Source organism: Triticum dicoccoides, chromosome 2B, assembly GCF_002162155.2.
Source record: "Triticum dicoccoides isolate Atlit2015 ecotype Zavitan chromosome 2B, WEW_v2.0, whole genome shotgun sequence".
Classification (NCBI taxonomy): domain Eukaryota; kingdom Viridiplantae; phylum Streptophyta; class Magnoliopsida; order Poales; family Poaceae; genus Triticum; species Triticum dicoccoides.
The window spans coordinates 646,390,304-646,460,170 of NC_041383.1; the positions used below are offsets into that span (position 1 = coordinate 646,390,304).

Consider the following 69,867-nt stretch of genomic DNA (forward strand, 5'->3'; position numbering starts at 1 on the left):
CCACGCGTCAGCAACTGGGAGCTCTGTATGAAGGAGTATGCCGACGGCCGGCTTAGCTTCAAACTAGGCCGACGGCCTAGCCGTCGGCGTAGCCCTTGTCCATGCCCAACGATAGGACGCCACGTGGCACACCTATGCCGATGGCCTCGCCGTCGGCGTAGGTTTTGACTAAGCCGACGGCTAGGCCGTCGGCATAGGGGTGCCACGTGGCGTCCTGTCGTTGGCCTAACTTAACGGTGGCCGCCATTAGGCGTGATTGTTGCCGACGGCCGGGGCCGTCGGCATAGATGTACGACCCCCATCGGCGTAGCATATATGCCGACGACTTCTCTATGCCGATGGCCTCCCTGGCTGTGCCGACGCATATGTTGCCGACGGCCCTATGCCGATTGGGGCCGTCGACATAGGTATATCCCGACGGGACTCAGGGCTATGCCGACGGCCCTGGCCGTCGGCATAGGGGGCGATTCCGGTAGTGAATTAGCTTGAAGGCTCCTGAAAATGCTAGTATGACCGAGCTAACTTTCATGCATTTTCCTGCGTGTCAGCCCTAACTTCCTTTAGCGCCCAAGCACAAAGATCAGCTTTATTAGTCTTGGAGATTTTACTCAAATCCACCGACGGTATATACATATATGGAAATTTTGCATTAACTAGTTTGTCGTGTACTTCAGATTGAAATTTTCAGCCGGGCCTATATAAGGTCAAAAAAAGGACATGAGATCAAGAAACCTCACCTCTTTCTTTCGGAGAAATCACCCGAGCTTTATTAATAAGTTATAACAGAGTTTACATAGCTCGGGGCCTGGCTCGAAAAGCCTTACATGGCGACCTGGTACTAGTTCTAGATCTAGCAATATTGTGAGCATCGAAGTTTGCTTCTCGGCCCTCATGGCGAAAGGATACATATCAAGCTTTATTCTTCATGCGCCTAATCTTCTCAATAAACATGGCATTTTCTCCACGGGCCATCCTCGCCTCTTGAGCCGTGCGCTATGCATCAGGGGAGCAAGTATCCAAGAAGCTTCCATACCCTTCCCAAGGCCGATGGAGAAAAAAAGCACCGGGCTGGACCAACATTTTTTTTAAACTTGGCCCAACATTTTCTAGGGTTGCTTATTTGGTCACTCTTTCATACATTTTTCTTTAATTTGGTCCACACTCGACACACTACGCCCACGCAATAGGGAAACGCGCTACCGCCACGCACCACCAAGTATGTAGTTGTGTCGAGGAGAGACCTGAGGCAGAGTATCGTCGGAACACATGAGACATTACCATTCTATTATAAGTACTTTCTTTCTTGCGAAAATGTCTTATATTAAATAAAAGTTCATCGAAGGTACAAAGCATCTCAAATATAATGAAAACATATTGAGGTCCCTGAACCACTATGCAACCACTACCGTCGTCAGAAAAAGCCGCAGATGCGCCTCTGTCGCTGCTCCCGTACCGGAGTCGACATGACCTTATCGATGACAATCGAGAACTCTTCCACTACATGCCCCTAAGGGCCGGCGCCCTGGATCTGCAGTCATCGGCGTTGAGCTCTTGAATCAATCTATAGCACTTGACAACAGATCTTGTCGGCACACATGTACGGCAAGAATCCTAACCTAGCCGCCCTAAAAAGACGGAAGTAATATCAACGCCGAACCTCCGTCGACTCTGTCCTGACAGATGAATTCGAGGAGGATAGAAACCCGAAAGTCCAACTCGAAGATGAAGCGCCGTCCCTGCAAGGACTAAAACAACTAAACTAAACTGTAGTCGAGGTGCTATGCTTCCACTCCAGACCAACGGCGTGGCAGTGGCGAATGCACGGCTTCTCAAGCATCTCACAACGACGATAGTTATTGGAGCAAATACTCTCACTCAAACTGTAGGTCCATAGCCGAAATTATCCATCCCTCCTCACTATGCACCACTGATATGCTTCTCTAGAAAATATATCTTCACATTAATGTCGTGTGTATCAAAAATCCATAAAAATATTACCCTTTTATGGAGGAAACCATGTACTCCTTGTAGGTTTATTTTTCTTGAAACGGAGGCAAAAGATTTGCCTCATATATTAAATGAGGAGGAGAAAGAGTTTGTTACAACACAGTGCCAAGAAACGGCATGGCAATTACTCTCGCAATAAGAAAGACTCTAGATTTTTCGCCCCGTCTTTAACCCAAAGGTTGGACTCTTCGATCACATTGTTTAGCAAGACATGTGGAGGGGCATTCTTGTGTCTAAACACCCTTGCATTATGCTCATTCCAGATCACCCATGAAACCAACATGGTTATCGAAGCCTTCGCTTTTCGGTTGGCGGTGCCCTCGGTGCTCAAACTCGCCCACCATTCCTTGATGGAGTCGTACAAGTGCCATGTGGACGTGTCCACATCGTGGATGCGGAGCTTCTGAATCACCATGTTCCAGAGCCTGAGGGTGAAGCGGCATCTGAAGAATAGATGGGGACCGCATTCCTGCACCCCTCTGCACAAGGGACAAGGGCCACAGTTTGGCCAGCCTCGCCTCTGCAATCTGTCTGCAGTCCAAATCCTATCTTGAAGCGCGAGCCAAGCAAAGAACTTGACTTTCGGAGGGGCCCAAACCTTCCAAACCATTTGGTCCATGGGGGAGAGGACCAAGCCCAAAAACTGCGCCCTGTACGCGGAGGCGGCGGAGTAGTTCCCGGAAGCCGTGTACTTCCAAAGGATGTCATCGTCGGCAAGCTCATCAAGGTGGACCTCTTGGAGCAGCGTCCATAGGGTGAAGAATTGTGAGACATGCTCAATGGAGGCCGTTGTAGGTGGCCTGATTTTGAGAATCCACACGCTCTCCTTGAGGGCCTCCCGCACCTTCCAGCGCTTTCGTGAGGAAGCCTCATAAATGAGTGGAGCGATGTCTCTGGGCTTGCGACCCAGAAGACAAGGAGAGTCCCAAAAAGGTGTCCGCGCACCATTGCCGACCGTGATGGTGGTACATGCGTAGAAAAAATTCAGGTCATCCTCATCACACGGGTTCCCACCTCCAACCCACAGCGTTGTGGGCTCCTTCCACTCATACCAAGGCCACCTCAGACGCAAGGCCCGCGCGAACTTGAAGGTGTTTAGGACCCCAAGCCCACCATAGTCAAGCGGCCTACAGACAGTGTCCCAATTGACCTTGCACTTTGCCCCAGTTGTCTTATCCGATCCCGACCAAAGGAATGCCCGCTCGAGTTTGTTAATGTTTTGCAGGATGGTGGTTTGTATGACAAGCGGCATGATGAAGTAGATGACTTGGGAAGCGAGAACCGACTTGACGAGCATCGCGCGTCCAATGGTGGTGATGTTTTGGCCCTCATATGTTGTCAATCTACTCGCCACTTTATCCACTAAGAATTGAAGATCAGCAAGCTTCAGCCTCCAAATCGACAGCGGTAGCCCCAAATAACAGAGCGGAAAGGCAGCCCTAACAGCCGGCAGCCCATGGGTTATGCGGTCCAAGTCGAGGTTGCCACATCTAATGGGCACCATTGAGCTCTTATGGAAGTTAGTGCACAGACCGGTGACGTCCCCGAATCCCCTCAGAATGGCTGCCAGGTTGTCCACATCTCTTTTGATGGGCGCAACAAACACAGCCGCATCGTCCGCGTAAAGAGAGGTACGCACGATGACCCCTCTCCCACAGATCTTGTGCAGAAGGCCTTTCCTAGTTGTCGTGTCGAGGATTTGCTTCAAAGGGTCGATGGCAATGACAAAAAGGAGAGGAGAGATGGGGTCTCCCTGCTGAAGCCCTTGGCCATGCTTGATGGGAGAGCCGGCTACCCCATTCAAGAGAACCCTCGAATATGAGGAGCAAAGGAGAGCCGCAATCCACTCCCGAAATTTGCTAGGGAAGCCACGCCTCTGTAGGAGGTCAAGCAAATACTCCCACTTGATGGAGTCAAAGGCCTTGCGAATATCCAGCTTGAACAGGAGAGAAGGGGTCTTGCTCTTGTGCAGGCGACGAGCAAGGTTCCTAACAGACATGAAGTTGTCATGGATACTCCGCGTTTTGATGAAGGCACTTTGGGCGTTGGAGACGAGGGCGGACATGTGCGGTCCAAGCCTACTAGAGAGCACTTTGGCGATGAGCTTGGCGACCGCATGAATGAGACTAATAGGCCTGAAGTCAACGATGCTCTCCGCCCCATCCTTCTTGGGAAGCAACACAATATTCGCAGAGTTGAGCCAGTGGAGGTTTGTTGTGTGTAGGGAGTCGAAGCGCTGGATCACCGCCATGAGGTCAAGCTTGACGATGGCCCAACACTTGTTGAAGAATAGGCCGGTGAAGCCATCCGGCCTCGGGGCCTTGTCGCTAGGCATGCTATTTATTGCCTCGAGGACCTCCTCCTCAGTGAAGGGCGAATCAAGCTCGTGCAGGTCATGCGACTCCAGATTGAGCTCCTCCCAATTGAAGTCTGTCGTACTTCCACTTCCTCTTTTCATGACATGCGATAAGTGGTCATGGATTATCTTCTCCTTGGCCTTGTGCTCGGTTACCCACCCTTGATCGTTCATGATGCGGTGGATGTGGTTTTTTCTCCTCCGCGCGTTGACTCGATGGTGAAAGAACTTGGTGTTGGCATCTCCTTCCTTGATGTTAGCGATTCGGGCAGACTGCTTTTTGCGTGCTTTCTCAAGCACGGCCAAGCTTATCACTCTTCTCTTAAGGCGAGCACGAAGGTCATGCTCCTCAGGGGAGAGAAGCCTGCTCTCCTGGGCAATGTCGAGGCGAAGGATAACCAATAGGGCGGCGTGAAGATGGACCTTAGCCTTGGAGAAGAGGCCTCTAGTCCACTCCGAGAGCCGCATGGTCGTCTTCTTTAGCTTGTGGAAAAGTAGAATGTAAGGGTCGGTGTGTTCAACTGGCTCTGCCCAGGCCTTTTGGACCACTTCGGTGAATCCGGGCATAGACGCCCAAAAATTCTCGAATCTAAAGGTCCTAGGCCTCCGCGGCCCCTTATCCTCGGCAAGCAGAAGGGGGCAATGGTCAGAGAGAGACGAAGATAGCGCATGGAGAACGTGATCATCATGTTGGGGAACGTTGCAGAAAATTAAAAAATTTCCTACGGTTTCACCAAGATCCATCTATGAGTTCATCTAAGCAACGAGTCATGGGAGAGAGATTGCATCTACATACCACTTGTAGATCGCGAGCGGAAGCGTTCAAGGGGATGGTGATGATGGAGTCGTACTCGCCGTGATTCAGATCACCGATGACCAAGTGCTGAACGGACAGCACCTCCGCGTTCAACGCACGTACGGGACGGACGACGTCTCCTCCGTCTTGATCCAGCAAGGAGGAAGGAGAGGTTGAGGAAGATAGCTCCAATGGCAGCACGACGGCGTGGTGGTGTTGGTGCAGCAGTACTCCGACAGGGCTTCGCCAAGCACGTAACGGAGGAGGAGAGGTGTTGGGGAGGGGAGGGGCTGCGCCTTGGGTTGTGTTTAGAAGCCCTCCCCTCACCCCTCTATTTATAGGGGAAGGGGCAAGGGGGGCCGGCCCCTCTAGATGGGATCTAGAGGGGGGGCGGCGGCCAGGGAGGGGGAACTTGCCCCCCAAGCAAGGGGGGCGCCCCCTCTAGGGTTTCCCCCCAACCCTAGGCGCATGGGCCCAAGGTGGGGGGCGCGCCCAGCCCTCCAGAGGCTGGGTCCCTTCCCCTTGCGGCCCATGTGGCCCTCCGAGAGGGGTGGCCCCTCCCGGTGGACCCCCGGAACCCCTCCGGTGGCCCCGGTACAATACCGATATGCCCCCGAAACTTTCTGGTGTCCGCATGACAACTTCCCATATATAAAACTTCACCTCCGGACCATTCCGGAACTCCTCGTGACGTCCGGGATCTCATCCGGGACTTCGAACAACATTCGGTAATCACATACAAGTCTTCCTAATAACCCTAGCATCACCGAACCTTAAGTGTGTAGACCCTACGGGTTCGGGAGACACGCAGACATGACCGAGACGGCTCTCCGGTCAATAACCAATAGCGGGATCTGGATACCCATGTTGGCTCCCACATGCTCCTCGATGATGTCATCGGATGAACCACGATGTCGAGGATTCGATCAAACCCCGTATACAATTCCCTTTGTCAATCGGTACGTTACTTGCCCGAGACTCGATCGTCGGTATCCCAATACCTTGTTCAGTCTCATTACCAGCAAGTCACTTTACTCGTACCATAATGCATGATCCCGTCACCAACCACTTGGTCACTTTGAGCTCATTATGATGATGCATTACCGAGTGGGCCCAGAGATACCTCTCCGTCATACGGAGTGACAAATCCCAGTCTCAATCCGTGTCAACCCAACAGACACTTTCGGAGATACCTGTAGTGCACCTTTATAGTCACCCAGTTACGTTGTGACGTTTGGTACACCCAAAGCACTCTTACGGTATCCGGGAGTTACACGATCTCATGGTCTAAGGAAGAGATACTTGACATTGAAAAAGCTCTAGCAAACGAACTACACGATCTTGTGCTATGCTTAGGATTGGGTCTTGTCCATCACATCATTCTCCTAATGATGTGATCCCATTATCAACGACATCCAATGTCCATAGCCAGGAAACCATGACTATCAGTTGATCAACGAGCTAGTCAACTAGAGGCTTACTAGGGACATATTATGGTCTATGTATTCACACGTGTATTACGATTTCCGGATAATACAGTTATAGCATGAATAAAAGACAATCATCATGAACAAAGAAATATAATAATAACACTTTTATTATTGCCTCTAGGGCATATTTCCAACAGTCTCCCACTTGCACTAGAGTCAGTAATCTAGTTACATTGTGTTGAATCGAACACCCATAGAGTTCTGGTGTTGATCATGTTTTGCTCGCGAGAGAGGTTTAGTCAACGGATCTACGACATTTAGATCCGTATGTACTTTGCAAATATCTATGTCTCCATCTTGAAAGTTTTCACGGATGGAGTTGAAACGACGCTTGATGTGCCTGGTCTTCTTGTGAAACCTGGGCTCCTTGGCAAGGGCAATAGCTCCAGTGTTGTCACAGAAGAGTTTGATCGGCCCCGACGCATTGGGTATGACTCCTAGGTCGGTGATGAACTCCTTCACCCAAATAGCTTCATGCGCTGCCTCCGAGGCTGCCATGTACTCCGCTTCACATGTAGATCCCGCCATGACGCTCTGCTTGCAGCTGCACCAGCTTACTGCTCCACCATTCAACATATACACGTATCCGGTTTGTGACTTAGAGTCATCCAGATCTGTGTCGAAGCTAGCGTCGACGTAACCCTTTACGGCGAGCTCTTCGTCACCTCCATAAACGAGAAACATGTCCTTTGTCCTTTTCAGGTACTTTAGGATATTCTTGACCGCTGTCCAGTGTTCCTTGCCGGGATTACTTTGGTACCTTCCTACCAAACTTACGGTAAGGTTTACATCAGGTCTGGTACACAGCATGGCATACATAATAGATCCTATGGCTGAAGCATAGGGGATGACACTCATCTCTTCTTTATCTTTTGCCGCGGTCGGGCATTGAGCCGAGCTCAATCTCACACCTTGCAATACAGGCAAGAACCCTTTCTTGGACTGATCCATTTTGAACTTCTTCAAAATCTTATCAAGGTATGTGCTTTGTGAAAGACCTATGAGGCGTCTCGATCTATCTCTATAGATCTTGATGCCTAATATATAAGCAGCTTCTCCAAGGTCCTTCATTGAAAAACACTTATTCAATTAGGCCTTTATGCTGTCCAAAAGTTCTATATCAATTCCCATCAGGAGTATGTCATCTACATATAATATGAGAAATGCTACAGAGCTCCCACTCACTTTCTTGTAAACGCAGGCTTCTCCATAAGTCTGCATAAACCCAAACGCTTTGATCATCTCATCAAAGCGAATGTTCCAACTCCGAGATGCTTGCACCAGCCCATAAATGGATCGCTGGAGCTTGCATACTTTGTTAGCGTTCTTAGGATCGACAAAACCTTCCGGCTGCATCATATACAGTTCTTCCTTAAGATGCCCGTTAAGGAATGCTGTTTTGACGTCCATCTGCCATATCTCATAATCATAGTATGCGGCAATTGCTAACATGATTCGGACGGACTTCAGCTTCGCTACGGGAGAGAATGTCTCGTCATAGTCAATCCCTTGAACTTGTCGATAACCCTTAGCGACAAGTCGAGCTTTATAGACGGTAATATTACCATCCGTGTCTGTCTTCTTCTTAAAGATCCATTTGTTTTCTATCGCTCGCCGTTCATCGGGCAAGTCTGTCAAAGTCCATACTTTGTTTTCATACATGGATTCTATCTCGGATTTCATGGCTTCAAGCCATTTGTTGGAATCTGGGCCCGCCATCGCTTCTTCATAGTTCGAAGGTTCACCGTTGTCTAACAACATGATTTCCAGGACAGGGTTGCCGTACCACTCTGGTGCGGAACGTGTCCTTGTGGACCTACGAAGTTCAGTAGCAACTTGATCCGAAGTACCTTGATTGTCATCATTATTTTCCTCTTCAGTTGGTGTAGGCATCACAGGAACATTTTCCTGAGCTGCACTACTTTCCCGTTCGAGAGGTAGTACTTCATCGAGTTCTACATTCCTCCCACTTACTTCTTTCGAGAGAAACTCTTTTTCCAGAAAGCATCCATTCTTGGCAACAAAGCTCTTGCCCTCGGATCTTAAGTAGAAGGTATACCCAACGGTTTCCTAAGGGTATCCTATGAAGACGCATTTTTCCGACTTGGGTTCGAGCTTTTCAGGTTGAAGTTTCTTGACATAAGCATCGCATCCCCAAACTTTTAGAAACGACAGCTTAGGTTTCTTCCCAAACCATAATTCATATGGTGTCGTCTCAACGGATTTAGACGGTGCCGTATTTAAAGTGAATGTAGCTGTCTCTAGAGCGTATCCCCAAAATGATAGCGGTAAATCGGAAAGAGACATCATAGACCGCACCATATCCAATAGAGTGTGATTACGACGTTCGGACACACCGTTACGCTGAGGTGTTCCAGGCGGCGTGAGTTGTGAAACGATTCCACATTTCCTTAAGTGTGTACCAAATTCGTGACTTAAGTATTCTCCTCCACGATCTGATCGTAGGAACTTTATCTTTCGGTCACGTTGATTCTCTACCTCATTTTGAAATGCCTTGAACTTTTCAAAGGTCTCAGACTTGTGTTTCATTAAGTAGACATACCCATATCTACTCAAGTCATCAGTGAGAGTGAGAACATAACGATATCCTCCGCGAGCCTCAACGCTCATTGGACCGCACACATCGGTATGTATGATTTCCAACCAGTTGGTTGCTCGCTCCATTGTTCCGGAGAACGAAGTCTTGGTCATCTTTCCCATGAGGCATGGTTCGCATGTGTCAAATGATTCATAATCGAGACACTCCAAAAGTCCATCAGCATGGAGCTTCTTCATGCGCTTGACACCAATGTGACCAAGGCGGCAGTGCCACAAGTATGTGGGACTACCGTTATCAACTTTACATCTTTTGGCATTCACACTATGAATATGTGTAATATTACGCTCGAGATTCATTAAGAATAAACCATTGACCATAGGGGCATGACCATAAAACATATCTCTCATATAAATAGAACAACCATTATTCTCAGATTTAAATGAGTAGCCATCTCGTATCAAACGAGATCCAGATACAATGTTCATGCTCAAACTTGGCACCAAATAACAATTATTAAGGTTTATAACTAATCCCGTAGGTGAATGTAGAGGTAGCGTGCCGACGGCGATCACATCGACCTTGGAACCATTCCCAACGCGCATCGTCACCTCGTCCTTCGCCAGTCTCCGCTTATTCTGCAGCTCCTGCTGTGAGTTACAAATATGAGCAATGGCACCGGTATCAAATACCCAGGAGTTACTACGAGTACTGGTAAGGTACACATCAATTACATGTATATCAAATATACCTTTAGTGTTGCCGGCCTTCTTATTCGCTAAGTATTTGAGGCAGTTCCGCTTCCAGTGACCCTTCCCCTTGCAATAAAAGCACTCAGTCTCAGGCTTGGGTCCATTCTTTGACTTCTTACCGGTAACTGGCTTACCAGGCGCGGCAACCTCCTTGCCGTCCTTCTTGAAGTTCTTCTTACCCTTGCCCTTCTTGAACTTAGTGGTCTTATTGACCATCAACACTTGATGTTCTTTCTTGATCTCAACCTCTGCTGACTTCAGCATTGAAAATACTTCAGGAATGGTCTTCACCATCCCCTGCATATTGTAGTTCATCACAAAGCTCTTGTAGCTTGGTGGGAGCGATTGAAGGATTCTGTCAATGACTGCCTCATCAGGGAGGTTAATATTCAGCTGGGTCATGCGGTTGTGCAACCCAGACATTTTGAGTATGTGCTCACTGACAGAACTATTTTCCTCCATCTTACAACTATAGAACTTGTCGGAGACGTCATATCTCTCGACCCGGGCGTGAGCTTGGAAAACTAGTTTCAGCTCCTCGAACATCTCATATGCTCCGTGTTGCTCAAAACGCTTTTGGAGCCCCGGTTCTAAGCTGTAAAGCATGCCGCACTGAACGAGGGAGTAATCATCAGCACGAGTCTGCCAAGCATTCATAATGTCTTGGTTCTCTGGGACGGGAGCGTCACCTAGCGGTCCTTCTAGGACATATTGTTTCCTAGCAGCTATGAGGATGATCCTCAGGTTCTGGACCCAGTCCGTATAGTTGCTGCCATCATCTTTCAACTTGGTTTTCTCTACGAACGCGTTGAAGTTCATGTTGACATGAGCGTTGGCCATTTGATCTACAAGACATATTTGCAAAGGTTTTAGACTAAGTTCATGATAATTAAGTTCATCTAATCAAATTATTATAATGAACTCCCACTCAGATTAGACATCCCTCTAGTCATCTAAGTGTTACATGATCCGAGTCGACTAGGCCGTGTCCGATCATCACGTGAGACGGACTAGTCATCGTCGGTGAACATTCTCATGTTGATCATATCTTCCATACGACTCGTGTTCGACCTTTCGGTCTCCGTGTTCCGAGGCCATGTCTGTACATGCTAGGCTCGTCAAGTTAACCCTAAGTGTTTTGCATGTGTAAAACTGTCTTACACCCGTTGTATGTGAACGTAAGGATCTATCACACCCGATCATCACGTGGTGCTTCGAAACGACGAACTTTAGCAACGGTGCACAGTTAGGGGAGAACACTTCTTGAAATTTTTGTAAGGGATCATCTTATTTACTACCGTCGTTCTAAGTAAACAAGATGCATAAACATAATAAACATCACATGCAATTATATAGTAGTGACATGATATGGCCAATATCATATAGCTCCATTGATCTCCATCTTCGGGGCTCCATGATCATCTTGTCACCGGCATGACACCATGATCTCCATCATCGTGTCTTCATGAAGTTGTCACGCCAACGACTACTTCTACTTCTATGGCTAATGCGTTTAGCAATAAAGTAAAGTAATTTACATGGCGTTCTTCAATGACACGCAGGTCATACAAAAAATAAAGACAACTCCTATGGCTCCTACCGGTTGTCATACTCATCGACATGCAAGTCGTGATTCCTATTACAAGAACATGATCTCATACATCACAATATGTCATTCATCATTCATCACAACTTCTGGCCATATCACATCACATGACAATTGCTGCAAAAACAAGTTCGACGTCCTCTAATTGTTGTTGCATCTTTTACGTGGCTGCAATTGGGTTCTAGCAAGAACGCTTTATTACCTATGAATAACCACAACGTGATTTTGTCAACTTATATTTACCCTTCATAAGGACCCTTTTCATCGAATCCGCTCCAACTAAAGTGGGAGAGACAGACACCCACCAGCCACCTTATGCAACTAGTGCATGTCTGTCGGTGGAACCGGTCTCACGTAAGCGTACGTGTAAGGTTGGTCCGGGCCCCTTCATCCCACAATACCGCTGAAGCAAGATAAGACTAGTAGCGGCAAGCAAGTTGACAAGATCTACGCCCACAACAAAATTGTGTTCTACTCGTGCAATAGAGAACTACGCATAGACCTAGCTCATGATGCCACTGTTGGGGAACATTGCAGAAAATTAAAAAATTTCCTACGGTTTCACCAAGATCCATCTATGAGTTCATCTAAGCAATGAGTCATGGGAGAGAGATTTCATCTACATACCACTTGTAGATCGCGAGCGGAAGCGTTCAAGGGGATGGTGATGATGGAGTCATACTCGCCGTGATTCAGATCACCGATGACCAAGTGTTGAACGGACAGCACCTCCGCGTTCAACACACGTACGGGATGGACGACGTCTCCTCCGTCTTGATCCAGCAAGGAGGAAGGAGAGGTTGAGGAAGATAGCTCCAACGGCAGCACGACGGCGTGGTGGTGTTGGTGCAGCAGTACTCCGACAGGGCTTCGCCAAGCACGTAACGGAGGAGGAGAGGTGTTGGGGAGGGGAGGGGCTGCGCCTTGGGTTGTGTTCAGCAGCCCTCCCCTCACCCCTTTATTTATAGGAGAAGGGGCAAGGGGGTCCGGCCCCTCTAGATGGGATCTAGAGGGGGGCGGCTGCCAGGGAGGGGGAACTTGCCCCCCAAGCAAGGGGGGGCGCCCCCTCTAGGGTTCCCCCCCCCAACCCTAGGCGCATGGGCCCAAGGTGGGGGGCGCGCCCAGCCCTCCAGGGGCTGGGTCCCTGCCCCTTGCGGCCCATGTGGCCCTCCGAGAGGGGTGGCCCCTCCCGGTGGACCCCCGGAACCCCTCCGGTGGCCCCGGTACAATACCGATATGCCCCCGAAACTTTACGGTGTCCGCATGACAACTTCCCATATATAAAACTTCACCTCCGGACCATTCCGGAACTCCTCGTGACTTCCGGGATCTCATCCGGGACTCCGAACAACATTCGGTAATCACATACAAGTCTTCCTAATAACCCTAGCGTCACCGAACCTTAAGTGTGTAGACCCTACGGGTTCGGGAGACACGCAGACATGACCGAGACGGCTCTCCGGGCAATAACCAACAATGGGATCTGGATACCCATGTTGGCTCCCACATGCTCCTCGATGATGTCATCGGATGAACCACGATGTCGAGGATTCGATCAAACCCCGTATACAATTCCCTTTGTCAATCAGTACGTTACTTGCCCGAGACTCGATCGTCGGTATCCCAATACCTTGTTCAGTCTCGTTACCAGCAAGTCACTTTACTCGTACCGTAATGCATGATCCCGTCACCAACCACTTGGTCACTTTGAGCTCATTATGATGATGCATTACCGAGTGGGCCCAGAGATACCTCTCCGTCATACGGAGTGACAAATCCCAGTCTCGATCCGTGTCAACCCAACAGACACTTTCGGAGATACCTGTAGTGCACCTTTATAGTCACCCAGTTACGTTGTGACGTTTGGTACACCCAAAGCACTCTTACGGTATCCGGGAGTTACACGATCTCATGGTCTAAGGAAGAGATACTTGACATTGAAAAAGCTCTAGCAAATGAACTACACGATCTTGTGCTATGCTTAGGATTGGGTCTTGTCCATCACATCATTCTCCTAATGATGTGATCCCATTATCAACGACATCCAATGTCCATAGCCAGGAAACCATGACTATCAGTTGATCAACGAGCTAGTCAACTAGAGGCTTACTAGGGACATATTATGGTCTATGTATTCACACGTGTATTACGATTTCCGGATAATACAGTTATAGCATGAATAAAAGACAATCATCATGAACAAAGAAATATAATAATAACACTTTTATTATTGCCTCTAGGGCATATTTCCAACACATCAAAGGTTGTGTCCCACTCCGCATTGCAAAAGAAAGAGTCAAGCTTGCACAAGGTAGGATTTGACCTCTCATTGCTCCAGGTGAACCTCCTGTTCTGGAGATGGATTTCTTTGAGCTCACACTCATGGAGAGAAGCCCGAAACCGGTTGATTCGGCTGCAATTTACGTTCCGCTTGTTCTTGTCCCTAGCTCGGTAAATCTGGTTGAAATCCCCGGAGGCTAACCAAGCCACCCCTGTAGGTGGCTTCTGTGCAAAAAGCTCAGCAAAGAACACATCTTTGAGCGAGTGGTCGGTAGAGCCGTAGACGGTGGTTAGCTTGAAGCTCACGTCCGAGTCACGGACCCGAATCATGGCCGAGAGGCAGAAGGTAGTAACGGTAATGTTGGACAGTTCCACCAAGAGATCATCCCAAAGGAGCAGGATACCCCCCCTGGTGCCATTTGCCGGACGCTGCACAAAGCTACGCAGTCTATGGCCCCCCAAAAAAGCCGCTGTGAATGGGTCGATATTGTCGAGCTTCGTCTCTTGGAGGCACACAACATGGCAAGAGGAGGAAGCGATAGTGGCGTTGACTGTCGACCGCCTATCAGGGCAATTGAGGCCCCTGACATTCCAGCTCAAAAAATTGATCGGTTGTGTCGACATGATCTAACCATGATAACCCTTGACCAAAGCCACATAACATGTGCCAGGATAGTGGAGTTCGAATCAGCAGCATACAGACTACAGAACGATACAACATCCAACTCCAACGGGTGAACAGCCACCCCTACAGACTTGAAACAAGGCGTCACCACAATACGCCCAAACAGCACACTTCCAGGATAAATCTGGACCTCTAAGCACGTATGCATATTAACTAACATTGGAAACTGAAGGCCCTAGGCGTATCGGCATATTGAGCAGCAACTCAAGTTGCTTCCTATTGCAGCACAGGCTCCTCGTCAATCCTCTCTAGGTCCAGCGCGGCTCCACCTCCATGCGTCAGGAGCGCCTCTTCCACAGCAGCAGCAGCAGTGTCGTCGAGCTTGAATAGGCCCCTCATGGCTGTGAGCACCTCCGGCGAAAGCCGCTCCTTGAAGCGGTCCGCGAATGCGTCCAGGGCAGCCGCAGTCACGTCCTCGCCGTCTTTGACGATGCCCAGAGAACGGCAAACCAGGATTTCAGCCGCACGAGCCACGGGTGTGGCCTTCGGACGAGCCGTCACCCTGTCTTGTGCAGCGAGAGTGCACCGCCAACCTCAGAGATGGTGACTCCTGCCAAGGTCTTCCGACGCGCCGCTGGAGCTCACGGAGGCGTTGCAGCTGGGGTGGGTACGGGCAGAATGGCGGCCTGCCGCTCTCCGAAAAGCGGCGCTAGGCACTGGAGGCCAACCGCACCGGTAGCGTCAGCCCGGCGGCGCCGCACAGGAGAGGGAGTACGACGCACTGGCCCGCTGGACGGCAGGGGAGGCGTTGAGGAGGCCTCGAAACCAGGGGGCCTGGAGGGGGGCGGCACCGGCAGCAGGAGCATGGGGGGCTCACAAAGTTGGAGCAGCGCCGAGCTCGGCCCGCCAGCGCCATGCAGGAGCATGGCTGACCGGCCTTCGTTCCTCTTTGATCTTGGCGATGGAGGCAGGATGGAGGTAGGCGACAGCGGCGGCGACACCGGTGGCGTGAGGGCCTCCTGGGAGCGACGCCTGGCAACACGCGGCGAGGGGTGCCGAGAGGTGCCGTGGCCGCGCCCAACGTCCAGTGGCTTGGCAAGGAGAGGTAGCATCTCAGCCGCGCGGGCCGCCTCGGCGCTAGAGAAGCTAGAGCCGGCCAGGACGGCCGGCACATCGGCAGAGCGCCGGTGCCCGTGGCGGTCATGACCAGCATCATCATCATGGCGGCCGCCGCGCCCGTTGTCGCGCCCCTGATCGCGCGAGGAATACCATGGCTTCCTGGAGAGGCTGCGCCTGATGCGCGCGCCCCACCCTTCCCTGTTGCGTGAGCCGTCGCAGCCCCTGCGGTCGCGGTCATCATGGCGCCTGTCGCGGTCGTCATCGCGGTCGCGGCGGTGGTTGTTGACGGGCCTGGAGATGCGCTCCCGCGGATCGCGAGCCTGCCGCTCGCCGTCGACGACGCCTTTCGTGAAGTCATAGCCCTTGGATACCACCCTTGGTCCTTGTGTTGGGTCCTCGTGGATCGACAGGTGAATGATGACCCGCCGCTCTAGCCCGCGACACCCGAAGGCCGGCTGGGCGCCCGCACGCGCCGGAAGGGTGACCCAATTGACACGCGGGACGCAAGCCGGCGACGCCGTCCATGCCCAGACAGCGAGCATCTCGCAGTTGGTCTTCAGCTTCGAGGCCGGCTCGATGTAGTCGATAGAGCAGCCCGAGCCGATGGCCTGCGCCACGGGGGCCTCGTCCCACGCCTGCAGCGGCATCCCGTCCAGGCAGAGACGGACGTGGTGGACTAGATCAACGGTTTCGGAGTGGTCGTCCAGGCGCCAAGGGCGCAGCTGCAGCCTCGTCGCTCCGAACGGGATGTCGCGGCGCCCCGCCGCGTCGGCGCAGTGGTGCTGGTGGAAGAACCTGACGAGGAACGCCTCCGGAAAGTGCTTGACGACGTCGATGTCCGCCGTCAGCATGCCGAGCTCGAGGACGATGGCGGCGGCGATGTCGTTCGTGCTTGCACGCACATCGCGGTCCAGCCATGCCACCAAGGCGTTCGAGCCCAGCAGAGCCGCCTCCTGATGCATGGCTGAGGTCCCGTGGATGACCGTAAAAACCTCGGCCGGGCGCTGCGAGTGGTCTCCGGACCAGACCATGGCTGGTGCAGGGCGCGGGGTTGGTGCAGGGCGCGGGGCTGGTGCAGGTGCCGGAGAAGGCGCGTGTCGGCAGGATTGCACGACGACGGGGGCCGGGCGAAGGGTTATCATGCAACGAATGTGATTACCTTGAGACAGGACCTGTCTCAATGCACTTTTCTCTGCTGAATACGCAAAAGCATTGTGTATCATTGCATTGGTAGAAAAATTAAAATGTACCTTATCTGTAAATTAATATAAGACATTTCAGATCGCCAACACATAAAACAGAGAGGGTGATGTGCGTTACACCAAAGAAGAAAAGACTCTGTTTCCAGCATCAGGAGCCCAAGTCCCTTGGGTCCAGCACCGTGGCAGAGCGTGGGCTATGGTGATCAAGGACGCCAGAGGATTAATACAGTGAATTAGGAGAAAAGATGAGCTTATTTGGCAAAATTTCTCTAGGAAGGGGGTGTGGGCGGCATGAGCGTCGTCCTCTGGCTGAATGCACCGAACACTTGGACATGTACATAGGTGAAGCAAACAAGCACTCGAAAATAGAATTTTGCCCCGCTTTATACATATAGAAACCACCGCACGTCCATGGTGTTGACCAAGATGAACTGCCCACCACTCAGTTAGGAAGTTGAGCAAGAGCAGAGTTTGAGAACTAACTGAGGGTTGGACCATGCGCTCTGAGGGCGACCGTGAGGGCGCTCTGCGTCCGAAGGCGGATCCGCCGGCCAGCGCTGGTGATCGCCGGCGGGTGGGGGCCGATTTTGGGCTTTGGCGGATTCTGATGATGACAATGCGGAAGACGATGGGGCGAAGCCGCCGGGGGAGTCGCCGCCGTCCCCTTCCCCGTCTGAAATTATCTGCGAATTTTTTCTTTCAGGGTATTCCGAAGAGGAGGTGGCGACGACGGTAGATCGGGTCGTTCCCCCGGAGGATCCGGCTCGCGCGGGGCTTCACGCCGGAGAGAAGATCGAGATGATTCGCCGGATTGTTCATCGGAAGACGGCGACTACGGTGCTTCGGCCATGGAAAGGTCCTTTACCAAAGGTTAGTTTGCCGAAGCTTACTGTTTTTGATCTGATTCGTCCGGAGGAATGGGTTACGGTTAAACGGAGAAAGAAGGCGAGGAGACCGTCCTGGAGTTTGGGATCGCCAGCGCCGGCCATGGCAGCCGCGGCGGTCTCGATTCAAATGTCGAGGGCGGCCGCGCTGGAACGGCTGCTGTGTGCGGCTGGGCCGGTTCGATCGGCTGCGGGCGGTGTGGGTTTTGGGCCGGAGAAACATGGGTATGAGGCCCATGGTTGTTCTGAAGCCCAGCCCGGTATATCTCTCGAGCCATGCACGTACGATCGCGGTATTACGATCTTCCCTGCGCCGTCGGTGGGATGTGTTAGGGTTCGTAAGTCGGGGCGACGTGGGTATCCAGTCTGCGGTGTTCGCCGGGCGAGGAGGATCTCACCGCTGATTCCTATGACTGGCCGGGGGACTGCACCCCCTCCCGCTGCAAGTGGCGCGGCGGGAAGAGGCGGAGCTGCTCCGCCGCCGGCGCAAGGGTCGGGCCGCGGCACCCCTCCGCTCGGACAGCGGCCACCGGCGCCGGCCACTGCTGCTGCGGGGCGGGGAGGAGCACCTCCAACGCAGCACCGCGGTGCTCCCCCTTTTCCTTTGAGGCAGCAGGCGGGCAACCAAGGCCCCACGTCCCAGGGAGCCCGGGCCTCGGCTTCGTTGCCGGCTGGGCGGGGCGGGCAAAGGCCCCATGCGACGGCCTCGGCTACGGCTGCTGCGGGCCGGGGTGAGCAGCGGCCTCCCCCGCCGGTGGTGCATGCCGCTGTGACGGCGGCAGTGGGTACGGCCGGGCTCAAACCCTTGGCGCCGGGGGTAGCTTCTGCTGGCCGTGCTGGAGTGTCTACCGAGGCCGTGCATGTGTCTTCAGGTGGTCAGCAACGTGCCCTCCCGCCTCATCTTGCCGTTCGGCAGGCGCAGAACCGTCTTGGGCAGACACAGACACAGGCCGGACAGGTTAATAACAATGGGGGTCCAAATGCTCCACCACGAGGCAAGTGGGGGGATGACGGATATGATGCATATGGTGCGGGTCAGCATCGAGGATCCTCTTCCACGGGAGGAGGCCGTGGATTTGCTTGGCAGAGTGACGGGTCTGCAGAGAGACCGTTTCTAGGGCCAGATGGAGGCTTTGTTGAGGGGGCCTCAGGACCGGATAACAGACAGAGAGGTGGTTCTCGTGGATACCGTGGTCGTGGTGGAGGCCGAGGGAGGTTTCGTCGGCCGCCTCCACCCAGGGTTGATGGCCCTACCGATGCGGCAATGGAGACTGAACAGGTTCCCCATGAGCTACCACCCCACGCGATGGAGGTGGTGAATGCGCTTGCCTATGTTTAGGTTCCTGGGACTGCGAAGGATACCGAGGTTGCTGACCGGGCTGATGTAGAGCGGGCATCCAAGTATGCTCGCAAGAAAGAGAGGATGCTTTGTTACCGGTGCGGGGAGAAAGGTCATTTCATTGCAGAATGCGTGGCTCAGCTTTGTGAGTCCTGTGGAAAGCCAGCACATGCATCGGGGGAGTGCCCTGTTTTGAGGGAGCAGATTCCAGCTCTTACAGTGTACGGCGTGTACTGTGCTGAGCTGATGTTTTTTGAGTCCGCAGCTGCGAGGGAGATTCCAGTTGTTACTCAGTGTCTCACTACTGGTTTGGTGAAGATCACCCAGGGAGATGTCTCACAGGCTCAGATTGTGCAGAGGCTTCAGGAGTTGGCTCCGGGTGATTTTTAGTGGGACCTTGTCTCCGTTGAAGAAAGAGTGTTCAGAGTTGAGTTCCCTTCAGTGGAGGACTTGCAGCGCTTGCTGAGCTTTGGGATGTGTAAGGTGCCAGGTACCAATGGTATTTTGGAGTTTCACGAATGGAAGAAAGTTGAGCCTAAGGGGAAGCCTCTTACACAGGTGTGGCTGCGCTTCTCTGGGGCACCATCTGAGGCACTGGCTGATGTTCGTGTGGTGGCTAGTTTGGGTATTATGGTTGGTAAAACGGAACAGGTTGATATGGCATTTACTCGAGCACAGGGGGTGGCCAGATTGCGAGTCAGTATTCTGGACATAGAGTACGTTCCGGACGTTGTCAATTGGACATATAGGGGAGAGGTATTTCCCCTTGAGATCGAGTTTGAGGATGCGGAGTTGTTTGCTGAGGTGGCTGCTGGTACTGATGTGGATATGCACGAAGGGGGAGATGATGCTGGTGCTTCCAGGGGATCGACTGAGGAGGCTGGACAGGAGTCCAATGGATCGGGTCCTATAGCTCAGGAGCCCGCGAGCGGATCCGGAGTGGAGCCGTCTCCAACTTCGTCTCGGCCTCATAACACTTTGCGGTTTGGATCCTTTCAGCCGACGTCGGCCCCTCCTCGCCTGTGGAGTAATCGGGTTGACTCTGACGATGCTTTTGAGCACTCGCTCCCGGTCTTGGACTTTGGACCGGCGCTTCGGCCTACGGATAGCACCCGTGATTCGGTTGTAGGCGCGGTGGAGCCTCAGGGGTCGTCGGTGCTCCCAGGGCCATCGGTGCCCTTGTGCAGCCGGCATGAGCTCGGCTTGGTTCCTTCTCCGAGGGGAGGGGCGTCGGGGAAGGCGGCCCCGACTCCCTCTCATGCTACTTTGTCGCCTGTGTCGACACCCTTGGCGCCAGTATCCGACGGTGGTGGTCCATCTCTGGGGCAGCTGGCCCTGGATGATGGCCACGCGGGAGCTTTGATTGTCGAGGAGTCGCCGAAGGCGCTAGGCAGGCGTCCGGGGCAGGTGGCCCCAGACCCCCTAGTTTCGACGGAGGTCGAGGCAGTGGTGTACTCGGCTGCGAGGGCGAGAGTTGGGGGGGACGGACTAGGGCAGGCGGCCCTGGCGCACACTCCCCCTGCCATCTCTCCCAACCTTCGGAGGTCTCCCTCGTCCAGGCCCCCTCCGAGTGCCGCTACTCGGGAGGAGGTAATTGCTTTCGGAGGGATCCCAGACCCGGTCTCCGAGGGGAGACGGATGAGCTCTCGTCTCCAGGACCTTCCGGAGGTGGATGATATGCAGCAGCGGTGCGCTATGCGGGCGGCCAAGCTTCGTGATGTTGAGGTCACTACCGGTATGTCAGTAAATTTATCCAATTCCATTTTGCATTTCTCTAAGGATGAGATCATTAATAATACAAACCAAGTAGGGGTGTCGCTTGGGAATAATAATTCTGAAATTTCAAACTCGGTTAACGATCTATTAGATTTGGAAGCAGAACGGGCTTTAGAAACCATTAGAAACCTAGCGGCAGTAAGACCTATGAATGATGCGGAGATTGATGCATTGGGGGTAAGAGTGCTTGACAATTTCTGTGCGGATCTTGTTCCTCTGTCTGCAGAGTCGGACGAGGAAGAACCCTGTGTGGACGATGTAGTTTTTGCACAACCGGAGTACGGTTATGAGGACCGGGTTGCGGGAAATAACATTCCTAAACGTAAGTGGAAGCGGAAGGTGTACCCTGCTTCTGCGGTACGTAGGAGTGCTAGGATTCGTACTGCCAAAAAATTCCATGATGACCTATGAAAGGAATATTCTGGAATAGCATAGGTCTTAAGGACTTGGCTAAACGTAGGTTTCTAGCGGAGGCATCTTTAGAGCACCGGTTAGACTTCATTGCACTCTCTGAAACTGGTAGGGATAATTTTGCGCCACAGTTTCTTAATGCGCTGTCGGGAGGTGTGGATTTCGATTGGCATTGTCTTCCTCCAAGAGGGAGGTCCGGTGGCATCTTGCTTGGTGTGAGATGTGATTCCCTTGAAGTCCGGAGCGTTGTTATGGGTGACTTCGCGGTCAAATTTCGAGTCCGATCTAAAGTAGATGGGTTTAACTGGGTTCTGGTGGCGGTCTATGGGGCCGCACAACCTGAGCTTAAACCGGAATTTTTGGCCGACCTGGTTCGTATTTGCGGATCTGAGCAACTCCCCATTTTGGTTGGGGGGGATTTCAACATCATTAGGAGGAGGGATGAGAAGAATAATGCTAACTTTGACGGCCGATGGTCTTTTATGTTTAACACCATCATTGAGAGTTTGGATTTGAGAGAGATCGAGCTTTCTGGTCGACAATTCACCTGGGCTAACTCTTTACCCAATCCGACATATGAGAAGTTGGATCGGGTACTAGCAAGTGCCGAATGGGAACAGAAGTTCCCCCTCATCACGGTTCAGGCTCTCACGCGCGGGATTTCAGACCACACGCCTTTGTTTGTAGACTCAGGTGAGCCAAGGATTGTGGGAAACAAAAATACCTTCTCTTTTGAAATGACTTGGTTTGAACGAGAAGGTTTTCTGGATCTCGTAGCCAGGGAGTGGGCTACGGATACTGGAGGAAGATCGTCTGTCGAGAGATGGCAGAATAAGATTAGGCATTTGAGGAGCTTTCTCCGGGGATGGGCAAAGCACCTAAGTGGAGTTTATAAGATTGAGAAGGACAGACTCCTGGATCTTATACAATCCCTAGATGTTAAAGCTGAATCAACAATTTTGCAGTCTGCTGAATTGACTTGTAAGCTTGATGCGGAGAAGAGGTTAAAGGAACTCCTCCGCGAAGAAGAGCTGAAGTGGGCGCTCAGAGCAAAGGTTCGCAAAGTAATCCAAGGGGATGCGAACACTCAATTCTTTCACCTTATTGCGAATGGCAAACACAGAAAGAAAAAAAAATTCCAGCTCGAGCAAGATGAAGGCACAATTGTTGGTCACGATAATCTAAAGCTTTACATCACCGAATATTATAAGCAGTTATTTGGACCGCCGGAGGATAGCGCTGTGTCTCTCGATGAGTCCAGGTTTGAGGATGTGCCTCAACTAACTGCTTCTGATAATGCTATTTTGGTTGCGCCGTTTACGGAAAAGGAGGTTTTCGATGCCATCTCTCAGATGGAGAACAATAAGGCTCCCGGGCCGGATGGGTTTCCGGCGGAGTTTTATAAAAAATGCTGGCATATTATCAAGGGGGATCTTTTACCCATGTTTCATGACCTTTTTGCTGGACGGCTTCAACTATTTCACTTGAACTTTGGAACCATAACGTTGCTACCAAAAAAGACCGATGCTCTGAGGATTGAGCAGTTTCGGCCTATCTGCCTTTTGAATGTTAGTTTCAAAATTTTTACCAAGGTTGGGACTAATAGGCTCACAGAGATTGCGCATTCTGTGGTGCAGCAATCCCAGACAGCTTTCATGCCGGATAGAAACATCCTAGAAGGGGTGGTGGTTTTGCATGAAACGCTCCATGAAATCCACTCGAAGAAACTCGATGGAGTCATTTTTAAAGTGGATTTCGAGAAAGCGTACGACAAAGTTAAGTGGCCTTTCCTGCAACAAGCTTTGCGTATGAAAGGGTTCGACGACGTCTGGAGGAGCCAGATTGAATCGTTCACGCAAAAGGGTAGTGTTGGCATTAAAGTGAATGACGACATTGGTCATTACTTCCAAACACACAAGGGCTTGCAGAAAGGAGATCCGATGTCCCCTATTCTGTTCAACATAGTTGTGGACATGTTGGCAGTTCTGTTACAGAGAGCCAAGGAGGCTGGCCAAGTAGGAGGCTTGGTGCCTCATTTAGTGGATGGAGGAATTTCCATCCTACAGTACGCTGATGACACTATCATCTTCATGGAGCATGACTTGGTAAAAGCAAGAAATATGAAGCTGTTGCTTTGTTTGTTTGAGCAATTGAGTGGGCTCAAAATTAACTTCCACAAAAGCGAGTTGTTCTGTTTTGGTAGAGCCAAGGAGGAACAAGAAGCTTACAAACAATTGTTTGGATGTGGTTCGGGGGAGCTGCCATTCACATACCTAGGAATTCCTATACATCACCGTAGGCTTACGAACAACGAATGCAAGTGTATCGAGGATCGATTCGAGAAAAAGCTAAGTTGTTGGAAGGGTAAGCTCATGTCATATGGAGGCCGTTTAATTCTTATTAATTCGGTGCTCACGAGCATGCCCATGTTTCTTTTGTCTTTCTTTGAAGTCCCAGTTGGTGTAAGGAAAAGACTGGACTTCTATCGATCGCGTTTCTTTTGGCAGGGAGATGAGCTAAAAATAAAATACCGGTTAGCGAAGTGGGATATCATTTGTAGGCCGAAAGACCAAGGGGGTATGGGGATTGAAAATCTCGAGGTTAAGAACCGATGCCTTCTTAGTAAGTGGTTGTGGAAGTTATCTTCAGGAACTGACGCCACTTGGGCTCAAATCCTTCGTAATAAGTATCTTCAAACCAAAACTTTGTCTCAGGTCACGGTTAGACAAACTGATTCACCCTTTTGGAAAGGGCTCATGAAAGTTAAGCTTTCATTTTTTTCAGAGGGCAAAGCATATAGTTGGTAATGGTGCCAGCACAAGATTCTGGGAGGATACTTGGCTCGGAGGTACACCCCTTGCAATCCAGTATCCGTCGTTGTATCGTGTTGTCCAAAGGCGCGATGCTCTGGTTGCAACGGTCTTTCTTTCGATACCCCTTAATATTCAATTTAGAAGATCGTTAGTGGGCAATCGTTGGGAACAGTGGCTACATCTAGTTAGGAGACTGATGCAAGTCCAACTTTCACAACAACCTGATAAACTGCGCTGGAATCTCACTAGGTCGGGTGAATTCACAGTTAAATCAATGTATGTTGATGTTATTAATTCGAGCTCGATTCCTTCTTCCAAGCATGTGTGGGATGTCAAAGTTCCTTTAAAGATCAAGGTGTTTATGTGGTTTCTACACAAACAAGTTATCTTAACAAAGGACAATTTAACAAAGCGCAATTGGACAGGACCTACTAGGTGTAGTTTCTGTGATCAGGGTGAAACCATTAATCATTTATTCTTTGATTGCCCACTAGCTAGAATTCTTTGGACAACTGTTCATGTTGCTTTCAATATTCATCCACCAAGCTCGGTTAACATGTTGTTTGGAACATGGCTCAACAGGGTAGAGCCCGGGTTAGCAAAACATATTCGCTTGGGGGTGTGCGCCTTAGTATGGGCGCTTTGGAATTGCAGAAATGATCTTGTCTTTAACAGAACAACAAACATTCATGTTTTGCAGGTTGTCTTCAGAGCTACGGCACTTATCCGTTCCTGGTCGCTACTCACTCCGACGGAGGCCAGGGAGCTTTTGGTTACTGGTGCTATCCGATGGGAGACGGTAGCTCGGGATATCTTCAGCCAGTTTGGATGGCGGTCATGTAATAGGATAGGCAATTAGTTTACCTGTCTATTTTTGAGCCAACCGGTTGTGGTTTATCCTTTATTTGGCTAGCTTGTGTATCTAGCCTTTGGGCTTTGTGTGAGCCTTTCTTCTTCATTTTATTTTGCTACTTTTGAGATTTCGAGACCTTGTGGATGATTTATTGTTAATAAGATGGCCGTATGCATCATGCTGATGCAGAGGCCGGGGACCCCCCTTTTCGAAAAAAAAACTCAGTTAGGCAGTCGAGTACTGTTGACGATGATACTGGCATGCTAGCCAGCTTCAACCTTGACGTCGACCAATGATGCCTGCACTCCAGCAAGTAATCCATCCTTTAGTTCGTCTTTGATTCCCAAAACGCATTACCAGACAAAATATTGAACTATAATATATATCATGGAGTGAAATGCTTCAGTTGTACATTAACTTAAACTGGTTGCACGCTTTAGGTCAACAACTCAAAAAATGATTAATTTTGGACATAAAATTGTGATTTGATCAAATAAGGTCAAAACCTATACGGGAGAGAAAAAAACGCCGCATGGCTACCACCGTCAGCTCCCCCTAGACCGCTCGTGAACTTACTATCTTTATAGGAATCTATTTGCCAGCTTGCCCTTTTTTTTCTCACAAACCATGCTAAGTTAGCACTAATGTTACTAGCACGGCCATCCCTTGGTGGTAGCTACTCTCTCGGTTTTAAAATAAATGACCTAACTTTGTACTAACTTAGTATACAAAGTTGGTCATCTATTTTGAAATGGAGGGAGTACGACCGAGAGTCCCTATATGCCGCCAGTGTGCGTCAAAAGGAGCCAGCTTCGCTGAAGCTAGGGCGCTTGGGCCAGCCCACTGTGCACCCAATTATTTTCTTTTATTGTTTTACTTCGAAGTATAGATAGCAACTTTCTGTAGCGCCTCTATTTTCTCGGTTCTAGTTTTGAAATTTCTGAAAATATGAATATATATGATGAAAAAATTTAAATACACATTAAATATTTTTTAATGTACGTTGAACAATTTTTAGTACAGATTGAACATTTTTTAATGTACGTTGAACAATTCATGAATACACATTGAACATTTTGTGTAATATATGCTGGAAAAAAATCAAATACATAATGAACATTTGTAGTATTTCGTTGAAAAAGTATTCTTAATATACTACGAATATTTTTATAATGCATGCGGAACTTTTTTGTAATATGCCATGCACATTTTCTTAATATACAATAAAAAATTAATGCACATTGAGCTTTTATTCACACAGTGAACTTCTGTATAATACCATAAAAATAGAAAAATGTGAATAAAAATAAAAAAAGAAAAGGAAAAGGAAATGAAATACAAATAAAACAAAACATAAAAAAGAAAACAGAAAATACAAAATAAACAGAAACAAAAACATAAAAAATGAAAAAACAGTGAACCTGGACTGTGGGCCGGCCCAAACTGGGCGTCGGGGCTGCGCGCCTTCAGGAAAAAATGCCGTAGATAATCTGCCTTAGCGACCAGCCTACAGTAAAAAATGCTAGACTTATGTAACTAGGTATGTTTTTTCTAACATAGTATAGACACAAGCGCTTATATACACGCGCATACACTCATCCCTATAAACGCGCACACACACACACCCTATCCCTATGAAAGTATCCGGACAAGTCCTCATATTTCCATCCCAGTATCCACATATCTCGAATCCAGACTCTTAAATTCATGCAAATACATGCACGTCGATCATAAAGCCAATATCGCACTTAAATAACAATGTTGGTACGAAGCATAGATAACGTTTACATAAAATCTATTTAAGTGCCAAACTCAAGCATTGACTCCTTGGTTGCCATTGTGGGTCCACATGTGCTCCACAAAATCGTTGAGTAGCTGCGTGTGCACCTACTGATCTCGAAGATTTCGATGCATCCGCAGAAAGTTTATAAGCTGAGCCGCATCTTGATCTTTCGAGATTTCAACTTGTTGTCCAGGTGCTTCGAAATCATGGGTTTGGGGCTACACCATCATCCTAATCCTAGACAATCATATTGTGCAGAATAACGCAACATGTCATCAGCTGCCACAAAGTTTCTGATTCCCACATCATTGCAACGCTCCGCACAATTCTCCAACGAGGCTGAAGCACACCAAATGCCCTCTCCACGTCCTTCCTAGCCGCTTCCTGCATTTTTGCAAAGTGGCTCTATTTATTGCCATGCGGTTTGAATATGGTCTTCACAAACGCCGCCCGCTGAGGATAGATACCATCGGCAAGATAGTATTGAAGGAAATATGCCCTAGAGGCAATAATAAAGTTATTATTTATTTCCTCATATCATGATAAATGTTTATTATTCATGCTAGAATTGTATTAACCGGGAATATAATACATGTGTGAATACATAGACAAACATAATATCACTAGTGTGCCTCTACTTGACTAGCTCATTAATCAAAGATGGTTATGTTTCCTAACCATAGACATGTGTTGTCATTTGATTAACGAGATCACATCATTAGGAGAATGATGTGATTAACTTGACCCATTCCGTTAGCCTAGCACTTGATCGTTTAGTATGTTGCTATTGCTTTCTTCATGACTTATACAAAGTTCCTACAACTATGAGATTATGCAACTCCCGTTTACCAGAGGAACACTTTGTGTGCTACCAAACGTCACAACGTAACTGGGTGATTATAAAGGAGCTCTACAGGTGTCTCCAAAGGTACATGTTGAGTTGGCGTATTTCGAGATTAGGTTTTGTCACTCCGATTGTCGGAGAGGTATCTCTGGGCCCTCTCCGTAATGCACATCACTATAAGCCTTGCAAGCAATGTGGCCAATGAGTTGGTTACGGAATGATGCATTACGTAACGAGTAAAGAGACTTACCGGTAACGAGATTGAACTAGGTATTGGATACCGACGATCGAATCTCGGGCAAGTAACATACCGATGACAAAGGGAACAACGTATGTTGTTATGCGGTTTGACCGATAAAGATCTTCGTAGAATATGTAGGAGCCAATATGAGCATCCAGGTTCCGCTATTGGTTATTGACCGGAAACAGTTCTAGGTCATGTCTACATAGTTCTCGAACCCGTAGGGTCCGCACGCTTAACGTTACAATGACAGTTTTATTATGAGTTTATAAGTTTTGATGTACTGAAGGTTGTTCGGAGTCCCGGATGTGATCACGGACATAACGAGGAGTCTCGAAATGGTCGAGACATAAAGATTGATATATTGGACGACTATATTCGGACACCAAAAGTGTTCCGGATGATTTCGGAGAAAACCAGAGTGCCGGAGGGGTTACCGGAACCCCCCCGGGAAGTATTGAGCCTTAGTGGGCCTGAGGGGAGAGAGAGGGCAGCAGCCCAGGAGGTGGCGCACCCCCTCCCATGGGGAGTCCGAATTGGACAAGGGGAGGGGGCGCGGTCCCTCTTTCCCTCTCCCTCTCCCTCTCTTTCCTTCCCCCTTCCTCCTTCCTAGTTGGACTAGGAAAGGGGAGTCATACTCCCACTAGGAGGAGGACTCCCCCCTCGTTGGCGCGCCCCCTAGGACCGGCCAGCCTCCCCCCTTGCTCCTTTATATACGGGGGCAGGGGGGCACCTCTAGACACACAAGTTGATCTTCGTGATCGTTCCTTAGCCATGTGCGGTGCCCCCCTCCACCATATTCCACCTCGGTCATATCGTAGTGGTGCTTAGGTGAAGCCCTGCGTCGGTAGAACATCATCATCGTCACCACGTCGTCGTGCTGACAGAACTCATCCCCGACACCCTGCTGGATCGGAGTCCGGGGATCGTCATCGAGCTGAATGTGTGCTGAACTCGGAGGTGCCGTACGTTCGGTACTTGGATCGGTCGGATCATGAAGACGTACGACTACATCAACCGCGTTGTCATTACGCTTCCGGTTTCGGTCTACGAGGGTACGCGGACACACTCTCCCCTCTCGTTGCTATGCATCACCATGATCTTGAGTGTGCGTAGGAAATTTTTTGAAATTACTACGTTTCCCAACAGTGGTATCAGAGCCTAGGTTTTATGCGTTGATGTTACATGCACGAGTAGAACACAAGTGAGTTGTGGGTGATACAGGTCATACTGCTTACCAACATGTCATACTTTGGTTCAGCGGTATTGTTGGATGAAGCGGCCCGGACCGACATTACGCGTACGCTTATGCGAGACTGGTTTTACCGCCGTGCTTTGCACACAGGTGACTAGCGGGTGTCTGTTTCTCCAACTTTAGTTGAACCGAGTGTGGCTACGCACGGTCCTTGCGAAGGTTAAAACAGCACTAACTTGACGAACTATCGTTGTGGTTTTGATGCGTAGGTAAGAACGGTTCTTGCTCAGCCCGTAGCAGCCACGTAAAATTTGCAACAACAAAGTAGAGGACGTCTAACTTGTTTTTGCAGGGCATGTTGTGATGTGATATGGTCAAGACGTGATGCTATATTTTATTGTATGAGATGATCATGTTTTGTAACCGAAGTTATCGGCAACTGGCAGGAGCCATATGGTTGTCGCTTTATTGTATGAAATGCAAACGTCCCGTAATTGCTTTACTTTATCACTAAGCGGTAGCGATAGTCGTAGAAGCAATAGATGGCGTAACGACAACGATGCTACGATGGAGATCAAGGTGTCGCGCCGGTGATGATGGTGATCACGACGGTGCTTCGGAGATGGAGATCACAAGCACAAGATGATGATGGCCATATCATATCACTTATATTGATTGCATGTGATGTTTATCCTTTATGCATCTTATCTTGCTTTGATTGACGGTAGCATTTTAAGATGATCTCTCACTAAATTATCAAGAAGTGTTCTCCCTGAGTATGCACTGTTGCGAAAGTTCTTCGTGCTGAGACACCACGTGATGATCGGGTGTGATAGCTCTACGTTCAAATACAACGGGTGCAAAACAATTGCACACGCGGAATACTCAGGTTAAACTTGACGAGCCTAGCATATACAGATATGGCCTCGGAACACGGAGACCGAAAGGTCAAACGTGAATCATATAGTAGATATGATTAACATAGTGATGTTCACCATTGAAACTACTCCATCTCATGTGATGATCGGACATGGTTTAGTTGATTTGGATCACATGATCACTTAGATGACTAGAGAGATGTCTGTCTAAGTGGGAGTTCTTAAGTAATACTCCCTCCGTTCCTCTATATAGTGCGTATAATTTTTTTGGGGATATTCCGATATGTAGTGCGTATTAGCTACTTTAGGCACTTCCGGACGAAACTAGCCCCGCGGCAGCGCTTGTCTTTATCCCCTTCCTCCAGCACCAACGAATGCACGCTGCGGCAGAAACTTGAGGAGATGGGAGGCCGGCATGTCCGGCATCTCCGCGTCCGCCTCCGGCGTCGTCGTGTCCACACCCGGCGTCTCCGACGTCGTCGCTTCCGCATCCGGCGCCTCCGCGTCCACGGCCGGCCTCCGGCGTCGACGCGACCGCATCCAGCGCCTCCGCGTCCACGGCCGGGCTCCGGCGTCGTCGCCACCGCATCCGGCATCTGCGCCTCCACCGCCGGCCTCCGACGTTGTCGCGACCGCATCCGGCGGCTCCGCGTCCAGGGCTGGCCTCCGGCGTCGTCGCGACCGCATCCGGCAGCTCCGCGTCCACGGCCGGCATCTCACAACTGGCGTCACTTGTCGGCGTCTCTGGCGGCACTGTTACCTGGTCTCATCCCGGAGAATGAGCTACATCACGAGCGCGTGGACGCCGGGGAGCAGGCCACCAGCCGCCGGAGTTTGGCGCACACATGGAGCTCGTCCACCAGCCGCCAACGCACCCAGCCGCCGCGCCTCGAGTTTTGCCAGCAGCGCTCGTGGCCGTCCCCGGCACCCTGCCGTCGCGCCGCCATAGCTGTGCCCCGCGTCCATGGCCGGCTTCTCCACGTCCATGGCCGCGTCCAGGTCCGGCGTCTCCGGCACCACCGCGTCCATGGCCAGGGACAACAAATTGCGAGGGCACGCAGCTGGCAAGACCAAGCCGTGACGGCACGCTGCACTTCTCCGACTTGAGCACACGCTCGCGGTGTCCAGCTTGCTAACTGCATAAATGGAGAGTTGAGGAGATGGGGTGTACTAGTAGTACTAGTACTCTTGTCATCCCGGCCAGCAGAGGAGCGGGGGCTTTCTCGTCCAAACTCCAGCGCCAGCGCACGCATTGGTATCTGCGATGCAAGCTATGCGCACTACAATCTGGAACGGAGGGAGTATGATTAATTGAACTTAAATTTATCATGAACTTAGTACCTAATAGTATTTTTCTTGTCTATGTTTGATGTAGATAGATGGCTCGTGTTGTTGTTCCGTTGAATTTTAATGCGTTCCTTGAGAAAGCTAAGTTGAAAGATGATGGTAGCAATTACACGGACTGGGTCCGTAACCTGAGGATTATCCTCATTGCTGCACAAAAGAATTACGTCCTGGAAGCACCGCCGGGTGCCAGGCCTGCTGCAGATGCAACTGACGACGTTAAGAACGTCTGGCAGAGCAAAGCTGGTGACTACTCGATAGTTCAGTGTGCCATGCTTTATGGCTTGGAACCGGGTCTTCAACGACGTTTTGAACGTCATGGAGCATATGAGATGTTCCAGGAGTTGAAGTTAATATTTCAAGCAAATGCCCGGATTGAGAGATATGAAGTCTCCAATAAGTTCTATAGCTGTAAGATGGAGGAGAATAGTTCTGTCAGTGAACACATACTCAAAATGTCTCGGTATAATAATCACTTGATTCAACTAGGAGTTAATCTTCCTGATGATAGTGTCATTGACAGAATTCTTCAATCACTACCACCAAGCTACAAGACCTTCGTGATGAACTATAATATGCAAGGGATGGACAAGACTATTCTCGAGCTCTTCGCAATGCTAAAGGTTGCGGAGGTAGAAATCAAGAAGGAGCATCAAGTGTTGATGGTCAATAAGACCACCAGTTTCAAGAAAAAGGGCAAAGGGAAGAAGAAGGGGAACTTCAAGAAGAACAGCAAACAAGTTGCTGCTCAAGAGAAGAAACCCAAGTCTGGACCTAAGCCTGAGACTGAGTGCTTCTACTGCAAGCAGACTGGACACTGGAAGCGGAACTGCCCCAAGTATTTGGCGGATAAGAAGGATGGCAAAGTGAACAAAGGTATATGTGATATACATGTTATTGATGTGCACCTTATTAATGCTCGCAGTAGCACCTGGGTATTTGATACTGGTTCTGTTGCTAATATTTGCAACTCGAAACATGGACTACAGATTAAGCGAAGATTGGCTAAGGACGAGGTGACGATGCGCGTGGGAAATGGTTCCAAAGTCGATGTGATCGCGGTCGGCACGCTACCTCTACATCTACCATCGGGATTAGTTTTAGACCTAAATAATTGTTATTTGGTGCCAGCATTGAGCATGAACATTATATCTGGATCTTGTTTGATGCAAGACGGTTATTCATTTAAATCAGAGAATAATGGTTGTTCTATTTATATGAGTAATATCTTTTATGGTCATGCACCCTTGAAGAGTGGTCTATTTTTATTAAATCTCGATAGTACTGATACATATATTCATAATGTTGAAGCCAAAAGATGCAGAGTTGATAATGATAGTGCAACTTATTTGTGGCACTGCCGTTTAGGTCATATCGGTGTAAAGCGCATGAAGAAACTCCATACTGATGGACTTTTGGAATCACTTGATTATGAATCACTTGGTACTTGCGAACCATGCCTCATGGGCAAGATGACTAAAACGCCGTTCTCCGGAACTATGGAGCGAGCAACTGATTTGTTGGAAATTATACATACTGATGTATGTGGTCCAATGAATATTGAGGCTCGCGGCGGGTATCGTTATTTTCTCACCTTCACAGATGATTTGAGCAGATATGGGTATATCTACTTGACGAAACACAAGTCTGAAACATTTGAAAAGTTCAAAGAATTTCAAAGTGAAGTGAAAAATCATCGTAAAAAGAAAATAAAATTTCTACGATCTGATCATGGAGGAGAATATTTGAGTTACGAGTTTGGTTTACATTTGAAACAATGCGGAATAGTTTCGCAACTCATGCCACCCGGAACACCACAACGAAATGGTGTGTCCGAACGTCGTAATCGTACTTTACTGGATATGGTGCGATCTATGATGTCTCTTACTGATTTACCGCTATCATTTTGGGGTTATGCTTTAGAGACGACTGCATTCACGTTAAATAGGGCACCATCAAAATCCGTTGAGACGACGCCTTATGAACTGTGGTTTGGCAAGAAACCAAAGTTGTCATTTCTTAAAGTTTGGGGCTGTGATGCTTATGTGAAGAAACTTCAACCAGATAAGCTCGAACCCAAATCGGAGAAATATGTCTTCATAGGATACCCAAAAGAGACAATTGGGTACACCTTCTATCACAGATCTGAGGGCAAGATTTTCGTTGCTAAATTCGGATGCTTTCTAGAGAAGGAGTTTCTCTCGAAAGAAGTGAGTGGGAGAAAAGTAGAACTTGATGAGGTAACTGTACCTGCTCCCTTATTGGAAAGTAGTTCATCACAAGAACCGGTTCCTGTGACAACTATACCAATTAGTGAGGAAGCTAATGATATTGATCATGAAACTTCAGATCAAGTTTCTACTGAACCTCGTAGGTCTACCAGAGTAAGATCCGCATCAAAGTGGTACGGTAATCCTATTCTGGAAGTCATGTTACTTGACCATGGCGAACCTACGAACTATGAGGAAGCGATGATGAGCCCAGATTCTGCAAAATGGCTTGAAGCCATGAAATCTGAGATAGGATCCATGTATGAGAACAAAGTATGGACTTTGGTTGACTTGCCCGATGATCGGCAAGCCATTGAGAATAAATGGATCTTCAAGAAGAAGACTGATGCTGATGGTAATGTAACTATCTACAAAGCTCGACTTGTTGCAAAAGGTTTTCGACAAGTTCAAGGGGTTGACTACGATGAGACTTTCTCACCCGTAGCGATGCTTAAGTCTGTCCGAATCATGTTAGCAATTGCTGCATTTTATGATTATGAAATTTGGCAAATGGATGTCAAAACTGCATTTCTAAATGGATTTCTGGAAGAAGAGTTGTATATGATGCAACCGGAAGGTTTCGTCGATCCAAAAGGTGCTAACAAAGTGTGCAAGCTCCAGCGATCTATTTATGGACTGGTGCAAGCATCTCGGAGTTGGAATAAACGCTTTGATAGTGTGATCAAAGCATATGGTTTTATACAGACTTTTGGAGAAGCCTGTATTTACAAGAAACTGAGTGGGAGCTCTGTAGCATTTCTGATATTATATGTAGATGACATATTGTTAATTGGAAATGATATAGAATTTCTGGATAGCATAAAGGGATACTTGAATAAAAAAAATTCAATGAAAGACCTCGGTGAAGCTGCTTACATATTAGGCATCAAGATCTATAGAGATAGATCAAGACGCTTAATTGGACTTTCATAAAGCACATACCTTGATAAAGTTTTGAAAAAGTTCAAAATTGGTCAGGCAAAGAAAGGGTTCTTGCCTGTATTACAAGGTGTGAAGTTGAGTCAGACTCAATGCCCGACCACCGCAGAAGATAGAGAGAAAATGAAAGATGTTCCCTATGCTTCAACCGTAGGCTCTATCATGTATGCAATGTTGTGTACCAAACCTGATGTATGCTTAGCAATAAGCTTGACAGGTAGGTACCAAAGTAATCCAGGAGTGGATCACTGGACAGCGGTCAAGAACATTCTGAAATACCTGAAAAGGACTAAGGATATGTTTACCGTTTATGGAGGTGACAAAGAGCTAGTCGTAAATGGTTACATCAATGAAAGCTTTGACACTGTTCCGGACGATTCGAAATCGCAAACCGGATATGTGTTTTTATTAAACGGTGGAGCTGTAAGTTGGTGCAGTTCTAAACAAAGCGTCGTGGCGGGATCTACATGCGAAGCGGAGTACATAGCTGCTTCAGAAGCAGCAAATGAAGGAGTCTGGATGAAGGAGTTCATTTCCGATCTAGGTGTCATACCTAGTGCATCGGGACCAATGAAGATCTTCAGTGACAATACTGGTGCAATTGCCTTGGCAAAGGAATCCAGGTTTCACAAGAGGACCAAGCACATCAAGAGACGCTTCAATTCCATCCGGGATCAAGTCCAGGTGGGAGACATAGAGATTTGCAAGATACATACGGATCTGAATGTTGCACACCCGTTGATTAAGCCTCTTCCACGAGCAAAACATGATCAGCACCAAGACTCAATGGGTGTTAGAATCATTACTGTGTAATCTAGATTATTGACTCTAGTGCAAGTGGGAGGCTGAAGGAATATGCCCTAGAGGCAATAATAAAGTTATTATTTATTTCCTCATATCATGATAAATGTTTATTATTCATGCTAGAATTGTATTAACCGGGAACATAATACATGTGTGAATACATAGACAAACATAATGTCACTAGTGTGCCTCTACTTGACTAGCTCATTAATCAAAGATGGTTATGTTTCCTAACCATAGACATGTGTTGTCATTTGATTAACGAGATCACATCATTAGGAGAATGATGTGATTGACTTGACCCATTCCGTTAGCCTAGCACTTGATCGTTTAGTATGTTGCTATTGCTTTCTTCATGACTTAGACAAAGTTCCTACAACTATGAGATTATGCAACTCCCGTTTACCTGAGGAACACTTTGTGTGCTACCAAACGTCACAACGTAACTGTGTGATTATAAAGGAGCTCTACAGGTGTCTCCAAAGGTACATGTTGAGTTGGCGTATTTCGAGATTAGGTTTTGTCACTCCGATTGTCGGAGAGGTATCTCTGGGCCCTCTCGATAATGCACATCACTATAAGCCTTGCAAGCAATATGGCCAATGAGTTGGTTACGGAATGATGCATTACGTAACAAGTAAACAGACTTACCGGTAACGAGATTGAACTAGGTATTGGATACCGATGATCGAATCTCGGGCAAGTAACATACCGATGACAAAGGGAACAATGTATGTTGTTATGCGGTTTAACCGATAAAGATCTTCGTAGAATATGTAGGAGCCAATATGAGCATCCAGGTTCTACTATTGGTTATTGACCGGAAACAATTCTAGGTCATGTCTACATAGTTCTCGAACCCGTAGGGTCCGCACGCTTAACGTTACGATGACAGTTTTATTATGAGTTTATAAGTTTTGATGTACCGAAGGTTGTTCAGAGTCCCGGATGTGATCACGGACATAACGAGGAGTCTCGAAATGGTTGAGACATAAAGATTGATATATTGGACGACTATATTCGGACACCAGAAGTGTTCCGGATGATTTCGGAGAAAACCGGAGTGCCGGAGGGGTTACCGGAACCCCCCGGGGAAGTATTGGGCCTTAGTGGGCCTGAGGGGAGAGAGAGGGCAGCAGCCCAGGAGGTGGCGCGCCCCCTCCCATGGGGAGTCCGAATTGGACAAGGGGAGGGGGGCGCGGCCCCTCTTTCCCTCTCCCTCTTCCTCTCTTTCCTTCCCCCTTCCTCCTTCCTAGTTGGACTAGGAAAGGGGAGTCCTACTCCCACTAGGAGGAGGACTCCCCCCTCCTTGGCGCACCCCCTAGGGCCGGCCGGCCTCCTCCCTTGCTCCTTTATATACGGGGACAGGGAGCACCTCTAGACACACAAGTTGATCTTCATGATCGTTCCTTAGCCGTGTGCGGTGCCCCCCTCCACCATATTCCACCTCGGTCATATCGTAGCGGTGCTTAGGCGAATCCCTGCGTCGGTAGAACATCATCATCGTCACCACGCCATCGTGCTGACAGAACTCATCCCCGACACCCTGCTGGATCGGAGTCCGGGGATCGTCATCGAGCTGAACGAGTGCTGAACTCGGAGGTGCCGTAAGTTCGGTACTTGGATCGGTCGGATCGTGAAGACGTACGACTACATCAACCGCGTTGTCATAACGCTTTCGCTTTCGGTCTACGAGGGTACGTGGACACACTCTCCCCTCTCGTTGCTATGCATCACCATGATCTTGCGTGTGCGTAGGAATTTTTTTGAAATTACTACGTTTCCCAACAAGTATCCCATGTTGTACTATCGGCCGTTGACGGAGTAGTTGCATGGCAATGATTTTCCATTGCAAAGCCTCCTGAACACCGGAGATCCTTGAAGCATGTTGATATCGTTGTGATAACCCGGCGTTTCAAAGAAAGCATGACAAATCCGCAAGTCATGTGATGCCACCGCTTCTAGTATGATGGTGGCCTCTCTAATGTGACCTTGATACATTCCCGCAAATCTTTGAGACAGTTCTTCCATTACCAATGGATGCAATCAATTGATCCGAGCATTCCTGGAAACCCCCTTGCCTCTCCAATAGCCAATAACTTTGCCGTGTCCTGCGCATTTGCTTATCTAAGATACTCAGGTCCAAAAACCTCCACCACGGCGCCGGCAAACTTGACAGTAGTCTTCAAGCACGTGCTCTCCCTCATCCTGACCATCTCATCAATGACATCTGCAGCAGTACCAAGTGCAAGCATCCTCAGAGCAGTCGTGCACTTCTGCTTGGCCGAGAAAGAGAGTTAGCCGCAGTAATCCTTGTGAGCTTCAAGTAGACGTCGTGTGCCTCCACTCCCTCCACAATGCATAAAAACAATGGTTTCCGCATGCGAAAACGGCGACAAAACCATGGATCATCCGGGAAAGTAGGTTTGGGAGCAGATTAGTCCATGTGCAGTAGCTTTTCTCGGGACACTCTATTCCGGTTGATCACTCTTCTCCCATTTGATTGAGCCCTTGAATTTAAGAATATGCTCCATTTGCCGGTCCATTTCTCTTACATGCTCATGAGCATAATCATTTCTACTTCTTCGTCCGAATTCGATGAATCAAAGAATTCATCTTGAATCAATTGGTCAAACTCCGTCCGTCGGTCCATACTCCTCGTCGAACGAAGCATCGGAATCCATCGTTTTCCCTAACAATTTTTTTAAATGGTCGGACAATGTGTCGAACACATCAAGTGCAAGGCGGAGTCAGAGAGTTGCCGGACGTACCACGGTGGCATCCGGGCCGACGACGGCGAGGAGGAGGGGAGAGAGGACTGCTCTTCCGGCGGAGAGTCGGGGAACGGCTGCGGAGCACGAGACGGACAGCGGGGAGGAGGAAGAAGAGAGGAGATAGCAAATGGACCAGGCTGGTCCTGGGGATGGATTTGGTGCAATTTGGAAAGCAGGTTTGAGGCGTCCAGTTGTAGATGCTCTGAAGACAAGAAAGACGACCTGCACAGTGGCCCACCACTAAAATTTTCTGTAGATAATCACCACACAATTATCGTACTCGTGATTGACATGACATGTGCAGCGTGTACTGTGCATGGAAAGCTAAAGCAGGGTTAAAATGAACAGAAGAGCACAGAGCGTGATGAAGTCTTCAGTAGCAAGTCCCGCACAATCAATGGTTCTCCATCAGCCAATGCAGCGTGCGCGAGATGATGAGGAAGTGACTTTTTTTTCTTTGGGGAAAACTTTTAATCTAATCTATACATCAACTGTTAAGATAGGACATACTAGGATACTGGAAGTAAAAATTACGTCCACGTTCGTAGATCACCTAGCGACGACTATAATCACTAGAGCGACTCGAAGACGTGCTACCGTCATCGCCCCTTCCTCATGGGAGCCGGGCAAACTTCGGTGTAGTAGACAGTTGGAAAGTGGCTTTATCCAATTAAAGAAAAACTTGTCCCTTAAACACAAAGCCATGGGTGCGATGATGATCACTGGCCAGCACACTTCCTCTAAGCCGTCTGATCTGCAATTCATTCCAAGCTAGATATGGTGTGTGATATGTGGGTTCGTTCATCTGTCGCTGAGAAGAAACATAACTATATGTATAGTATGATGATGTGCTTGAGGCCGACCACAATCTACATGTACAATATATATCACTAGAGAACAAAAACGCGTGCTTAGCGTGCCACACTTTATAGAGTTAACAAAGGGACTGTTAATTAGTGTTAAGGTCGGTATGCATCCGTATAGGAGTGGCAATCCTAATCCTACTTACCTAGGTAAACATAGGATCCGGTCGACGTTTGTCTTCCGTGGATCCGACTGAATCCGATTTTCGTTCATCTATGCCTGTGTGTCTGAAGGTTGGATCCTTCCGATCTATATTTCTCTTGATCGACGGCGGCTGCTGCTTTGGTGTGCTGGTTGTATAGGGACTTAGCACGATGACTTTCCGACTGTCTACTACAATAATGTTTGTCCAACTCTGACGATGAAGGGGAGATGATGGCGACGCGCCTTGGGCTCGCTCCAGTGCTTGGCCGTCGCTAGGTGGTCTACGGACCTGGATGTAAATTTTACTTCTACTATTCTACTCCCTCCGTTCTGAATTACTTGTCTTGGATTTGTCTAGATACAGAGGTATCTAGCACTAAAATGAGTCTAGATACATCCGTATCTAGACAAATCCAAGACAAGTAATTCAGAACGGAGGGAGTATGTACTACCTTGATAGTTGATGAATACTCGCTTCGTCCCATAATATAGGAGCGTTTTTTACACTAGTATAGTGCCAAAAATGCTCTTATATTATGTGACAGAGGGCGAGAAAAAAACATACATTACCATGAGAAACATGAAGCAAAGTGTTAATCTCTGTCACACTATTGTCCTAAGTCTGGAATTATTGGCATCAGTAGGAAGGCTTGCGCAATCAATCAGGGTTAATCTCCACAGGGCCTTACAAATAGGAGGGTGACACACAGTCACACACACATAGACAGACAGCCGCAGCTCAGGACATCAGCCATGCAAGACCTACTCATTCTCATCTTGAGCTTGATGCTCCTCCTCGTCGCCATGGCCGTCCGGCGGCATGGGCATGCATCGAGCAAGGCGGTCTACACGCGCCTCGCCACCAGCGTCAAGTCGACTTTCGCGGGCTGGCTCCGGCAGCCAGCCATCGTCATCAGGGACCGCACGACAGCGCACCGCCTTCTCGTCCGTGGCTGCGTCGGCGGCTCCTTCTCCAACCGCCCGCCATCCATGGCGCCAAGCGCCGTCCTCTCGCACCGCCGCTACCACAACCTAACATCGGCTCCATACGGCCCGTTCTGGCGCGTCACGCGCCGCAACCTCACCTCGGAGGTTCTCCACCCACTGCGCCTCCACCGCTACGCCGCCGCCCGCCGCGACGCGCTCTGCGATCTCGTCGCGGACCTCAAAAATCAGTGCACGTCCAGCCCCGACGGCCTAGTCCTCGCGGCGGAGAGCATCCGCACCGCCATGTTCGGCCTGCTCACGACCATGTGCTTCGGCGACGGCGTCGACGCGGGCCTCATCCGCGCGATGGCCGACGCCCAGCACGACCTCGTCCAGTTCTTCCCTGAGCTGCGCGTCTTCGCGAAGTTGCCGGCGGCGGCTAGGTTGATCCACCGCCAACGGTGGAGCAAGCTAGTCGCGCTGCGGCGGAAGCAGGAGGAGATGTACCTCCCGCTCATCCACGCCCGCCGCAGCCGGCAACGCAAATCTGGCGAAACGCCGGCGTATGTGGACACGCTCATTGACCTCCGGGTCCCGGACGACCACAACAAACGCAGGAGGCCGCGTAGGCTCACCGACGGCGAGCTCGTGGGCATGTGCTCCGAGTTCCTTGGTGCAGGAACTGAAACTGTGGCCGCGGCGCTGCAGTGGATCATGGCGAACCTGGTGAAGCGCCCACACATGCAAGAGGCTGTCCGTAGGGAGATCAACGCTGCTGTTGACGCGGACGCCGAGGAGGTGGGCGAGGAGGTTCTTGGAAGCTAGAGTACCTCAACGCCGTCGTCATGGAGGTGCTCCGGCTGTACCCCACCGCGACCTTGGTGTTTAGGCAGGTAATTAAGCAACGGACTGCATGCTGACATCCCTGAGACATACTCCCTTCCCTAATTAGCTTTTCTAAAGTCAAACTTCATAAGTTTTGACCAAATTTATGGAAAAAATATTAACATATAAACCACCAAATCAATATCATTAGAATTCATAGTTGAATATGTTTTCAATCATATCAATTTGTTATCTTAACGTTCATATTACTTATTATAAACTGGGTCAAACTTTATAAAGTCTGACTTTAATCAAAGCTAATATGGAGAGTAAGCAAAAAATAGGGAAAGTACTACAAATTAGATGAAAAAACTAATAGAGGACATGAATGTAATTTCTGCTGCACACAAGGTGTCGGAACAAGACGACATCATTCATGATGGCCAGCGTATTCCGACGGGCACCAATGTGCTCTTCCCGCTGAAATCTCTGGCGCAAGACAAGGCGACGTGGGTCAACCCAGATGAGTTCAAGCCAGAACGGTTCCTAGCCGACAAAGGTGGGGAAGGCATCAGCCTTGTTGCAGCCGCTGGAAGCGGTGGGGAGATCAGGATGATACCGTTCGGTGCCGGCCGAAGGGTGTGCCCCGGCATGGCCGTCGCCATGCTCCACATGGGATACTTCACGGCCAACCTCGTGAGGGAGTTTGAATGGAGGGAGGCGAAGGGGGAGCTAGCTGTCGATCTCCGCCCGCATTTCGGGTTCTTCACTGTCATGAAGCACCCGTTGCGTGCTCACCTCGCTGTGCTTACGCGACGGGAGGGGGCTCGAAAGGAGGAGTAAATTAGACATGATATACCAGCTTGTAAGGTTGTAATTTCCTTTGTGTAAGTTTCAACTTCTGTTGTCGTCTCTGTTGCATGCATAATGCATTGCATGTTCAAAATAAGCTCAACCTCTATGTAGGGATTGGGTTATGAAACATTGTCAGTTGTTCTCTAAGTTGCCAACTATGTCAATACAATCAACTTTATTGTTGTTCCAGTCACCCATTACCATTCCATGCATTATGCATTCAAATGGACAAGCAAGGGTATAGTACAACTGAAAAGTTTCATTTGTCACGTGGATTATGAGGATAAAAGAAAAGACATCCCAAAGAAGCCAACTAACCTGAATTATGTTGTTGGCCTGGCATGTCGCTACCAGTTAAACCTTTTGATAGCACCTCAGGTCTCTCGATCATTCAATTAGAAACATTTCATTGATTTTGGCAATGAATGACTTCGACGATCCAACTATGATGTGCGATGAATTTGTGACTGCGCGATCGTTAAACCAAGATCCTGGTTCCTAACGATGTCAGACATACGATAAACCTGACCACGAAGGACTAGTCCCTGCAAGCATTTGAGAAGAAAGAATAACTATGACATGCGATCTAAATATTGCGGATATAGATGAAGTACTGATATCTCGAAGAGATAATACAGAGGCCTGATTGTTTGACACAAATGAAGTATATGAAGTTACATCGGCATCTAACTTTTAGCTAACTAAATTTAACCCTAAGACAAAGCTCTAAGGGGGATATTTAAGGAGAGGCAGAGGGGGTGGATTCAGTCACCCCAAGGAGGGGGGGGGGGCTCAACCCTAGGTTGGTTTCCTCCTTATGTATAGACTCTAAAAAAACCTATGGCCTTTTATTTAAAAAATACATGGACCTAGCTCGAAAATGAGATGGTGCATCACCTATAGATGGTTATGGACAGTTTATGAAGTCATATCATGTACTCCCTCCGTCTCAAGTTGTACTGAGTTTGAGATACTTATTTTGAGACGGATGGAGTATATTTTATCCATTAATTCATGTGTCATTATAGCGGCCTTAAAGTCTTGAAATATCCACTCAAAATGCTATATTTATTCCTCCTATGCTATTGCCATCTCCATGTTGGTTAATGCTCTAAGGGTTGTCCCTCTCGTCCATGATAGGTCGTTCATTTCTTAGTAATACAGACATATTTGACTTAGCCAGCATCATATTCTCATGAACACTAAACAAACTTTTTAGAAGAAAATGATATTTAAGTTGAAGTACGCAATCTTTGGTGATTGATCCTTGTCTTTCAGCCCGCCGCCACGAGGTGAAGAAGAAGGCGGGGGGATGTGCACGCAGTTGGTCAGGGCGGGCCTCGTCGGACAAAGCACACCGCCACACTGGTGCCTCTCAGGCAATCACCGTCGTGGTTGTCCCAGCTGAAGCCGCCATACATTATGCCTCTCAGCACCTTGGTCTGCAACAATCGTTGCAGCAGTATGCGCCCTCCTTTACCTTCGGCTATCGAGTCTCATTCACCGTCGACATCAACATCGACTACGATTCACGGAGTCGCATTCGCCGGGGCTTGTCCGGTCATGGATGTCGGGTGTGGAATGCTCGTCCGTCTGTGCCCGGTCACTATTTGCCGGAATGCTTATCTAAGCGGGACGGCAGTAGAGGATGGGGAGATAATGAACGTTATCCATGTTGAGGGGGCTACGAAGACGGACAAGTGGAGGACTCCTAGTCAGAGGAATAGCCGTAGCAGGACACGAACAGCCGTGCATCCAACAACAGGCAAGAATCCATATGAGCACTGACCGTCGCGTGCTGACCCAAAGAAGAAGAGGAGACTGAATTTCTCTCCAAAGGAGGATGAATTGTTATGTGAGGCGTGGTTGGCCACTAGTATCGATCCGTTTCAGGGCACGGAGCAAAAGGGCACAACATTTTGACAAAGCGTGCATAATCTGTTTCACGAGCAAAAGTGCGCAATCTGAAGTTGTTCAACCATCGATTGTACAACATTCAAGATGTCATCAAAAGGTTTTGCGGTTTTTACAAACAATTGCAAAACCAGTGGCTAAGTGGCGCGTCAGTCCAAGATCCACAAGATTATATTTCTTTTTCACGCTGTAGTTTGAGTGCAATTCTCCGAATTTCACATGATGTCTCCACACAAAAGAATGCAGCAATCGCAGTGTGCATCACAAAAGCAAATAGACATCATGATATAGAGTAGTACTTGCCACAAATTTCTTTGGGAACAGCAATGCAAGGCATAACCCCTCCGGGTCACAACTCACAACACATCTTCTTGACAGAAACAGAGGTAGTAGTTCCTCAAGGTGCACAAATCAGGTGGCACACTCCTCATTTACAAGCATCATGAAACGTAATCTAGCAAACGCAATAGCAGTTAATACCCCACATAACGCAGTAAGATAATGTAAGCTGATTAGAACACCGTTCCAGAGCAGATTCAGACAGGGAAGCTCTGCTCATCATCCTCCATCAGTAGTGTCTGTCAGGTCCATGGTGCATGTCCTGAGATCTGCAGGCAGAGACGGATGCAACTGGTCAGGTCAGACGAACTTGCCCACGGATATCAATGATGCCCCGCGTACGATGCTTACCAGAGGCGAAGGACGTAGCCATGGAGGTTGCCCTCCTGCAGGTTGGGCTGCACCGGCTGGAGCTTGTACTCCTGCAGCTGCGGCGAGAGCTTGAGAGCAGTCATGGAGGACTCGGCGTCCTGCCCGTAGATCTGGTCGCCGACGTCCCACAGGGGGAACAGCTTCGGGTTCATCACGTCGGCCGACTGGCCCGGCTGATCCCTCGCCGGATTCTTTTTCACAGACACAAGCAAATTCATCAAGGGTGAATAAACGGCAGCACAAAATCACCTGACAAGGAGAAACTAAGCTGAGATGTGTTACCATGTGGAACATGTAGCTGCTGCTCTGGTCCTCTGACATGTGCATCTCCTGTCAGAATGAAATCCACAAAACTCCATCAAAAATCAACTATTTGCAAAAAGAAAAGAAAAGAAAAAGGGTGTGATAAAGGATGACAGGAATGCCGGACAAATCGATGCATCTTGTTTCGCATACCCTCTGGCGCATCTCGAGCAGCTGCTGGTCAAGCAGCTGTTGCTGCAACAAGTTAAATCAGGTCATTAGCACTGGGCACAGAGGAATGTAGAGTTCCATTCATGGAGTAAAAGAACCTAGAACTGTTGCATCGTGTTGCAGGGTGGTTACCTTCCTAAGGCGAACCTTGTACAGCGAGAACTCGATCTGCTGCTCAAGATTGCTCACGTCTTGCAGGGTCAGAGAACCCAGGTCCTCACCCATGTACTGCCTCATGATGATCTTCAGCCTGTTGCTCTCATCCTTCATCCGTGTCATCTCATGGATGATTTTCTTCATCAAAAAGAAAGCAAGATTATTAGCTAAAACCAGTAAAATTTAACAATGTTATTAATTGATTTAGCCTAAACTGGTGTACCTGCTGGACGTCCATCTCATCAAAACGGGTGCTGGGGGCTTTCAGGTATCTGTCAAAGATGTTTGCAATCCTGCCACACACAAAAAGGAGAACGAAAAACAGTCAGGGCTTAGTTGATCATCATCGGTTCCTCGTATACTTTTAAATTGATCTTGACTTCATTACTAAAACGTGCGGATTATCAACAACAAAAGTTGGAAGTTCCCAACAAAAAGTTCAACAGGAAGTATACACATGGAGGAAAACTGCACAAGACTAACTGTACATACAAAAGAACGTCATGACAAGTCTAGAACAAACATTATGGGACCTGAACAGTATCCAAAATTTCCATTTCCCCTCAAGCCAAGATGAGCAGATAAAAATTAAATTGCAGAGAACATGCAGTAGTTAAACTGGTGTTTGCAATCCTGCCACACACAAAAAGGAAAAGAAAACAGGCAGGGCATACTTGATCATTGTGGGTTCTTCGTATACTTTTAAATTGATCTTGACTTCATTACTAAAACGTGCAGATTATCAACAACAGAAATTGGAAGTTCCCAACAAAAAATTCAAAAAAAAAAAACTGTACACATTGAGAAAAACTGCAAGACTAACTGAATCTGACAACTCTAGAACAACATTATGAGACCTAAACAAGAATATCCATATCCACTCAAGCCAAGAGGAGCAGAGAATCAAATTGCAGAGAACATGCAGTGGTTGAACTGGTGTGCAGAGATGTTTTACTCACCTCCATGGAGGGCTGGAGTACTCGTACATCTTGCCACTGCCGGAGAATACGATCACCCCAACCTGCGCGTCGCAAAGAATGGCCAGCTCATTTGCCTTCTTGAGCAGGCCCATCCGCCTCTTGGAGAAGGTGACCTGGCGGCTCGTCGTGTTCTCGATCTTCTTGAGCTCCACTTTCCCACGCCCCATTGCTGCAGCTCAGTGGATCTCTTCTCCTCCTATGCAATAAACCAGAAAGAGCTCGTCAGATCATGATGCCTACGTTCATCCAAGATGAGAATCAAGTAAAAGGCTTCAAATGCAGAGTCGAGATGCACCGAATGGCTTCAAGTGCAGGAAGTAAGATCAAGCAGATGGTTTGAAAAGCAAGAGTTCAGAAGCAAAGATATGTCATAAAAGAAACTACTTCTAAGCTCCAATGTTAAAGTCGAATCCAAGCACCACGCAGATCAAATGGCTCCAAATGCATGAGACGAGGCAGAGAAAACTGTATGCATAGACATGAGAAACTATATGCTGTGAAGAGTAAAAGAGTAGCATTTGCAAGACATGTTCTTGCAGAGAGTGTGTGCTGCAGAGCAAGAGAGGTAGGAGTCGAAAGAGGAGAGGCATTACCTGTGGACTGCGTGTGCTTCTTCAGAAGATGGAGGGGGGGAGCAAAGGGGCCAGGGGAACCTTTTATAAGTCTGGAAAGTTCTTGTTTCAAGCCTCAAAGACCACTAATATTCTCGTCATCTCCTGTCAGGCTGTCCCACTACATACTGGTACAGCAAATAAACATTTCATGCATTAAGGAAAAGAGAGCAATTACATCAAGCAATGTAGCCAAATTAAACTCTCTGCAATGTAATTGCCCCAAATCAGATAGCATGCACAAACAGACCATTATTGTAGCCCACAGACATCTATCCATAAAATGCGCTACCTGTGCCCTCAAATTAGCACCATTAGGGCGAGCATCTCAAACAATGCAGCACAAGATTAATAATGCGAGTTGATGAAGTGCAAAGTGTGAGCTTCAGTGTGCATAGGAGACGGTACCAGATGGCCGGAAATGTGGGTGCTGTGGACTGGTAACCGCCTCTTACTGGACATGGCAAGGGAGGTGCGCCTTGCATCCAGGCTACTCCTGTAAGAAGACCGACCTAGAACTGGCCAAGGCAGGGAATAACTCGGTGCAATAATGCTTTCCATAAGGTGGCCCTTGGTCCACTCCACACTGCATCTAACCTACTGGGATGCCAGGCAAAGGCATGCAGCCGTGGTCAAATGCATGATGGCATGTGTCACACACACACACACACATATCCCCTGCCAATGTCATCGGTTAAGATTTTGTGTTAAGAGATGGCAGATGGTCTGCAGATATCTCTCTGCAAAGGTGTTTCAGTGAGACAGTGACTTCTACTACTCCATTGCAAATGCACTTTCCTGGAGCATTGCTATGGTTAAATGATGAGTGGTAAAATATAGCAGATGATCGGAAGGCACCCGTCTGTGTAAGCTCACACTGCTTGTGTAATTATTTCACAGAAATTTTCATGTTCTCACACTGATATTGAGCATTTCAGCATATTTTAATGTGATTTTCATTTTTCAAGGTCCAAGGGAAAAGAATGCCAGTTTACTTCGTTGCCAAGCACGGGGGCTCATTCATGAGTCGTGATCGAGAGAGCCAGCAGAGCATGATGGCAGAAGAGATATCCTTGCTAAAAACTGTGTACTTCCAAGGGAGCTCCAGGCACCCGTCACACTGGCTCACAAGGCAAAGAAATTATGCTCTCCTTCTCATGGGGCCTGTCAGCGTCTGGCCACATCCCTATGGCTATGGGCTACCCTTTTTGTTTCTCTTGGACGATCGAACCACGTTCACACCTGCTAAGGAATATAGTTGTTGTTATCATGGGTTGCGTTACGCATACAGGTTCTCTTCTCTCTCAAGAAAAACTTCATGCTGCCCATTTCGACATATTTGTCCCGAGTTTTGCCCTAAAATTAACTTTGTTCTGGGCTCAATTAAACATAACACTTTCATCAGGTATATTCTACACAAATCATGGGGAAATTTTCGGAGTGGGCATCATTTTACGCCGGGATCACAAATCAATCAGAATATTTCAGGTTCTAGCCAATCTGAAAGTAACAACAGAGGTAAATATTGAAGTTGTTCATTTGAAACCAATTCTGCTCAGCAGGTTACAAGATTCACGTACACAATAAAGTTGGTGCTGAGCTGCTGGCTGACTACAATACTGAAGTGTGGTATATGACATACATGAGACAGTGACATAAACCAAGGATGTCATCACAACTTGCTGGACGGTACACCTACACCAGAGGCCCTAACCTTCTTCTCGATCACCTTTGAGAGCTCCTTCACTTCCTCCTTGGGGATGTGGCGAGGGTGACTCAACCAAAGCCCTCCATCAACCACCATTGTAGTCCCATTTACATATTTGCCTGCACAACAAATTGTTGAATACATCAAATGGATTACTCTCTGACAAAGGATAAGACATTAATTTACTGATTTTAAAGTTTTTGTAGTATGAGTCAGTTCCTGGGAAGCCAAAAAAGTATTAGTTGTGCTAAAATAGCATACATGTATAGCAGGGCATGTTAATCTTATAAAGCTAGTGATAGCAATATCTTTCAAATGACCTCCAGGTAATTGGATGCTTAGCTTACTGAACTTCTACAGTTGAAAGAATTTGCTGTTATTTGGTTACAGGAACGCTGGAGAACACAACTGACCTGCATCGGAAGCAAGATAGAGCGCGGCCATTGCTATATCCCGTGTCTCCCCCAACTTAAATAAAGGCATCATTTCCCTTTTCCCCTTGCCCATTTCATCAGGTGCAAGCTTCCTTAGTCCTGGAGTGCCGCCGATTGGTCCTGGTGCAATTCCATTGACCCTAATTTCATAATCTGTTCCCCATTCCAGAGCCAGCGTTCTTGTGATACTATCAACACCTGCCTGTAGAAGCCAACACCGTGAGGAAAAGTGGCCTATTTCAATCATTTTCTCGAAGTGGATCAAACATGATAAAAGTACCTTAGCGGCGGAGACATGAATTTGGTACCAAGAAGCAGTGTAATGCAGTGTCGCGCTTATGTTAATGATGAGGCCACCAGTGGAGGGACCTCTCCCTGGCCCACCTTTTTTCAGATACTTCAGGGCTTCATAGCACATTGTGTATGTACCCACAGTGTCAATCTCAAGAACTGCAGAGAGAAAATTTAGTCAATACTAAATTTTCTGAAAGAAAAATATTCAGTGTTGAGCTATTTGTTTCATAAAAGGCAAGTTATCAGCACAACAAATGCTTGAGCTCAGCAGCCTAGCACAGTTGCACAAACTAGCAAGGGCGCATTAATATTCAAACAGCATGCAATGTCGCGCTGCCAATATTCACACAATTGGACCAAACAGCAACTCTCAGGTATTGAAACAGCAACTCTCAGGTATTGAAACAACCAGAAGCATATGGCTTAGTGAAACACCTGTTCGGAATCCCTTGGGTGTCAGATCCTCCGGGGATGCAAGGAAGTTGCCCGCTGCACCATTGACAAGAATGTCAAGCTTGCCGAAATGCTCGACAGTTGACGCAAGTACCCTAGCTGCATCCTCCTGGTTACGTACATCTCCCTGAAATCCAACAGCCTGCATGCCACACCAAGCTAGCATTAGTAGAGACCAGCACTACTTTATCCCCAGAGGACAAGAGGCTAGTTCATTTAATCATGGTGGGGAACATCTTTCTTTGTGAATTTGGTTTCACAATTCAACGACACATGGAAGTACAAATCATTGTCCACCGTGCAACCCGATTAATATAGCACTTCACTTGCGAAAATAGCAAGTTGACTTCATTTCCTAAACAACAATTTCTATACAAAATTCCCTATAAGAACTCGATTGCCACTGGGTTCGATTACCATGGGATTCGATGAACAAGATGAGAAAACAACAAGTTCTGTACAAAATTCACAGCGATTTCCGTTCTTGTTTACTTATCACGCAACTGCTAATAAGGAACGGATGAAAGATCAAAAGCATTTCCACCTGACAACCAGAGAGCGCCAGATCCTAAGCAAGGAACCAAGGTGGGTGAAACATGCGCGATGGTGGTAGGTAGGATTGGAGCGGAAGAGGGGGGAGGGGAAAAGCAGATTGGGCGCACCCGTAGGCCCTCGGAGCGGAGGGCGGCGACGGCCTTGTCGAGGACCTCGCGGCGGCGGCCCATGATGGCGACGTGGGCGCCGTGGCGGGCGAGCTGGGCGGCGATCTCGAAGCAGATGCCGGAGCCGCCGCCGGTGACCAGCGCCGCCTTGCCCCTCAGCACGTCCGCCCGGAACGGCGACTCGGTCGCCATCGCCTACTCGTCGCCTTCTTCTTCCCCGCTCCGGTGTGGATGCAGATGGACGGAGAAGCACGAGATGCCGGCTCAGCGTGCTGCTAATCGCCGGCTTTGTTCCGTGTTTGGACTCGTCTTCGCACACGCGGCGCTGCCGGATTTCCTCTGATTCGTGGCTGTGGTTTTTCTATGGGACGAAATTGAGCTGAGCATACCAACTACGACCCACACTAATTAAGTGCAAACCAAAAAAAATACTACGATCACACGGACATGGATTTTCTGCTTACAACTTTGTTAGGATTTTTGGGGTTTTTTTGTAAAGAAATTTAAGGATTCTAATCTTTTTTTATTCAGAACATTTAAACCATAGGAAACTTTTTTGTATAATTCATTCGTACTCCAGAATATTCCAAACCATAGGAAACTTTCCTATGGGCCAAAGATTAATAAAAAACAAGAAGGGTTGTGCGCGTTTTGCTGCATCATTGGTGTTGTTGGGTTTCTTCAGAAAATAATCATTCTGTTTTAAAATTTAACGTGTATTACTTTTTTGAGAAGTCAATCATTTTAAGTTTAATCAAATTTGTAGAGAAATCTATCAAAATTCATAATATCAAATCGGTATTTTTTTTAATTCATCATGAAATGGATTTCCATACTTTTTGTTTTAATATTATGGATGTCAATGTTTTCCTCTGAACTTGGTCAAAGTTAAAGAAAAATGACTTTCTACAAAACAAATACCCCTTATATTTTGGAACCGATGGAATATTTTAGTTTGGCGGGTGGGAGAGATGATAGCGTGTGTTTTATTTTCATTTATAACACGGTGATTCGGTTGGCCTTTCGTGGTGTGATTCTGTGTTATCCGCTAACCAACCTATATGTGGGGAAATTTCTGTGTCGGCGGTCGCATGTACTACTATATTGGTGGTACAATATCACATGGAGGCGCTTCTTTTTTTAGATGGTGGGAGGATATGTGGGACTGATATGTTTTTATAGGCCGGTTGCTGCTGGTTGGTTTGAAAAATTGTTGGCCCGATCAAAATCGTAAATCAAATCAAAAATTGAATACCTCAATTGAATGAAAGAGGTTCAATAATAGGGAAAATAGTGAATTAAATAATTGAAAGGGAGAGCTTAAGAAAGTGTTGACCCGATCAAAATCGATTAACCCAATTCTAAATTGAATATCTCAATTAATTGTGAGACCTTAAAATTAGAAAGCATTGTGTATAGTATAAAAGAATTGAAAATGAGAGCTTTGAGACATTGTTGACTTGGTCAAAATTGGGTGACCAGATTTTAATTGGAAACCTCAATTGAATGTGGGCTCTTTATAACTAGGGAGCTTAGTATTATAGAGGATTGATTGATTAATTGATTTTATTTGTCTCCTATTAATCGTACAGACTTTTTACAAATCACAGGTTCTCGGCACAAAAATTATAAAATATGCAATACTCAACCCTAAAGGAGCTTCTCCTCGAGTAAGGAATGGCATCAAGTGTGGTGGTGTTCACTACTAGGAAAAGGACTATAGATGAAATTGACACTAATGACGCACCAGAGAAGTGGTGCGCCACTACTATATACTAATGACGCGCCATTTGGTGACACTAGGTGCGCCACTAGTAACAATTTTTTTTCATTTTTCCAAACATACTAATGGCGCATCCGAGCGAAGTACGCCATTACTAGTTCTAACTAATAATGGGGCACCAGCCACAGAGTGCGCCAGTACTGTATTTTTTTATTCTTCTTTTTTTGCAAAACTACTAATGGCGCACCGTGGCACAGTGCGCCTTTACTAGTTTAAACTAGTAATGGCGCACTGTGCCACGGTGCGCTATTAGTATATATATATATAATATATATATATATATTTACTTTTTGGCAAAACTACTAATGACGCACAGGTCTGTGGTGCGCCATTAGTGTGTTGTGTTACTAATGGCGCATGTCTGTGCGGTGCGCCATTAGTATGTTGTGTGGACCAGCTAGATATTTTGGACAACCACACCTACACACTCACTTTCCCCACTTCATTCCCTCCACCTCCTTCTCCAAGCTTGTCGACTGCCTCCTCCTCCTCACCTCATTTGCACCATAGATTCATCAAAATTAAGTGGTGAAATTACCTTTTTTTGATAGGTAAGTAAGGGGAAAGCTATCTTCATGTTGTAGATCTACTTTTTTCTCCCTGCCTCGCTCCAACAACGTGCACATGCACTTTTTGTGGCCTAGCTAGATCTATGTATGTTTGTGATGTTGCATATATGTTTGTGTTTGCAGGTACCGGTATTTGAAATGCGATAGTTGCCAATATTTTGTCGGAATGTTGATTCATTTCCGTTTCGGCGAGAATTTTGGCACTATGCATTCTTTTTGGTCCTATTTTTAGGGAAGGTCATGCCAAATTTTTTTCTTGGTTCTAAAATATCGTTTTGCTCTACCCCGCAGGCGACCATGGTCCGCACGATGACCGAAGGCATCGTGAATAGGTTTTTGAGCTCCGCGAAGGCCGAGATGCTTCAAAAGAACGAGACGGAGATAAGATGTCTGAGGGAGTCCCAGATTAGGGGGTGTCCGGATAGCCGAACTACCATCATCGGTCGGACTCCAAGACTATGAAGATACAAGATTGAAGACTTCGTCCCGTGTCCGGATGGGACTTTCCTTGGCGTGGAAGGCAAGCTTGGCGATACGGATATGTAGATCTCCTACCATTGTAATCGACTTTGTGTAACCCTAGCCCTCTCCGGTGTCTATATAAACCGGATGGTTTTAGTCCGTAGGACACAACAACAATCATACCATAGGCTAGCTTCTAGGGTTTAGCCTCCTTGATCTCGTGGTAGATCTACTCTTGTAATACCCAGATCATCAATATCAATCGAGCAGGACGTAGGGTTTTACCTCCATCAAGAGGGCCCGAAACTGGGTAAAACATCGTGTCCCTTGTCTCCTGTTACCATCCGCCTAGACACACAGTTCGGGACCCCCTACTCGAGATCCGCCGGTTTTGACACCGACAATGTCCGTGTCAAAGATGCAAGCTGAAGAGCCTTATTGCGGACCCGGATTCCGGGCAGGTGCGGGACCACCTACTCTTGCGTGGTTTCACGGATGGCTATCGGTGGCAAGGTGATGAAGATGACTATGAAGTCGTCCATGGGTGCCGGGCAAGAAATGAGTAAGGGCAACAAGACAACCACCGCGGCGAGGGCGGGCGAGAAGACGAAGAATCTCCAGGACATGATCACGACGGTGATGCTGTACACAGTCATCATGTAGAAAATGCCGGACATGATGATGAGGAAGATCAAGACGAAGGGCATGATCATGAAGATGAAGTTGTCGGAGCAGACGACGATGGAGGCTGGGTGCAGGACCCTCATATTCAAGAGCTGCTTCTCAAGCAGACGGATAACGCAAGAGCTGCCGCCCGAGAGAAAGCCAAGCTGGATCAACTGGAGATAGACACGGTTACTCCATTGTATGAAGGATGCAGACCCGAGGATACCCGCCTGAAAGTAACGCTCATGGCTCTAGAGATGAAGGTAAAACACAAAATGACCGACGCATGCTTCGACGAGAACATGTCATTCTGGCACGAACGTCTTCCCAAGGGGAACAAGTGCCCGGCCAGTTTCGAGGAGGCGAAGAAAATCGTGTGTCCTCTGGATTTACCGCACGTGAAATACCATGTGTGCATGAACAATTGCATCATTTATCAGGACGAGCACCCGGAGTCTACCATATGTCCGGTGTGCGGCGTCACTCGATACAAGAAGAGGAAGAAAGCTCCTCGAAAATTGGTGTGGTACTTTCCGATCACTCCTCGTCTGCAGCGGTATTTCGCGGACCCTAAGGTAGCAAAGCTCCTGCGTTGGCACACGGATAGGGAGATGCGGATCATTAGAGACAAGACCCCGGACATCGTGATAGTTGACCCCTTCTACATGTGTGCCAAGCTCTTGAGCAGCGCTGGGGACCGCCAAGTCGCGAGTTCACACCTCGAAGGCGTCATTCTGGCAAACCCAGATAAGGATAACTTCCTTGTGGCTTACTTTCCCGAGTAAGTCATCCCTTAACCGCCCCGTAACATATGATTTCTTAGATTTCGATCGTTCTTTTTTCTAACATTCTGTGTTCTGTGCAGTGACACACATTGCACACTCATCCTCTTAAGCCCGAAATATTCCATGGCCACGTATTTCGACCCGAACCATAACTCCAAGATAGACTACACAAATGTCAAGAAAGTTCTTGATGATGTTCTCCCCGGCTACGCCAAATCTGGAGGCACCTTCACCAGGGCAGTTCATAAGTACGGCAAGCACATGTTCTCCCACAATACGAAGTTCTGCTGCGTCAAGCAGCCTCCTGGCGGTCAGAAGGATGCCTACTATGCCCTCCATCACATGCGGGCGATCGTAAGGGACCATCATCACCTTCTGCTACCAGATAATCTCAAAGATTGGGCCGCGAGCTTGTCGGCAATCCAGGACGCGGACATCAGACAAGAATTCTTTCGCATCTAGTCAGAGTTTGCGGACACCTCGGGGCAGTTCTTCCTCAGATATCAACCGTCCAACAGTGAGATAGACGGAACGCTACAAATGCAGGCTGACAATGACCGCAATTTCATGACCATCATGACAGATGACGGCTTCATCCATGCTCCTGTCCCATGAGTCAAGTCGAAAGTAGTGATGTGTAGTTCTGGAACATTGATTAGCTCATGTTGTAATTAAACTTTAATGAATTCGTATGTCTCTTTGGTTTGGAGAGTCGTTCAACTTAGATGTAATCGATACTATTTATTAGTAGGACCATGAATCGTGCTATTAATGTCTTGATTTTCTCTTCCGATCCTTTTGTTGCATACTTACATATTGCTTATGTATTGTCTGTTGTTTGGCTTGTGCATAGAGATGCCGTCGTATGTCGTGTACAAGGGTAAGGTTCCCGGAGTCTACGACGACTGGGAGGAGTGCCGGAGACAGGTTCACCGTTTCAGTGATAACAGTTACAATGGGTACACCACTAGGACGGAGGCCGAATCTAGATATGCCCGCTATCTAGCGCGAGAGAGGAGGGAGCGTTGGAGGAACCAGATGAAGACCAGTTTGATCGCGATGCTGCTCATCATGATGACCGCAGCTCTCTTCTATGTGATGGTAGTTTAGATAATCGATATCGACTTGTAATGTGAAGACAAACTCGATACTCGCGGTCTCGAGACTTGTAATGTTTTATCTTTGTTCGGTCTTTTGAATTCGGAGACTAATCTTCTATTGTATTCGATGAATCTGTTGTTGCTGTGTGCTGCTGTCTATATTCTGTCCAATAATATATTTTATAACGTGTGCAAAAATCAGAAAAGTAAAAAAAATATAATATAATATTCATACTAATGGCGCATCACCTCAAGGTGCGCCATTAGTATGCCAAAGGATACTAATGACGCATCACTATAGAGTGCGCCATTAGTATGACAAAGCACATGGTTACGTATGGCCCCCTGGGAGGCATACTAATGGCGCATGGTGTTACATACTAATGGCGCACTGCATGCTGCTGTCTAGCGGGAGAGAGGAGGGAGCGTTGGAGGAACCAGATGAAGACCAGTTTGATCGCGATGATGCTCATCATGATGACCGCAGCTCTCTTCTATGTGATGGTAGTTTAGATAATCGATATCGACTTGTAATGTGAAGACAAACTCGATACTCGCGGTCTTGAGACTTGTAATGTTTTATCTTTGTTCGGTCTTTTGAATTCGGAGACTAATCTTCTATTGTATTCGATGAATCTGTTGTTGCTGTGTGCTGCTGTCTATATTCTGTCCAATAATATATTTTGTAACGTGTGCAAAAATCAGAAAAGTAAAAAAAATAAATATAATATTCATACTAATGGCGCATCACCTCAAGGTGCGCCATTAGTATGCCAAAGGATACTAATGACGCATCACTACAGAGTGCGCCATTAGTATGACAAAGCACATGGTTACGTATGGCCCCCTGGGAGGCATACTAATGGCGCATGGTGTTACATACTAATGGCGCACTGCATGGTATACCAGATACTAATGGCGCACCAGTGATGCGTCATTAGTAAAAAATACTAGTGGCGTGATACTAATGGCGCACCAGTAGTGCGCCATTAGTAGGCAAAACTGTTGCGCCATTAGTAGGCCTTTTCCTAGTAGTGGTTGGAAGAAGGGGTGCGCGAAGAGCTACTCCAGGCGTCAGGCGTCGTGCTCTTCGGCGAGGTAGGAGATGTGGAGGGTGCAAGTGCTTCAGCTCCTGGGGAACACGATGGGCAGATCCGGAAGGCTGAGAGCTTATACCAGGCTGGCTTCGCCTGGTGAATAGGGAGCATGGTGGTGAAGTGAGTATTGCCCAAACCCTATCGAGAGGGCGAGTTTTCTCCGGAAGACAGATGGAGGCGAAGGCCAATTTTTAGGTTTATGCCTAGACAGGCCCAACCGATTTATCGGTAGATCCATGATAAATAGCTTGACACACCGATAAATTGGCCCAGTTGACTAACACAACCAATATGGCATAGTCTTTAGCGTTGACCCATGGAGTCTCGATAAATCGTGGAACGGTCGATATTTGGAACATTGGCCTAAATACTAGGAATCTTTATGTTAAACAGTAGACATTTCCCCATTTTTTCTTTTCTCAACACAACGTTTGTGTTTTTCCTTTTTGTTTTCCTTTTTCTTACTTATATTTATATTCAGAAAATGCTCTACATCTTTATATGGAAAGATTATTTTACTTAGTTTTTGAAAATGTAACACGCGCATTACAAAATGTTTGGAGAATTTCAAAAGTTTGTTCTCTGGTTTTAATAAAATCTCTAGACAATCCAAAAACAAATCGTGGTATTTTAAAATGTACACCCATATAAAACATGTTCGTGGTATTTTACAAAATTGTTCATGAAAAATGTAAAATGTCTATTCGGGTAATTTGTAAAAAAGTATTGTGCCATTCAAAAATCTGTTCATGACATTTTTTAGAGAAGTCGCATATTTCTGCTAATGACATTTTTCGGAAATTCATTTTAACATAAACATGTGTTAGCATAATTTCGAAAAAATCATAACATATAAAAAATTCCATGACATTTAGAAAAATGTTCATAACACTTCAAAATTGTTCACACATTTTGAAAAATTATACTTGTGTAAAAGATTCAACATTTTTTTTGAAAATCTTAGTCATGTATTTAAAAAAATATTCAATGTGAATTTGACAAACTTTCTGCATGTATTTGGATAAATCTTCAACATATATTTAGAAAAATATTCAACGTGTATTTGTAAAATGCACAACGTGCATACAGAAAATGTTCAACGCATATTAAAAATTGTCATGTATTTGAAAATAAAAAAATAAATTAAAATATATAAAATAAGAACAAATATATAGGTAAAGTAAAAAATAAAAATCATAGAAAATTGATACAGGAAAAAAACTAATTGGGACATTCCTAAAATCAGGTAGAGGGCTTCCAAAACCAGTGCCTACTTAATTTTTTTTGAGGGGTGAAATATTCATTTATTCATCACCGAAATTCACATGATGTGGGATACATCGAGGGTCATGAGAGGTGCCAAACCAGACGTGGCGGCCCAGACCCTGAGAAAGAGAAAAACGAGCTAATCTATGTGCTTCATAATTAACAGCACGACCCTGGAAAATAAATTTGAAATTATGCAACGCGGCTTTCGCCCTAATCTCAGCAATGATCGCTCCATGCACCCCTAGGGTTCCGGACGTGATATCGGGCACCACTTGCTTGCAGTCGCTGGAGATCACGCAATGTGTCAAATTCATGTTCTCTGCCAAGGCTAGCGCCTCCCTACATGCCACTGCCTCCAGTGTTGTTGGATTGCTCACACCATAAATAACCAGCGCCGAGCTTCCTTCATCTCTGCAAACAGCTGTGCTGCTCCACCTCGCTCATGCCTGACAGCAGCATCAACGTGGATCTTGGCAAACCCCGGTGGTGGAGCCTTGGCTCTTGGGCGGGCTGGAGTAACCGGTGCAGGCACCCGAACTAGAGCAGGTTTCTGTTGAACTGATACTATCTGTAAATCGTCGATGAACCTGTGTATGAATGCTTGGGTAGATTGTGGACTCTGAAAGATCCCTTCGTGTATTGCTTTCCTCCTAGCTGACCAGATCGCCCATAGAGTGACAGAGAGCAGCACAAACTTGTCATGCTCCAACATCTCCATTAACGAAAACAGCCAGTGTTGGGCAGTAGGTTCCGTCACCATCATCATTTTTTGCACCAGCTCGTCATCGATCAATGCCCACACGCATCTGGATGCAGCACATTCCAGCAATGAGTGCCTCCATGAATCTGGCGCTCCGCACAATCCGCAACTAGCCGAATCAGTCATATGTCTGTGCCCTCGTACGTTGTTTGTGGGCAGGGAGTGCTTAGATAGTCGCCACAAAAACATTCTCGCCTTTGCTGGGACGGGCGTTTTCCATAGAATTTTCCACGTACCTTCCTCAGCATTCGAATTTGAGGAGTCGGGATTTCCATCAATCCAAGCTTCTCTTCGTTGCTTAGTGGCCACTAACATACGATATGCAGACTTGACCGAAAAAACTCTGTGCTTCTCATAGTGCCAGTTCCAAAAATCAGGAAAGTTACAGGTACATAGTGGGATGCTCAAGATAACTCGGGTGTCCATCAGCAAGAAGGTCGCTTCTACCTTCGCGCGATCCCAAGACGCGGATGTATGGTCGATTAGCTCAGACACTCTGACTGGTGGATTTGTCACCAAACACCCATATGGTCGCAGCATCTCCTCTCTCGGAATCCAGTTGTCCCTCCATATATATGTTGTCTCTCCATTCCCGATCCTTTTGATCAATCCTTGTTTCAGTATATCTCTGCCTTCAACTACAGCCCTCCACACTTGGCTAGGATGACCACCCAAAGTAGCTTGTAGTATATCAGACTGCGGGTAGTAGATGCTTCTCAGGATTCTGGCACATAGGGTATCGGGATGTTGCAGCAACCTCCAGGCTTGTCTAGCTAGCATAGATGGATTGAACAATTCAAAGTCCTTGAAACCTAAACCCCCCATACGTTTAGGTTGTGTCATTGTTTGCCAAGAAACACAATGCGGTTTTATTTTGCCGTCCTTACCGCCCCACCAAAACTTTCTTATCAACATATTCAAGTGTTCACATAGGCCCCTTGGGAGTTTAAAGCATGACATAGAGAAGACATGCACTGCTTGAGCAACTGCTTTTACTAGCACCTCCTTACCCACTGATGACATGGTGTTTGCAATCCACCCTTGCACTTTGCTCCACAAATGGTCCTTTAGATACTTAAAGGCACCGTTTTTTGAATTTCCAATGTCAAAGGGCATTCCAAGATATTTCTCATTGAGAGTTTCATTGAGAACATTTAACAAATCCTTAATCTCCACCCTTGCACTCTCGGGAACTCCTTTACTGAAGAATATCGAGGATTTGTAGTAGTTGATTCTTTGTCCCGTTGCCTGACAATAAGTGTTCAGCACCTGGTTAACCTCATTAGCCCCCACACTGTTGGCCTTGAAGAACAACAAGATGTCATCTGCAAATAGGAGATGGTTCACTGGTGGCGCTGTAGGAGCCACCTGTAGACCATGCAAATTGGATGACTCGTCTTTGGATTTTACGAGGCACGAAAGACCCTCTGCTGCCAACAAGAACAAGTATGGTGATATTGGGTCTCCTTGTCTGATTCCCCTCGTGGGTATAAACTCTTGCAATTTATTCCCATTGAAAAGCACAGAAAACTTCACTGTAGTTACTAAGTCCATAACTATATCCACCCACCTTTTAGTGAAGCCGAGTTTAATAATTGTAGCCCTTAAATACTCCCACTTGACTCTGTCATAGGCTTTCATCATGTCAAGCTTCAAGGCACATGACTGGTGCTTTTTGGCTTTGTTCCTCTTCATGAAATGCAAACATTCATAAGTTGTGATGATGTTTTCAGTGATCAACCTGCCAGGTACAAACGCCGACTGCTCCTCGGAAATAATATCAGGTAAAACTGATTTGAGCCTGTTAGCTATTACCTTCGATGCTATATATCTTGTACAAGACATTGCATAAGCTAATAGGGTGAAATTGGGACAGTAGAGTAGGTTTTTTTTACCTTGGGGATCAAAACCAGCACCGTTTCATTGATGCATGCGACTGACTCAGTGCCCTCCACTATTTTCAGCACAACCTTTGTAATGTCATCACCACAAATCTCCCTGTGGCATTGAAAAAAATGAGCTGGATAACCGTCGGGGCCTGGCGCTTTGATAGGGAACATTTGGAAAAGGGTGGTTTTAACTTCATCTCTGCTATACGGGGCGGTCAATGTAACGCTCATAGCTTGGGTGACTTTGCGTGGGCGGTATCAAGGACCTCCTCTATATTTGTGACACCCTCTGAAGTGTACAGGTTCTCATAAAATGAAGTTGTCATTGCCTCCATCTCCGCTAGATTTTCTGTCATCTGGCCGTCCGGACGCTGTAACATTTTGATTTGATTTTTTCTTCTTCTTTTGCTTGTACGCAAGTGAAAAAAATATGTATTCTTGTCCCCATACACAAGCCACTCTAGTCTGGCCCTTTGTCGCCATAACATCTCCTGGCGGTGGTAAAGTTCGGTCAGCCGGTCGACCACCTTGATTTCAACATGATTAGGCTCGGATCTACCTTGGATCTGCCGCAGCTCCTGTAGCTGGTTTTTTAATTGAGAGATTTCCCTGCTGACATTCCCAAAGTGGGTGCGTTCCCAAGAAGACAAGTCACTAGACAATGAATACAACCTGCCCTGCAGTGCGCTCACCGAATCCGCCGCTGTGCCCGTCCATGCTGTCTGCACCACAGCCGGCAAAGTCTCATCCCTTTCCCAACAAATTTCATATTTAAAAGACCGTGGGGCCCTTTTGCATGCATGCACGTCGCTGTAATGCACCAATAGTGGTACGTGATCCGACGCCGCTGTGGTTAAATGTCAAAGCTCGACCCCCGGGAAAGCGATGGACCAAGCTGTATTTGCCACCCCCCTGTCCAATCTGACCCTTGTAAACATGCCTCCTGTCACCTGTTTCTCGAACGTCCAATTCGTCCATGAATAGCCAATGTCAGACAGGCCGCATGTATCTAGTGCATCTCGGAACAGATCCATCTGGGCTTGGCTTTGTGTCCCCACATCATCATGTTCATGTGCATGGATTACCACATTGAAATCACCAACAACTAGCCATGGCATAACATTGGTTCCTATAATACCCCGGAGCGTATCCCATGTTGTGTAACGTTCACTAGTTCTCGCCTCTCCATAGACGAAAGTCACCCTGGTCTGGATATCAACCATCTCATCAACAATAACATCAATATGATACTCTGAGTAACCCACAACCTCAAGCTTTATTTCTTCGTTCCAGAAAATACCTAGCCCTCCACTTCTACCAGAACTGCTTACAGCAAAGCTTTTATTATAACCTAAAGAACCAACCATGTTTTCGACTCTAGAATCCTCTATTTGTGTTTCAAGGATACACGTGATAGAGGGGGCATGTTGCCTCATGTGATCACAAAGCTCACGAATTGTCGCGGGTTTACCAGCCCCGTGGCAGCTCCAACAGAGCAGACTCATTGTGCTAGGCGCGACCCCACTTGGGGGCCCGCCAAACGCGCATCATTTTCAATGTTTTGAGCTAGGTTCTTCACCATGGAATTGTCGATGAGGGGTAGAGTCGTCTTAGTCCTCTTCGGTTCTTGCTTGGACGGAGAGCTAGTTGTAGTCTCTGGTAGAGGAGGCAGAAGTAATGGGTTGTTAGCTAGCATGGTGGATGATGAGCTTTTAAGTACTGCTCCCCTCTTCCTATTGTTCTCTGGTTCCTCCATAGAAACATCACCAGAACAATCCATTGCTTCCTGCCAGTCCTGCTGGTTCTGCTGTCCTCCGCGTCCTCGTCCGCGGCCACGGCCCTGACGTCCCCATCCTCTTCCCTCTCTTGGCCCTCGTCCCGGACCCCGGAACCAAGACGCCCTAAGGTTTTTAAAAACCAGGGCTTGTGGTGGATGAACACCATCACCATGTTCCTTGAATTGATGGCCTAGATGGCCACACACAACACACCAATCAGGTAATCTCTCGTATTTAACCAAGAAAACCTTCCTCTTGCCTTCCTTCACCACCGAGATATCATTCTTGAGGGGCTTATGGACGTTTATTTTCACCCTGACATGCACAAAATTACCCTCAAAATCTTGTGACTTTGGTTCGGCGTAGATGAGCTCACTGATCTTGCCAGCCAGAGCTTTCACCATCGGGAAGAAACCATCAGGAAAATCATGTATCTGGACCCAAATATCCAGCATATCCAAGTTAACTTCCGAAGGTTTTGTGAAACCATCATACTCGGCCATAACAACAGCATTGCCCTTGAAAGTCCATGGTCCTTCCACCATGACACGCTCCCAGTCTCCCAAGCACGCGAACTGCATTGTGTATAGGTTGCTTTCGAGCGGACGAATTTTCACTTCCTGAGCAAGATCCCATGCAGCCCTCATCTGGCGGAAGAACCAATACTGGCTATATTCTTTTGGAGTATGAACCCTCGCCACGGCCATCCATCTGACCGCCGCATCAGCCGGAACCTGCTGCTCCTCGAAAACCACGTCATCTAGGTCATCTTTTGTTAGTCCCAGATTCTTCAGCATCTCCTCAACATCATCTGTTCCCGAGCTCGAGCCTGAAGCTGAACTCGCCATCGTTGCAAAACCCTAACCCGACGAAATAATAGGAGTCACCGGGCGGAGAAACCCTAACTGCCCTCTTAAACCCCGCAAAACCCCCGCTAGTCCGAGACCGGGTGGCGATACAAGATCGCCCCGAGTTCGGTCCAAGTCCGGCGCGGATTTAGGGGACAAGAACGACGAGGGGAGAGGTAGAAACTTCACTAGACTAACTTCACTAAACTAACTCTATTGGATCGGCCCATCGGTGAGACTATAGTCTGAATTGCGGTTAGCAAGACATCATAATCTTTGCATCGAGACAAATAGTGTTCCAAATCCCGTGTAGGTTGAGGGAAGGTGAGCAAAATGCGTGGCTATGTGTCGCTTGCAGCAAGTCGTACGCTAGTGTCGCGCTACGGTTAGCTGGTAGTGGGCCAGCCCAGTTATGACATGGTCTCGTCATGTTCTCGCTACATGTGTTTTTTTAGTTTTCCTTTGTTTATACTGAGAAGAAAAAAACTATTATGAAAACAATATAAAATGTAGTGTAAAAAATGTAAATGCAGTGTACAAAAAATGCTCGCCCCACTTTTAGAGAATGTTTCTACCATTAGAAAAATGTATGAACATTCAAAAATGTTCATTTGTTTCAAAAATGTGTAGCTGAATTATTATTATTAACCATAATTCAGCAAATTTGTTATGTTCCTATAATTTCCTATAATTCAACAAATGTACTCGCTCCACAATAGGCAGAATTTTATTTTACTTGACTTGCAGACCATCTTAACTGAATTCATCAGGGGGCATCTTCCCCACACCAACAAGAAGTTGACCCTTAGAGGTGCTTAAGGAAGTCCTGGGAAGTTGAATACGCCTATTGCAGCTATCGTTCTACCGGGACTTTCAGCGGCGATTAGAGCCAGTTTTTGATTGGCAACTGAAGTGCATATAGCACTTAATTATATTTTGGTGTGATGACAAAGTGGTTAGAGGAACTAATATGAGTTGCTAAAGTTTGTCTCAGGATATTGGTTCCATGAAGATCATGTTGGAGTTGTGCACCCCCCCCCCCAAATTCAAAAAGATCATAGGCGTGGTTTTTCATTGACTTGAAGGTTTTCGTTTTGGTTCGATTTGAGTCGTAGGAAAAACCGCACTATTAAAAGGGGTCATCGTGGATGAGTGTCATGTGGGAACACTTTAAAACATATACACTAGTCTTCCTACACCTACCACTCACTACCTTTTATTGCCGTGCTTCGCCGAGGTGTCGTTTGAGTATCTATAGAAACTCTCTGGACACCCCATGCGCACAGGGTGCGACAAAACCTCCGGACACCCCATGTGCACGGGGTCCAAGTTAGCCAAGTTTCTGGACACCCCGTGCCCACGGGGCTGACTTAGCCTGTGCGCATGGGTCCAACGAGAAGAAATCCCCATCCAGCCAAGGGCACTATAAAAGGACCCCTTCCTCCACCTCCATCTCTAACCATGATGCCTTGTTGAGCTCCACCATTGCTACACTCCATTTTGCTCAATACTCTTAATTCATCCACCCAAACTTGTTGAAACTTTGGGGACTGGGAGAGCAAGATCCGATCTACACTTTGACCAAACAAAATTTGTATTCCCACAATATTTTGTGTGCCATTGACTTGTTACTCTTGGAGCTTTGTCTCCTAGGTGGTTAGAGGTTCCTCCAGAAGCTTCCTTGCTTGTCATGTGCTCCAGAGACGTTTGTAAAGATGTGGTGGTCGCCTTCAAGACCAATTCTGAGTGATTTGAGGCTCATCCGTTGGGGGTGACTCGAAAGAGAACATGGTGAGCCTTCCATGGCGTTCCACAAGCTTTGGCTCCGACACTGCTCTAAACGGAGATTAGCTCTTCCCCAAGGAATAGTGAACTTCGGGATAAAATCTACATGCTCGTCTCACTTGTGGTTAATCCTTTCCCTCACTTTACTTTGCTTTGTATGCTTGTGGGCATGGTATTTAGATTGTTGCCTAGCATATTTTGCATTAAGCATGCTTGTCATATAGGTTGTGTTCACCTAGTTGCATATCTAGCGGACCCTATTTATCTGCTTAACCCTAGAATTGGCAAGTAAGATTAAAATTTTAGTCTCCTATTCACCCCAACCACCCACCCTCTAGTCAGCCGTATCAATCCTTTCAATTGGTATTAGAGCCTCGTGCTCTAATATAAGGTTTTACAACCTTAGGGGCTATGGACGATCTAGGGAATTAGGGAGGTGCACCACTACTTGCAGAGGATGGTCAAAACCTATACCCCTCCGGGCTTTCAACTTCGGCTGGAGCCAGTTCTTGATTGGCAACAATCTGGAGAAGTTTGACATCTGCGTCTTCAAGCTCATCACCAAGGACAACATCAAGGTGCACGTCCACAAAACTAAGCTCCTGGTAACACCGCACCTCAACCAAGACGATCCTAGCGCTGCAATTCCAAACTGACATGGGGGCTCCTGTAGTCAATGGGGTAAATGTGATCACGTGTTCCAGGGAAAATGGTAATCTAAGGGTAAACATGAGACACGAAGTCGCGATAAATTGGTTAATTGGCCGATATTTTGAACATTGGCCTAACTACTAGGAATCCTATGTTAAACATTAGGAACTTTCTGTCTTTTTGTTGCATAAGGCTTGCGTTTTTCCTTTTTGCTTTCCCTTTTCTTACATATATTTATATTTTGAAAATGCTCTAATAATATATGTATATGGAAAATTGATTTACTTAGTTTTTGAGATTGTACAACTCTCATTACAAAAAAGTTCGGAGAATTTCAAAAGTTTGCTCTCATGGTTTTTAAAAAACTTCAGCCGACCCAGAAAAATATTTGTGGCAATTAAAATGTTCACATGTATAAAACATGTTCATGTTATTTTATAAGAAAAAATCATGAAAAATATAAAATGTTTGTTATGTTAATTTGTGAAAAAATGTTTGTGCCATTCAAAAATATGTTCATGGCACTTTTCAAAAAGTTCACATGTTGAAAAATGTGTTAGACATTTTTTTAAAGTTCAATTATCTAATCATGTGTTCCTGTAATTTTAAATAAGAAATGTTCATAACAATTAAAAATTATTCGCACATTTAGAAAAAAAGATATTTTGGGAACAAATCAATGTTTTTAAAAAATGATCATTCTGTATTTAGAAAATGTTCAATGTTCATTTGACAAACTTTATGCATGTATTATGATAAATTTCCAACATATATTTAGAGTAATATTCAACATGCATCTGAAAAATGCACAACATGCACACGGAAATGTTCAACGCTTATTAAAATACCGTCACTCATTTCAATATGAAAAAATAAAATTGAAAAGAAAATTAAAATTAAAATTAAACATATACGGAAAATTAAAATAAAAACCAGAATGAAATTGATAGAGAACAATAAAACCTGGTTGAGACCTTCCCAAAAATCAAGTGAAAGGCTCCCAGAACTAGTGCCTATTGAACTGATGCGCTAGCCAAGTTTCTCAAAAGTCCGAACTGATAGAAAGGACTAGGCAATGTATTGACCTTAGACGTGGGATCGAGATTAGATCGCAACTATTTATATATTAAATAGTGCTTTGGCTAGGATTTGTAGTGCGTTGGCTAGGATTTGATCCCGAGACCTCGTGGCTCCGATACCATATTGATTTGAGGCACTAACCAAGTTTTCAAAAGTCTGCATTGATGGAAAGGACTAGGCAACATATTTTAACAGTGCCTACAATAGAGAATAAAAACTTTCAAAAATTAACCCTAACCAACTCTATTGGGTAGGTCCATCAGTGAGATTACCGTCTGTCTTGCAGTAAGCGAGACATCATAATATTTGCGCGAGACAAATAGTGTTCCTAATCCCGTGTAGGGTGAGCTATGGTGAGCAATGTGCGCTGCTATGTGCCGCTTGCAGTGAGTTGTGCATTGGTGTCACCTACATCTAGCTGGTAGTGGGCCGGCCAGTTATCACATGGTCTCCTCATGTTGACATGATGCTGCTATGGCACGTGGTTTTTTATTAATTTCTGTTTATATTGAACCAAAATACATATATTATGATAAAATAGTAAATACAGTGTACAAAACAAATTCACCCCGCTTTTAGAAAATGTTTTCACAGTTAAAAAAAGTTTGAACATTTCAAAAATGTCCATGCATTTTGCAAATGTGTACCTGACATTTTCTTTCCCGTGGTTCAGCAAATGTATTACGTTCCTATAATTCAGCAAATTTACTCAACCCAAAATAGATAGAGTTTCGTTTTACTTGTCTTGCAGATCATCCCAACTGAATTCATTAGGTAGCATCTTCCCCACAACAACTAGTTTTCTCGAAATAGGTTTTCGCCCCGCTTTATAGATAAAGCATATGTCCATACAGCCAAGTCACAACCAGAGTCATAAAAAGAAAATGCTGGGCCCACAGCACAAATGCGCCCAAATGAAGGAAAGAGAAACATAAAAGGCCACTAGGGGCAAGCTATGGAACATGCGAGCGGCCAGAGAGCCGACGCGCGGAAGACACCATAGCGTCCAGGTAAAGCTGAAGCCGGTCACGATCCCTCGGCCTAGCGAGCGGATGCCAGTGCTGCAAGAAAGCCAGAAATTTGAAGAACGAATCAGAAGCACGTCGCGGGAACACCCGCTCAATCATCATCTTGTTGCGAGTAGTCCAAAGAGTCCACGCCATAGCCGTGAAGATGAGCCAGAACAGTCGGCGCTTACGGCCAACCTGAGTGTCCCGTACCTGCAGAAACTCTGCATGGTCATGGGCCTCCCACTCCGGTCCTAAAGCCTCACGAGCAAAGCACCAAAGTGCATGCGCTGCTACGCAAGAGAACAAAATGTGCGTGCCCGTTTACGGGACGTGTCACAAAGGGCAGAGACCATTTTCGGGACCATGACGTTTTAGCACCTCGGTCCTTGAGGGTAAACGATCTATGAGAAGCTGCCATACGAAAATCTTAATCTTCAGGGGCATCAGAGCCTTCCACAGTGGGGATAACCACGTTAGAACCGGCAGACGACACATCGCCTGATACGCCGAGCTAACAAAGAATTCTCCTGAAGGAGAAAGACTCCAAGAGATAGAATCAAGGTCCTCGGATAGAGGAAGAGGGACTATTTCCCTCAAGTCTATCCATTCCTGTACCTCAGCTGGTCCGAATGAGCGGCGGAACGCGATGTTCCATCCCTCATCCAAAGCAGCCACAGATACAAGGATGGCCGGATCGGCACAAATCGCAAAAAGCCTAGGAAACCGCGTGCGAAGGGGATCACCATCAAGCCAAGGATCTAGCCAGAACTGGGTCCCAGACCCATTTCCAAACGAGAACCGCAAACCCAATCTGATCTATTCCTTAATGGCCTGAATCAATTTCTAGAATTGGTACCCAGCCAAGCGAGAGCAAGCTAGAAGGGGTCGTCCCTGCAAGTACTTGGCCTCAATCAGCTGCAGCCACAACCCCCCATCGCCCCACAAGATCCGCCAAACCCAACACAGCATGAGCGCCACGTTCATCCGGCGAGACGCAGGGATGCCCAACCCGCCTCGATCCTTTGGCAAGCATATGTCTGCCCATTTCACCATATGGTACTTGGGCCGACCATCCCTAGACTGCCAGAAGAACCTAGCCAGCTCCTTGTCAAAGGAGCTATGCACACCTTCGGGTAAGATGTACATCCCCATCATATACATGGGGAGGTTGGCAAGGTTAGAGCTAATGAGGACAATTTTGCTACCTTTAGAAGTGAACCTACCGCACCAGGGCTTTGCGCGGGACGCTACTCGTCCCACAAGTGGAGCATACCCACTCACCAAAATCCTACACTCCGCCAGGGGCATACCCAAGTACGATATGGGGAAAGACGCCAACCTACAATGTAGGTTATCAGCGATCCGAAGCTGCTCAGCCTCTGAATAGCCAAGGACCACCACCTCGCTCTTATCAAAGTTAATCTTAAGTCCAGACATTTCCTCAAAGCAGAGCAAAAGGAACTTAAGATTAACAATGTCCAAGCCTTCCACCACAATCATGGTGTCATCCGCATATTGCAAATGAGTAACCCCCCCATCCGGGATGAGGTGACTAACTACACCCTTAAGGTGGCCGACCATCTTGGCCTTATCTAAGATGCCCGCTAGGGCATCAACTGTGAGGTTGAAAAGCAAGGGAGAGACAGGGTCCCCTTGCTTTACCCCTCGAGAGGCCTGAAAAAAGGGTCCATCCTCACCATTCATGTTGATCGCCGTGTTCCCAGATCTGACCATTTGCATGATCAAGGAGCACCACCTCTCGTCAAATCCTCGTCGCTCCGTCACCAACCTCAAAAAGGACCAGTCCACACGGTCATACGCCTTCTGGAAGTCTAATTTGAGGAAGACCCCCTTAAGTCCCTTCGACGCCACCTCGTGGACAATCCCGTCACTACAAAAAAAAGACACATCCGTGACATTTTGGGCTGAACAAATTTTTTTCTGTCATACATATGACACTTCTATGACGATAATTGTGACAAAACCCAGTATCATCATAGATGTGGTGGGCTCCTACTTCTATGACAAAAAATCATGACAGAAAATGGGATTTTCGTCCTGGGCGGGTCGGAGACGCAGCTGCATGACATTCTTTGGGCCGTCCATGATGGAAAAGACCATGGTAGAAGCGAGGGCGAGGAAAATTTCGGGGAGTTCCCGGTTATGGTGGGAGGTCGGGGCCCGAGCGATGCGCGTTTCTCTTGTACACGTACGCGCGTGTGTGCGAGGCGTTGGCTCTAACTGAACCCGAGCGAGGCGTTGGGCTCTAACTGAACCCGAGCGATTGCACTGCAGGCTATGCGTTACTGAACCCGAGCGATCGATCGATGACTTTTAACTGAACCCGATCGAGCGATTCCTTTGCTACTGCTGCTAACTGAAGCC

At 47.4% G+C, this 69,867-nt stretch overlaps 2 protein-coding genes and 1 pseudogene across 3 annotated transcripts; 1 reads left to right on the plus strand and 2 right to left on the minus strand.

The window, feature by feature from the left end:
• Positions 1–39,691: 39,691 nt before the first annotated feature.
• Positions 39,692–41,720, plus strand: LOC119368187 (annotated as a pseudogene).
• Positions 41,721–43,759: 2,039 nt separating this feature from the next.
• Positions 43,760–46,439, minus strand: LOC119368188 (MADS-box transcription factor 31-like). Of its 2 annotated transcripts, none has more exons than XM_037633515.1 (7): positions 45,768–45,955; positions 45,032–45,101; positions 44,785–44,946; positions 44,635–44,676; positions 44,461–44,508; positions 44,158–44,369; positions 43,760–44,075 (listed from the first exon to the last, which is right to left on the minus strand). In XM_037633515.1, coding segments are annotated over exons 1-7 (723 nt in total). In that variant the 3' UTR covers positions 43,760–44,074. The 2 variants fall into 2 exon arrangements, with proteins under 2 accessions (XP_037489412.1, XP_037489411.1); XM_037633514.1 differs by lacking the exon at positions 43,760–44,075 and adding an exon at positions 46,382–46,439 and having other exon boundaries at positions 44,154–44,369; positions 45,768–45,984.
• Positions 46,440–47,900: 1,461 nt separating this feature from the next.
• Positions 47,901–50,305, minus strand: LOC119365360 (peroxisomal 2,4-dienoyl-CoA reductase-like). Its single transcript, XM_037630977.1, has 5 exons — positions 49,951–50,305; positions 49,271–49,430; positions 48,822–48,991; positions 48,521–48,743; positions 47,901–48,226 (listed from the first exon to the last, which is right to left on the minus strand). The coding sequence occupies exons 1-5, from the start codon at positions 50,140–50,142 to the stop codon at positions 48,072–48,074; spliced, it is 900 nt and encodes a 299-aa protein (XP_037486874.1). The 5' UTR covers positions 50,143–50,305; the 3' UTR covers positions 47,901–48,071.
• Between the last annotated feature and the right edge of the window lie 19,562 nt (positions 50,306–69,867).

Bases quoted from the DNA above. Each gene is read 5' to 3' on its own strand.
- LOC119368188 (XM_037633514.1), bottom strand. From the start codon at position 45,955: ATGGGGCGTGGGAAAGTGGAGCTCAAGAAGATCGAGAACACGACGAGC. The intron at 45,102-45,767 runs GTGAGTAAAACA...TGTGTGTGGCAG, and splicing joins TACTCCAGCCCTCCATGGAG to GATTGCAAACATCTTTGACA. The intron at 44,370-44,460 runs GTAACACATCTC...TCTGTGAAAAAG, and splicing joins GCAGCTACATGTTCCACATG to AATCCGGCGAGGGATCAGCC.
- LOC119365360 (XM_037630977.1), bottom strand. From the start codon at position 50,142: ATGGCGACCGAGTCGCCGTTCCGGGCGGACGTGCTGAGGGGCAAGGCG. The intron at 49,431-49,950 runs GTGCGCCCAATC...TGTGGCATGCAG, and splicing joins TCCGCTCCGAGGGCCTACGG to GCTGTTGGATTTCAGGGAGA. The intron at 48,992-49,270 runs GTGTTTCACTAA...TTCTCTCTGCAG, and splicing joins ACCCAAGGGATTCCGAACAG to TTCTTGAGATTGACACTGTG.